The sequence below is a fragment of the Lepisosteus platostomus genome, chromosome 9 (genome assembly GCF_059453375.1).
Source record: "Lepisosteus platostomus isolate fLepPlt1 chromosome 9, fLepPlt1.hap1, whole genome shotgun sequence".
NCBI lineage: Eukaryota > Metazoa > Chordata > Actinopteri > Semionotiformes > Lepisosteidae > Lepisosteus > Lepisosteus platostomus.
The window spans coordinates 21217099-21289187 of NC_142619.1; positions in this window are offsets into that span (position 1 = coordinate 21217099).

Below are 72089 nucleotides of genomic sequence, written 5' to 3' on the forward strand. Positions count from 1 at the left end.
TTATTTCCTTAGTGGGAAAGCCTTAATGATTCATCACTTGTTCTTAATGGTAAATCTGAAAAGAAGTCTTGAATTTTGCTATTGTATTTTCATCTAAGGGACAGTTGCAAGGAATTATCAATTCTTTATGCAACTTTTAACCATTAACCTGTTGGATTATATAATGTGATTATAGTACGTCTTAAAAAAGATGCATTTCACATCCTGTTCTGTTGGTCTCATTACTCTGAGCATGAAATGACGACAAATAGAATGCCCAGAAATGGGTAGTTGCAAATTTGCATGTGTTAAAGTGATACAGCAAGCATAAATAATGTAGCGGTGAGGCTTATTAATAAGGCAGAATTAAGTGTTTCTGAGCTTTCCCAAATTAGGCCTCATTTCTCTGTTCATCTCTGTGGTGCAGCCACAGAGAAAGAATTCATGCAAGCTGATTTAAGATGTTTTCTTGTGATAAGAAACCAGCTCCCAAAGGGGGATGCACTTAGCTAAGCCTGGCTATCATGATCAATGGTCATCCATTGGCGCCTATCTGTCTAGGGAGTGCGAGTTGGACATCTGGATTGCATTCCTAAGTGTCAGGAGTAAGTGACTCATATCTCACCTTGATCAACCAATCAGGGACTGGTAGGGCCGAGTAACCCACGTGGGACTCTGATGCCCATGGAACTTTCAGCCAATCAATGAGCTGAAGTTCCTCCAGGTAAAAACAGGCAACACAGAGATTCAACGAGATTCAGTAAGATTCTGGAGAGGATTCTGTGGACTGTTCTAAAGGGAATTCAAAGGAGAATTCCAGGGCAGGACGGCCCAGGAGCAGAAGGCTCCCAAGGGCAGGACATTCTCGCAGCGCGCCTCCTGACCATCCTGAGACTCAGCCCGGACAACCACGGAACGGCCAGTGTGTCCGAGTGCCAGAACCTTCCTTTGTTCTAAGAGTCTAGAGTGGAGGTTGCCAGAGAGTAACCAGCAGCAGGCCTCGTGAACAGGTCGGAACTGTGGACAGCTGAATCACTATTCAGAGCTAGCTCTTCATTAGGAACGAACCGGTCCTCTTCCTGACTTGCTGGGACCCACAGTCATCTTTTCTCCTGTGCACAAACTTTGCTAGTTAAAGCCAACACTAACTAGCCGGTCAGTGAGCATCAGCAGCGCACCGTCGCAAGCCGCACAGCACAGCCTGGCACCGAGCCAGAGAGCGCGGATTGGACAGCAACAGCCTGCAACTGTTTCTTTGTGCCCGCAGGAGATCTGAATCCCCAAAGATTGGATGAGTATTCAACTTCAATGCATTACAGCTCAAGAATTCAATTGTTATCCAAACCAGTTGATATCAATTTAATTCCTAAGAGTTATGTACTTGTCTGAGTATCTAATGTAGAAGTTATAACCAAGTTCATTTATGAAACGGTCTTAATGAATGATATACTGAACGTATGTCCTCTTGATATATGTAACTCTTTGTAACTGACCGAATATACCTTTTGTATTCTGATAACCCTCTCGATAAGATCTGTTAAGTTTATATGCATATTCCATGTATTAATAAATGTATCCTCGTGTATTAGTACCTGTGTGTGCGCGTTGTTTGAGTTATGTCGCATGGTTGGATTCTAAAGCCACCAAAAGAATCAACTTTGTGATTTACTGCTACAATTAATAATTGTCCCAGTAAATGCCCAAACCCTACAGATCTGGTGCCTTCAGAGAGCCACTATGATTACATATTTGGCGTCCCTGAACCGGTTTTAACTACAATAACATGCAAGTGTTTTGCTATGGCTCAGTGAAGAAGAGGGGGAACATAATCACTGTGGCTGAAAAGCTGATCAACACATTTGTGTTTTCCCGAATTGACTACTGTAATGCTCTACTCGCTAGGGTATCTAAATCTACATTGAACAAACTGCATCATGTAAAAAAATTGGCAGCCATAATCCTGACCAGGTCTAGTGCAAGTGTTCACACTACTCCTATCCTGGAGTCCTTGCACTGACTTCCTGTCAAATTCCATGTGGACTTTAAAATCCTTATGCTCACCTCTAAGGCTCTGCATGGCTTGGCACCTCAGTACCCATCTGAACTATTATTGCCCTGCTCCCCACCTTGCAACCGTCGCTCTTCTAATTCTGGTCTCCAAACTATCCCCAAGCCTGTCTACATTGTATGGGTGACAGGGCCTTCTCCTGTTATGCCCCCAAGCTCTGGAACTCGGAGAGTCGTCTTCTCTAAACTCCTTCAAGTCCAGACTCAAAACCTTCTTTACTTACCTGGTTCCATTCTGTACTCCTCTTCTCCTACTATACTTAGTACCACCATCCACGGTCTCCACTGTGTATTGTAATTGTTTTATTTTGTGTATTCTTTTCATTTATTGTTATCATTCTATAAATTGCTTTGAGAAGCCACCCTTAAACGTGCTATATAAAATAAAGTTGGTGATAATGTTGGCTAGAACAAAATTGCATTGAGGGGGACACTAAATATTTAGAATTATTTTCTACTGTATCATCACTACATTACATTGTTTTTGTAATATCTTTCAATACAATGCTCATGTCCACATAGCAAAGGCCACTCAAGGTTTTGTTAGAATGTGGAATCAATATCATTCATTTGTTTGAATGTGGAATCACCAGCTGTATTAGCAGGTTTTAACCCACCCTAGCACTTTGGGGTTAGATCTTATGTGCATGAGAATCTTTGAACATATTGTTTAGCAAATACTGCAGAATTTGTTTTGAGAATTTGTTACTCATCTCACATTATAAATTACAAATATGAAGATTTGTTAATCAAGAGGGTTTTTTTATGCAAATGTTAAGTCTGTAGAACTTTAGGTTTTCCCTAATTGGATTAAAAATTGAAGGTGGAGGGGTGAGGTTAACCTTCTTCAGGACACTGGGAAAGAACTGGAGACTAGACTATGGAGGTGCAGCGATGAACGGGGCTTTATTTCAGCTGAAGTTCATGACATGGCAACATAGCAAAAAACTATATCCTCCTATATAGTTTCCTTTTATAGCCAGGTACAAACAAGCCTAGCAAAACCACAGTCCAAAAATTACTTCCTCATCTCGATACATGTCCTCATCCTCCCTTTCTCCCCCTATCAGTAATACATAATTTGTAACTGTTAGCAGTCTACACATTTAAATCAGAATTACAAAGCATGTCTTTTAACAATAGCACAAACAAAAGTTAAGCATAAGCAACTTTTATAGGTATAAGGTGATTCGATTCAAATGTATGAATTTGTACAAAAAATATCAGGAAATGCAGAATTGTAATTGTATTGTCAGAACATTGACATGCCAGTGAGAACTGCAGAGGTATGCAGAACAGATCTGCTAAGATTCTCAAGCATTTGGGCTTTTTCTGTCTTTTTTATAGCTTATTTTTGATATTTGAGGTTTAGTATTTGTTGTACAAAACAGCTGTAAACAGTTGGCCTTTATGAGATGACTTTTTGAAGTTAAGCTTTATGCCCTTTTGTGTGAACAGTTAAATCCACCAACACATATTCTAAGCCATTTTATCCAGTACAGGGTTGTGGGGGACTCTTGACCCTAACCTGGCAAACAATAGCTGCTAGGTGGGGTGTCTAATTTTAAAATAAAACTCAACATATAAAGATTTTTTTTATTATATTATTGGTTATTGCTTCTTAATTGTCAATAATGCGATGTACTGTACAGTAGAAGGCTTAGGAAAGATGTGATTTCTTTCTCTTTTGAGTAAGATCTACTAAGGTATGAGAAATGCATCTCACCTGGATAAAAGAGTACTTATGATTAAGAGTACTATTTAAATTATAGCCTTCATTAAAACATTCACTTTACCTAGGAGTGATCTTTCCAGTTAAGAATTAAGTCAGCTGTCCAATAAAGAGCAATTAACTTTATTACAGTACTGTTTGAGAGCTCCTTTTTTTCCTTTAATTTCTCAGATGAATTTAATGTTTTTTTTTATGGCTATGCCTGCAAAATATCAAACAGGTGAAGTATTCGCAAAACATTATGGTTGAACTCTTCTGTAATTGTCTGTTCTGTGATAGCATTATATAATGAAGCCAAATTGAATTTATTCTCTCTTGATGTCAGTTTTGAGACTGTGCAGTAGCTGTTAAACTTCATATACTGTATCTATTATTCAGTTTTGGAATATCAGAAGTAATGAAGCTCGTCGATTCCCTATTACCTATAACCAGACAGTCCCTTGCTGCTCCATATGTGTTTTGTAAGTCAACTTGTAAAAGGTATGCATTATACATATTTCTCTTTCAGTAGCCCTTGAGCAGAATGTACTTTTCCTGCAAGGATCAATTTTCTATGGAAGGGTTTAATTCCTCCAAGAGCTGATAACTGGTAAAATGGATACAGGATTTAAGCAGAACATACATACAAATGTAGTTATTCATGTATTGTACAGTACATGTATTCATGTAATAAGCAAAAAATGCAACTGTATATGCTGCCCTTAACCTGTAATTAATTTGCAGTTCTCTCTCCATGCAAAAGTCCATTCATTATACTTTTTTTAAAAGTTGTTTTTTTTTTTGGCCTTTGGTGATGCTGTATCTGTACACCACAGATTGAATCCTGTCGATTATACCATGGGAATTTGTATCAAACTACCCATCCATATTGTTGAAGCTCATGTCTTTTAATTTCTTCTTTGAATGTCTTGTTGGTTTTAAAGTGAGACGTGTATATACTGAACCACATTGTGGAAGGTATTAGTGTAATTGATCTGCTAATTTAACTTTTGCCAAAAGGTACAGTAAGGCAGTAAACAGCAAATCCTTCTACATTGTGTTAAAATGTTAAAACAACTAATGGTATTGACTCGCAATCAAAGTGTGAAACCAACTTTTGTCATACAGTATATGGAAGGACAGGACAAACATGAAAAAATGTGAAAGAAACTTCTTTCTGAGACTGTATACTATGTATACTAAGAGCTGGGAAAACGTTGCAGTTTGTCTGTTCTGAGGGGGCATACCCAATGTGCAGTGCTTTACAGCAATAAAAACTGAAACTCCACAAGCTGATTTCCTGCTCTTCTGATGACATATTTCCCACAATAATTTGGCAATATCACTATCATTAATTGTAATAGGTTGGAGAAAATTAGTGAAGATAAGCATTAAAATCTTTGGGGCAAAAAAAAACTAAATACCCTCTACAGACAATGCTAAGAGCATTTTAATGTGTAGCGAACCTCCTTGTACTAGTGATTTTTACACTACTCCCATCTGGGAGACACCTCTGTGTCTCCATTTATTACAGTAATAGACTCAGGAGATCTTTCCTCCCATCTGTAATCTCACTCTCAAACAATATAAGGTTTGCATTTTCTCCTGAAGCCCTGCTGTACTATATTCTTTGTTGGTAATGTTTGTCTGTGTGGTACTGCATTGGACTCCCCCAGGGAATAATAAAGCTTGAATTGAAAAGAGACATCCAAACTGATTTAAAACATTTCCTGTGCAAATTGTCTAGCTGTCTGATAAATTTTCAAGCAACATTTATTATGTTACTTAAGTATGGAGATGGATGCTGGGGTGGCACAGTGGATGAAGTGTGGATGAAGTAGTCTGAAAATGGATGGTTGTGGATGCTTTGCTGTCTCATTCCCCCATTTAATCTTATTTATCTTTAATAAGTTTATTTAACATGGGGATATATAAACTTTTACAATAAAGAATTCAATAGTTTGTCATTCACCTTTGCAATCACCAGATGAAGTGTAATGTTTAGGAGATGGGACAAAACCGAAAGTAAAATGTTCATAAATTCTAACAGGTGGGGGTTGAAGCCGTTGAATCATAGAGAAACTACTGTATGCAGAGGGAAATCCAAAGAGTTTTCCGAGAAACAAGCAAAGCTTGAAAAACAGTCCAAACAATGAGGTCAGGTGACTTTATTTTTACTTGGAATTGTATTTTAGTTTATTGTGCTTTTAATAGAGGCTTATTTAATGATTTTTCTAATTACTTTCAAATGAACAATCACTTTTTCTGGTGTGAAAGCAAATGTGGTCCGTGACCTGGAAAAAGTACACTAATCAGTTAGTCTCATATATCCACAGTAAAAAGAAGCAGCATGATTGAATGAACCATCAAACTGGGGGAAACAAATCATGATCCCTTCTAAAATTTCTACAAATAGTTATCACAGGAGTATAATACAGCAAATTATCTGATACCTGTACTTTAAAGCGATAATTATTAGTTTCATAATATAAAGGTTTCTGAAAAGTTCAGCTATTATCATACTGAAAAGATAAAAAAGGAGACCTAATGTGGCGCAGCAATGACTAAGCTGTCACCAGCCTTGATACCAGAGCTAGCAATTTAATTAGCTAAAACAAACTCCTGAGTGTCATTTCAATACCAAATAGATTACCAACTCGAAACCTCAGATGGCTGTAATCTAATTTCATATAGACAAACCTGTCTGCTATATGGAAGACTATTTTGTCTTCCATTTAATTTCTAGAAGTGGTTCAGTTAGATTGCTTCATAATACATGCTCCAGTGAACCAAAAGTCCGGATTTTGTATAGTACCAGATATATTCTAGAGACTCCTGTAGAAGTTAGTCCAATGAGCCAAAAAAGCAGTACATTTAACATAACCATAACTCAGCCAATGTCTTTGTTTACCCACAACATTGATAACCCACTGTAAATTTGTAATATCCAGCACCCGATGGGAGTCAGTAGGTTTGTTTCCCTATATTGAGCTGCATGTCTCAGAAAATTGTAATGTTTAGGATTTTGTTTTATAAATAGCCATCAGTAGCACATACTGTACTTTTATGTTTGTAAACATAATTAGAGAGAATTAATTAGAATATTGAAAATAATTTAATAAAATAATTCTTATCATGAAGTGCTTCGAGCGGTTGGTAAAAGCATACATCTCCTCCTCACTGTCTGACACCCTAGACCCACTGCAATTTGCATATCACCAGAACAAGTCAACAGAGGAGGCTCTTGCCACTGCCCTCCATACTGCCCTCTCACTCCTGGATAAGAAAGGAACATATGTGAGAATGCTGTTTGTTGATTACAGCTAAGCATTCAATACCATAGTGCCCTCAAAGCTCATCATCAAGCTCCAGGACCTGGGACTGAACACCTCCATTTGTAATTGGATCCTGGACTTCTTGATGGAACGTCCGCAGGTGGTTAGGGTGGGAACCAACATATCCTGTACCCTGACTCTAAACGCTGGAGCGCCCCAAGGCTGTGCGCTTAGCCCTATCCTCTACTCCTTATTTACCCATGATTGTGTCGCCAGGCATAACTGTATTCCTTCATTACATTTGTGGGCTATACAATATTGTATGTCATTGGCCTGATCACAGATGGTGAAGAGTCTGTGTACAGGGAGGAGTTTGAAACCCTGGCAGCATGGTGCCAGGAGAACAGCCTCTCTCTCAACATCAGTAAGATTAAGCAGATGATTGTTGATTATAGGAAACACCAGGGAGGAGATCACATAGCTATTTATAGCAATGGGACTGCAGTGGAGATGGACAGCAGTTTTTAAGTTCCTGGGAGTTAACATCATAGAGGACTTAACCTGGACCCACCACACCAACATCGTGGTCAAAACAGTACGGCGGTGCCTATTCTTTCTCCGCAGGCTAAAGAAGTTTGCCATGCCGTCACATATTCAGGCCAGCTTCTACAGGTGCACTATTGAGAGTATCCTGACTGGTTGCATCACCGCCTGGTATGGAAACTGCTCCGCCCAGGATCGCAAAGTACTGCAGACGGTGGTGAAGTCAGCGCAGCTCTTGAGCTGGTGTGAGCTTCCAAACATCCAGGATATCTACTCAGCTAGATGTCTTAAGAAGTCCAGGTCCATTCTCAAGGACCCCAGTCATCCCAGTCATAAACTGTTTTCTCTCCTACCGTCCAGTAAATGTTACCAAAGCATTCAGTCAAAGTTTAACAGATTATGGAACAGCTTCTACCTCCAGGCAATAAGACTGCTAAATAGTCAACCTGCAACTCCTTCAGCAAGTCACCCGTAATGGTTACATGGACACGGTTTTCATTGTATTCGGCATACTGCACTACTTGGACATAATATATTGCATATGCCCTGGACACATAGCAGCTCTATTTATACTGAGTTGTGTCTGAGTTTATTTTATTTAATTTCTATTGCATTATTACCTATTATTATGTAACCTTATTTCGTAACTTTAATTTACTTTACCCACGGTAAGCTCATAGAAAAGACATTTCATTGCCATCAACTACTGCTGCATGCTGTATTGTTGTGCATTCGATAAATAAACTTTGATTGATTGATTGATTATGAAAGTGGACAAAACTGAATACAGCAAAAAAGCAAAGGCCAAAAATACTTTTGGTAGAATAATTGATTTTTAGAAAATTGAAATGTTCCTTAATTTATTTGTCTTAACATGGCAAGCCAAACTAGATCAAAGCATATGTTTGAAATATAGTGTTAATATAACAGATTCTGGAAGGAAATAAGCATATAGAAGTCAAAGACTTTGCTGAAGAAGGCTACTACTGTTGATAGGTCGCACCCCAATTTCACCAAGTGCTATTTGTAAGACCCTGAAGAGGTTTGTGAGACCAGTACCATTGACAATAGAAGAGATCAAAGAAGAAAACCAACAAGATCTTAAAGTGATGTGAAGGTCTTTGATGTACATTCTTTGTGTGATAGGTACTGATCCAGTTCAGACCTTGCGGGTGGCCTTCCTGAAGTAAAAGTATTAACATTTTTTTCAGGTGATGGTTCAAGGTGGCCCTTAAAGAAGAGTACATTCTAAAACATAGTGGTCTCAATGGGTGTTAACTACTCCATAACTCTATAACCTTTGCTGGGAAAAATACAGTAAAATAAAAAGACTGAAATGGACAACTGAAATGAAACAGTGGGATGATCAAGTTGGGAAAAATGGCTTTTTACAAATGAGTCTGAATTTGAGCTCTTTGGACGTGCTGAATTCATGCAAGTGTGGAGCTGCATATCAGCCAAGGGTGTTAGTGACTTGAATAAAATACAAGGTCCTGAAACTGCCAACAAATACAGGCAGATTCAAATTCAATATGTTATTCCCTTAATAATGTTTCTTGCTGGCAGGGATTCATCTTTAAGCTTGACACTGACCCAAAGTGTAGCCAATATAGTGAATATTTAAAAATTATTTGAAAAATTAAAACCTGTTTGGAAGAGGTGAAGTAACAGAAATGTTATGGCCTTCACAAAGTCTTGATATAGACCTCATTGAGGTAGCATGTATAATGAGAAAGTTAAATGGCGACCAAACAACTTGAATTTTAGAACGTGTTTTTTTTATAAGGAACAGCATTCCACAGTCATTTATTTATAAACTGTATGGGAGCACAAAAGCAAGATCTCAAGCTCTTTATGAAGCAATTATTAATGTTCTAAACATTAATTTGACTTTGCATATATAGTATATGCGGTAAAGTCAAGTGCTTACTGTATGTTTGTGAATATTTGCTTAGTATAATTTGCATTACAGTATATACCCACTTTGCCTTCTGTTTCTATCATTCTAACACTCTTTAACTTGAAGAGAATTTAAGATCTAAGGGTCTATTTTTTATGTAAAAAGTCATTGATCACGATATTCCTTCTGCAAGCAGATAAATAGTAATATTCTAATCTCTTCTGAGTGTTTTTAATGTTTCTACTTATTGCAACATATTGTATTTTGTGTTCATAGTGTAATACATGCAAGGGCAAAGGTGACAATACAGTCAAAGTCTCAATTGTAACAATTTTAAAACACTAAAGATATAACAAAAAACTACACAATTAACTATGTCTCGCTGTAAGAAATTAAGTTTTGTCGTGAAACATATTATGCATCAAAGAACTAGGTCTGCCAGTTCCCAATGGCAATTGCAGTGTCTGGTTTCCCAAAGCCTCATTAGTGGAGTTTGGAATAGTTCTTATGACAGTTGTCAAGCCAAAAGGAATCTGTGTTAGCCCAGCATAGAAATGGGAACAAGTCCACAGTATGAAAATGTCTAGAAGACAAAGGTTATTCATGACAAAGTGCCTCTCAGCACTTCAGTAGACAGGTAGATAATGTTTCAAGGGGAGTCGTCATTTATCTAACATGGGTCATTCAGGAGAATCTAAATGTAACGCTATTCTACAATGATGTAGGAAATTTTAAGTAGGGAAGTAGTAGCTTCAGGTCAGTGACAGCATTTTGAAATGTCTGGGGATTGTTCTCCCAGGGCAGCAACTACTATTTTGTACCTTATTTTCGGCTGCATAAACCATTGGGAAAACTTTACTGTCAACAGTTACTTTTTGATAGTCATTCTGCATTTTCTAAAAAAGATCTGTTTCATGAAATAAATAGGCCATATCAAGTCAAAAACACATGAGTATGAACCAGTCTGAATGCCAGTACTGTATTTTTCAAAATGCATCCTGAAGATTCACCATATTAATAACAGTACTTAATTAGATTTATAATTTTAGAGTTATACTGTTTCGTACATTTTACAGCATACTTAAATAAAAATCTCTGTAAAGCTTCTTTCATGTGGCAATAATCTTATCTTTATTTTTGTTCTATATGTGATTGCTTTCTATACAAAGAAATTAATCTTTGAGTAAATAACGTTCAAAATGAGGGGATTCAGAACATTCTGTCATTTTAAGAAGATATCAATGGGCAAGCCTTTCCAGTTCTGTTCCTTATTGTACATTAAGTACATCTTGGTGTACATTAAGTTGACTAGTTGATCTACAGTGGCCCAGAAGTGCAAAACAAACAAAAAAGAGTGCACAAACAAAAAACAGCAAAACAGAATATGTTCTCACAACGGACATGACATCTATTGTTAGGTGAGAGGGCGTTGCTGAGTGGAGTGCACGTGTTTAGTTCTTGGTGAGATCTTTTTGTGAATTTTCTAAAATCATAAAACACTGTGATAGTAGGATGTTTTGTCCATTTTGTTGAAGGCAGGTTGATGAAAACTATTTGTTTAGCCCACATTACGGGAAATAAGTAGGATTTCTTCATGAAAACCTTGAAGGGGCTTCAGGGAGCAATCAAGCGATTTCAGATCGAGCTGGTGCAGTATAATCCGCAACGTTATCTTTTGAAATACTGTACAATAAATAATGTATCTTAAATAGGAAGAAGTATTTTACAGACTTTCTTTTTTTCTGCTAGGTCAAGGTAAAACCTCTTCACTTTCCCAGTTCATACATTTCAAAGACCAAAAGCGATAGGAAAGATATCAGTGGTCTACATCCAAAAGGAAAACCATTAAATCAGATGTGCATTTTTTTTACATAGTGGAAAATGGTAGCAAAAAAAGTATAGTTTGTTTTGTCATCTAATAAAATTCTTCTCTTTTTGTAATAAAGTGGGATTAGAAATGCTGTGCAAATTGTCCTTTCTGGTCTGGCCATAAAAAGATATAAAGGCTTCAATTAGTGCTATTTTCAGTTTGTACACTGTATGATTTTGAACAAAGTCAGGAAATCACAGCAACTCAGAAAAGTTATGAAATTGACAAGGCTTAGCACTTAACATATTGGTAGTTTATTGGTTCATTGGAGTTCAGAGATATGAGGTTTCAATTTACATATTCTGTTCATAGTAAGTGAATTACTGTACATACCCATGACCCAGGAGTGCACAAATAAGCCTGGAATACTAGGATTTTCTGGCATCTGCCTGGATATAAATAAGCAAACATGCAGAGTGAAGTTAATTCCCTGCCAAAGATATCAGGCAACTGATTGGACAGAACTATAGTACTAAAAGTCTTGTGTAGAAAGCTGGTAGTGCATTCTGACCTTGAGCACCTGAAAGTTGCGTTGTACAAACATAACTCAATTCACATTTACATAGGTTAATATACAGTACCTGTTTGTGTTAACAGATCTCTCATAACCACAATGATCGGTTCTTGTAATTTCTGAAGATACAATTTTCTGTCCCTCTTTTAGCTTCATGCAAAATCTTTGCTTCTAAGTTTATAGTGTTCTATGGTTCTATGGTTTAATTTTTGTGATTTTTTTCAACTTCCTTTGGTCACTTCAGTTTCTCATTTAAAAACAAAACAAAAATAGTACAGATTGTAAAATGAAGTAGCTAGCTGCCTTCAGTCACTTCAATCACTGGATGCTGTGCCTCAAAAATGACTCAAATTTTAAAAGAAACACTAATCATTAACTCCAGAACCCATTTGATTTATTTTCAGTATAAGCAGCACTCGCTCTACTCAGAATATGAATATGTTTTATGATTTATTGAAAATGTGATAGTCGCCAATTGACTTTCAATGGGACGTACTGTATGTTATTGTAGATGAAATGCTAAAAACCGAGAATGCTGTCCACTATGCATAATTGTTTTCCTATTAAATAATTATTTGCATTTATACAGAACGTTTTATCCTGAGTCTAAACCACTTTGCATGAACCCACTTCATTCACCGCTGAAGTACAGCTCCCACCTGGCTGATGTGTGGCAGCCATTATGCTCCAGAAGGTTCAGCTCTTATTGGAGGAGAAGTGTATACTTCACTGACAGAAGGGCTGCTATTCAGTGGGTGCCAAAAGAGCCCTGGTGGGATAATCCTACCACTGGCATCTCCAAACCAATTACACACTACCTGGCACTAGGGCAATCCCAGTCACAGTTTGCTTGTGACATGACCCAGGCTAGAACTTTCAAGGTCGTGATTATGCAGCACATTCTGTGCTTGGACCAAAAGCCTTTAACAATTGTAGCCACACTTAGAAGCCCTCTCAATGTGCAATATGCATGTATCAATATCTGATTCATTTTAGGAAGAATGGGAATGATTTTTGCAGTACAGTTAGTCATTTTTCATTTATATGATTAGAACTTGGAGCAGCTTGAATTACGAACTAATTATATGAAGAAAGCTTACAGACACATTCACAGCAATAGGAACAGAGGGCAAAATTCATTTCTTGGAGGCAAAAACCAAAAGCAGAGTGTTCACATAAAAGGAAAATAACACGAGATGGAGTTGGGTGCTTTCTTCTTGGCCTTGAGTAGAGTGCTTGTACTGTAGGTGCATGGACCAAATCTGTACAATAAACAAAAGTTCATATTGTCTGTGCAATCAAATGTGAACAAATTCTTTGGTCAGTGAATATTAACTGACAGCAGGCAGCTGCCATCATTAATGACACCAGTGCTTCTGAAACTACAAGAGAGCCATCTGGAAAACCATCTGGAAAACAAGAGATGGGCAATTCCCAGAAACAGCTCTCTGGGAGATGTTGGTAGGCGATTGTAAGTAGAGTGACAGAGTTGCCATGATAAGAAAAGGTGAACACTGGGAAAGGGGTTGGTCATTATCCATACTAGTACATATTGCTGTATGGTTGAGAACTCCACAAATAATGGATGCAACAGGGAGCCAATGCAGATTTTGAAGTATTGGTGTAACATAAAATCAAGGGTAAGAGGGAAGAAGGTAGAAGCTGCATGACAGATTGAAATAGAAATTCTTGTAAGTGGCAAAAAATGTTTTAAAGAAGTATAATGCAGTTGTGTGACAGATCCTCCTCAGTTGGTAGTATTGCATAGCAAAAAAGTCTGCACATTAAACCATCCTTATTTAGCAAAGGAGATGGCAAATAGACCATTCCAATGTTATGATGCCTTCCCATCTCGATGCTATGTTCGATTGAAGGCATGCTTACAGTAGTTTCCCCTTTAAACAGTAATAGTGCAAGTAACCTCACTCTATTAAATCCATATTGCCAGATCCACCAAATACTTATCAGAGGCTGAGACGAGACAAGGATGTTACTCAGAATACACAGCAATAATGGTTTAAACCTAACTTATCAGTTTTAAGTCCTTTCCAGTGTCGCAACTGATCTAACCCTGAGATTTCATGGTGTCACTATCAGGAAGACTTGGGATGGTCTGAGTAAAACACCCTCTTGTCCTCTGCCCATCTTTATAGGAATTGATGTTCACAGATGTAGCCAATTCCTTAATTTCCCCGTGAGAATCCTGCATGTTGAATGTCTCTTCTCCACTCTTTGGTGACTCCACCCTCTTTATACACACTAAATTTGGCTCTGCAAGGCAGAGATTTAAATATTTCTATTTCATTTTCACTGAATGAAAAGCAGCATACAGAGAAATGTGAAGTATGGGAAGGGGTAGGACAAGTAGACAGAGGAAGTCCAGGACAGTAAAAATCCAGCTATTTAGCCAGCCAGTAAAAGACATTTCATAGAGTCTAGGAATATATGTGTGAGCAAGGAAATCCAGGGTATGCTAGGAGGTAAAAGTAGCTAATGCAGACTGGCAGTTCCAGAGAACTCCTTAAATGGAACAAGATGTAGGAGAATGGCCATCAAATTATAAGAGAGGTTGTTTAGGGGGAACATGAAGTCAGGACTGATGAGTGCTGACAAGAAGAATTGGAAAATTAGTCATAATGGGGAGTAACGGAGAACTACAGGGAGTACTGAAACAGGACAAATGGGGAAGCAGTACTAATGCCTGTGGGGCCTTGGAGCTGGGGGTGATTCACTATTGCTAGTGCTACAATCTACACTTAATCTAATGAGCCAGATAACACCTGTGTGAGACCAAGAGTGTGTGACCAGTTGTACTGTATGCTTGTAAGCATTAATTAACCCCCCACATTGCATAGCAATCCAATCAAATTTACTGGTTCTCTAATGAAATGTGAAACAGCATGTGGTGCTCCTGTCAAATCAAATTTAGAGATTGAAGATTGAGGTGGACCTTTAAGATAAATGTTCAGCACATCACCAGAACTTTAGATAATTTTTCTGCTGTTCCGTTGTCAAACATTTATTTAGAATGGCTATATTTATTAACATAAAAAAGACGTTCTGCTGACTACCGTAATGTCTTGATTGCATTCCAGTTCAGATTCCTCGAAAACCCATGTCATTCTTATAGTCTTGAGTCAGAAATCAAGTAAAATTGTTAATTGGCTCAAAATACAGCCTATTTAAACAAGCTAATCTACTAAATAAAATTAAAGATAGGTTTGTGGAGTTTAAACCTCACAAACATATCCTTATATTTGCAGTACCTTTGCAGTATCTTTGCAGAAATAGAATGTTTTCCATACAGAAATGTTTATAAATAGTGCAATACCCAGTACTGTATGTTTAGCTAAGAAAAAGCTTACCTACAACAATTTTGTCTTTCTGACCCTCCAGCACAAGCATATACATTTGTTTAAAAAAAAGATTAGGCTCAGAACTAGCTCCAGCTCTTCCTATGTTTTTTTACAATCACTCAATCCCATCATTTTTTTCTTCCCTTTGTTCATTTTGTAAGAAAAGCCAAATTGCTTTTATTCTCTAGAATTCTCTAAACAACTCTAAAATTAACCAGTTTTTCATTTCTGTTTATATTCATATTCCAAAATCCCACAGACATTATACAGGTATTGCTGATTCTTTTAGAATGCATATGACATGAAATGGGGTTTTATTGCAATTGAAAAGAAAATCGATCTATTCATTTTTAAGCTTCTTCATTCAATTCAGGGTTGTGTGGGAGCCAGAGCCTATCCTCAGCAAAATGGGCACAAGGCAAGATAAGCCCTGGACAGAACACCATGGCAAAAGCAGGGAGCAGATACAAACTGCACACAGATAGCACCTCAGTAATAAAACCCAGGGCCCTACAGTAGCCCTGCAAGCCAACAATGCTATCCACTGCACTACCACGCTGGCATGGCAAGAAAATATTGTTATTGATTGCTGTACTAATGACACTGAGGGAGATTTTGTCTGGGGAAGGTAATTGTTAACAGAAGTAATCCTTGTCAATTGACTATGCTCCATTTTTTTAATTCAAATTTGATTGCAGTTTATACAGTATATCAAGCTTTTAGAATTGTCCTAACATATACTTATAATAGTAACCTACTTAGGCACATAAGGCCTCCACAAGGATCCTCCATTTCCTCCTGTCCTGGGCTACTTTAGATGCTTCCTTCCTGCTGAGCCCCAGTTTATTTTTAAGCTCTGCTCCATCTGTATGTCACCAGGTCATCCTTTGTCTTCCTGTTTTTCTCTTCCCTTCTAGTGTCCTGTTCAGAGCCTCTTTTGTGACAGACTGTGTGGTTCTTCTTAGGTAGTGTCCAATCCAAAATCTTCCTAGCAAGGCCCACCATAATATCTTCCTGGTTGCATATTTCTCTTATTTCATGCCTTTTGATTTTCACAGGCCATCTAACTTGCAGGATGAGACTTTGGCATTTGGGAATGAAGCTTTGAAGTTTATTCATTTTTCCTTTTGTGATTTTCCAACATTTTGAGCCATATAGAAGAACAGTCTTGATGTTCTGGTTTTGAGTGAGATGTCATTGGATCTTCATATTGCTGTTTGGATTGCAAAGATGGCTCTGCTCCAGGAGTGCACATCTGTGTCAGTCTTCATCTGTCAGCTATGATACTACCTAGCTTGGTGAAGCTTTTTACCACCTTGATATCCTGGCCATTTACTGTAACTGTAGTTATTGTTATGTGTCTGTCTGACAGGGAATCTGGGAAATGGCAGGGAAATGTATTAAAACATCTCATCTTGAGTTTAATTTGTTTGAAAGTTCTTAATAAACAGACATCTTCAGCAAGATCTTCTAGTTGGGGCTTAAGTGTCCATCTCATTCCAGATCTTTGGTCACGTAGTGTCTCTTTCATGACCCAGTCCAAGGCAATAAGGAAACGTATTAAGGAAAGTACTTGCTTGACCCGGATTCCACTGCAAAGCTTGTGGTGGAGTTACCTTCATGTGACATACTGCGCTAAAAGTTGTTATAGAGTGTTTTAATACGGTTGACAAATTTAGGGGGTATGCCATAGTGGTGTGGGATTTTACGGAACACTGTTAAAAGCCCTTTCATAATCAATGAAGTTGAGACGTATTGGAATTCAATTCATTGCTCAATGATATTTCTAAGTGTGAAAATCTGATCATTGAGAGATCATCCTTTGCTGAACCCCGCCTGTTCTTTCCTCAGGTGTTGGTCTGCTTTTCCTCAAATCTGTGTCAAAACTATTCAGGTAAAAACTTTGTGAACTGTTGCCAGAAGGGTGACTCCTCTCCCTTTGTTGTAGTCTGCAGCATCTCCGTTTCTGGGGAGTTTAAAATTCAGACCTTGAAGCGGTCCCGTGGCTCCTGCTCCATTTTCCAAATTTCTTTGAGCTCAGATGTGATGTTATCTGGGTCTATTGTTTTTTATGGATTTGACAGCTTTTGAATTTGGTTATATCATTTACGTTCATGGATAGCACTGTTGTGCTCGGAAGAAGCCCTGGGTGGGTTTCTTGGCGGTTCTTTATTTATAGTGTACCTAAAATGCTCTGTCTATCTTTCTAGTTATTCATCCTTGCTGGTGAGGGTGTCTCTGTAACAGAGGCCGGTCCTGACTCCCGTGAAGTGCGTAGTTTAGGACCCTGTGCAGACGGCATAATCTGGAATTGACTGGAGGAGGGCTACAGGGAAAGTAAGGTGAGAAATGGAAGGGGTGGTGAACGGGGGGAGGGGGGTGGGGGGGTAGTGCAGACAGTGATCCAGGTCCATTGGGGAGTGCAAGCAAACAAGTCCAAAATCCAAACCAGGTGATCCATCCAAGACAAGACATGAATAAAAACAGGAATAGGGACATGGAACTAGGAACATGAAAGTTAAACAGATTGACCAGGCCAGGCGCTCCGAGCTCCTGACTCAGCTGGTCAGGACGCCGTTCGGAAGCCTATGCCTTGAGCCTATGACGACTTGATGCTAGGCGGGCCTCCAGGTGTCCGTCTTCCAATGCAGAGGCACGAGGTTTAAATAATAACGGTGCATCCAGGGACAGGTGTATGTGATAATGAAACTAAAACACACAAGGGTCGGAGCGCCCTCTAGAGGTGGGATGACGATTGTGACAGTCTCCTTTTTTATTCTTGATTCATTTTGCTGGTGCTTGGCTCTTGTCCAAATCTTCTGCTATTGTGTAAAGTGTTCAACTGCCTTATTTTCTAGCTGCTTTCTCTGGTCCTACTGATTTGTTGTCAAAGAAGGCTCTCTTGTGTTGTCTAATGATTAATTTTATTTCCTTATGTTTATCTCAATACTGTTTCTGCAATTTGTTTTTGTTGTCTGGTTTTCTTAGTATCTTTCTCTTAACCTCTTAAGTCCCATGTTCTTAAAGTTATCCAGGTTTTCATCTTGTGGCTTGCAAAGCCTGAGATTTTTTTTCCTGTTTCCAAAAATAACCATTTTGTGTTTCTCCACTGTTCTTCAATGTTGAGACTTGTTTTTTTCCTGTTGCTGTTGGAGGTCACCGAGTGCTTTGTACTTATTATGCAGTTTGAGGCTGTATGTTTGCTTGATGACTGTGTCTTTGAGGTGGTTAACAGCAAACTCTGCATGCTGATGTTGTTGTGAGTTTTCCTCAGTTTAAGGCAGATCTTGAAGGCAACAAGGTCAGCACCTCGGTAGACTCTGGTGTCTAACAGGGACCCTCTCCATTTCTTATTATAGTGATGTGATCAGTTTGGTTCGTTGTTTTCTTATCTGGAGAGAGTCATGTGTATAAATGTACTGTATGTCTTCATACTGCAAAATGGGACCTGTAATGATCAAATCATTAAGCCCACGAAGGATGATGTAGCCTCTCCTGGTTCATCTTGCTTCACTACTTCCTCAAATGAAGTGCTTGGCTTGCTTACATTATTCGTACGTTCCGACATCCAATCTTGAGCAAAATGCTTCTGTCCAGTCACCTGTCCGTGATACAGTATACAGTATACGTATAGGAAACACGACCAAGTTTTTATCAAATTACTTTTTATTCTGAATTCAGCCAGAATAAAAACTGGAGGACTAGTTTTCTGTTGTTCGTCTGCAGTCTTACCTGAACTCAATCCAGTATGGCTGAGCCTACTAGGGGTTTACACCCTCACTGACATAGCTTTCAGGGTCTCTGACACACGCAAGCTTCCCCACCAAGGCAAGGTCACAGCAAAAGGAGAAGATACTTATAATAGGAAATGACTTTTAACATTTTTAGCCTAACACTGGACACTTTCTCTTTAAGTGTATCCTTGTCTTTTCACTTTTCTCTTTGCCTGCAAAAGTCTTCGAAACTTTGCAAAAATAAGTGGGTATGATGCTTTGTAATTACAAACATAAGCTTTAATGTTCAAGACTTTCCTTTCTCTCATCTAGATATAACATGTACTTTATAATATAATATGCATTTGAATTGGTTTAAGAAATTACTAGTGCTGAATACTTGTATTTGAACTATTTTCTACTTCAAAGTCATGACATTTAAAGACATATCATTAAAGGCTAAAAACAATTTTCAAATTGTTTTCAAAGACAACAATAATCCCCAAATTAATCCTCATTCTCTGTGGAAAGTCACTAAATGCTTAATTTTGGACACCCTCTGTTCTTTTTGCAGCTAGACTGAATAGGTTAACACACTCAACAAATAGATCTCTTAATTAGAAACTGCACTTCAAATTGAATAAAAACTCAAATGTGTCTTAATATAGCTAAACATTTAACAGCTTTAAAAACTAAACTTAAAAATCTCATAAGTATTATGGATGAGTTTCATATAAGACAGGGTATCTTTATTACGAGAATGTTTAAGATCTTAGTAGAATGTTCAGATTAAAACAAATTGAGCATCTAGCTTCTATTGAGGTGATTAACGACAATAATAGTGCTGTGCTCTCTAATCCTGCACAGATCAACGTGAAGACATCTGTTCACCTATCTATACATCTGATGTCTGGATAAAATAACAATTGCACTTGCCCCTAATTGACCACTTTGAAGGCAACTGCTTTATTCTATGCTTTCAACAGTTTAGTACAATACAGTGTTGAGACATACAGTAGTCTCATAATCTTCAAATTTATTAAAGAGTGTTTATTGATACTTATAGCTTTGTCCTAGGCAAATTGACATTTTATCTTAATTCTTAAAATTAATAAAAAGATGGAAAACTGTGAACAGTGCTTTTAAACAAGATATTCAATTAGAACCATAAGGTTGGCTCTTATTGCATGTGCCATTTGTCCTTTTACTAATTAGTCTGATTAAACTCACAATAATTGTATCTTTAAATGCATTACAGGTCTTCTGCTGACTAAGTGCAAAGTGGTGGGTGGCTTAGCTGTTTGTATAATTAATTCTGTAATGTTCCATGAGTACTGTAAAAATGGCCTTGAGACAATGGGAGTGAAAACTGGGAGTGAATAAAAACTATTTTCTCTTTCAATTAAACTATTATTGCTCTCTGATTAATAATTTTTCATGGAAGCTCTCCACATCAGTTACAAACATCCATGCTGCATTTTTTAAAAAAACATAAGAAATACATCTATAATATTTATAATTTTCAATCAATGTTAGTAGTGTTTGCATGTGTATGTATCTAGATGTCAGTTCCCTTCCAATTTTAAATATTATCTGTACCAAGTAGTTGACATTTAAAATTAAACTAGTTCCCATTTGGTGACATTATAAGGCCTTGGGAACTGTTTCTATGACAACAACACAGGGATCAAATCAGTGAATTTTTGAAGAATAAACACAAGCTGTCTGTTGGTGAACTGCAAATCAAAATAACAATATTGAAGTTATTGTGCTTTCATATTGAGGTGTGGTTATTTTTTTTCCTATGCATTTAACCCTCAAGCTGTTGATAAGGTTCATGCTGCACATTCTGTTGCAATAATAATAACAATTTTTATTTTTATATAGAACTTTTAAAAGCAATCATCTCAAAGTGCTGTAGGCACAAATCAAAATAAAATATTAAAAATACCAAGATAATAAAAAATAAAATAACAATCAGAGAAATTTTCAGGCTAGACTTGAAAGCCCAATATGGAAAAGTCCCTGATTTAATTTGATACATTGTTCCAAAGCTTTGTGGCAAAACAACCAACCAGTCCTGTCACATATAGTACAGAGGAACAGTGGAAATACATGATGAACCAGAATCAGATGCACAGATATTAATTAAGGGCAACATAGTAGTACTATATACGAATTGAAAAAAGAAACGCAACATTTTCTGGAAGGCATTGCAACTTGCCAGTCACACGAAAGCTCGTTAGGTGTACTTTTGCCCAAAGAGGTCCAGGTGGAACAATGCCTGATCTGGTCACCTTTAAAAAGGCCTTAATTCAAAGGTTAGGTCACAGCAACAAAAAGGCCACACTTATACATTCTATACATTCCATAATGCCTCAAATGTCACCAGAAGCAAAGGAGAGGGCCATTGGCATGCTACAGGCAGGCATGTCATGTGCCAGTGTTGCCAGACACTATGGAGTAAGCCGCTCTGCTGTGTCCTGACTGCAGAGAAGGTTTCACCAGACCGGCAGGACAGATGGCTGTCCAAGATCTAGTTGCCCTCAAGTGACCACACCAGAATAGGACCGACTGGTCCATCTGAGAGATCGTTTCAGATCTGCCACCTGTACTGCTGCTGAAACTGCCAGCAGACACAATGACATCAGTGACAGGACAGTGGGGATCCATGCTGCTGGCCTTAGAGCAAGGTGACCTTTCAGAGGCCCTCTGCTCACACCTTCTGGATGTCACACCTGACTGGCTTGGGCCGGACACAGGCAGTGATGGACACTTCAGCAGTTGCATCAGGTCATCTTCATGGATGAGTCACACTTCAGCCTGTTCCATGCAGGTGGGAAGGCCAGAGTGTGGAGGAGGAGGTGTTGAGTTTATTTTTTCCCATCAGTATAGTTACTAAATGCTGAGAGGTCTTGCCATGTTCAACCTTTAGCTATATAGACTGAACAATTTTAAAATCAACCCAGAATGTCTCAGGAAGCCAATTTAAGTACTGACAGGAAAGTTGTGGTCACTTGCACATGACCTAGTCAGGATTGTAGCTACTAAATTCTGAACACATTGAAAGTAGGGCATAGCAATTAGCAGTCCCTGAAAACACAAACCATTTTTTTTCTACTAGTCACAGCATATGGGGAGGAGTGGTGGCACTGTTGCTGCTAGAAGGTTTCAGGTTCAAATCCCACGGGCAACAGAAGAATCCTACTTTGTTGGCCCCCTGAGCAAGGCTCTTAACCCCAAGTGCTCCAAGGGTGCTGTATAAATGGCTGACCCTGTGCTCTGACCCCAAGCTTCTCTCTCCTGTCTGTGTGCCTCTGTGTCTCATGGAGAGCAAGTTGGGGTATGCGAAAAGAGAAATTCCTAATGCAAGAAATTGTGTATGGCTAATAAAGTGATCTTATCTTATATTTGTGTGAAATATTGGTTGACGCTAGGTAAAAGAATTTAACCATATTTTTGATGACAGAGCAGTTAATGATTTTTCAGATTTTGGCAGTAAGTTATGGTAAATCCACATGTTATGTAGACAATAAGTTTAAAATTTAAAGTAAATTTTGAAAGTAAAAATATAATACGTATACAAGACAAATCTCTAAACAAAACAAAAAGAAAATATCTGTTGATGCATTTATTTACACATCATATTGTTCCCTTTAGAGGTTGCTTCATTTCTCTACACCCTCTTTCACAAGGTAGTCTCAGTGTCAGCACTAATCTTGCAACATTTAACCCAATGAGTGTTTCTGTAGTTTGCTGTGTACTTTGAGAGCATTTGCAAAAATGAATTATTCAGAGAAAGTGGTCCTGTGCAGGTGTCACAAATCTTGTTCATCCACTTTGTGTGGGGTCCTGGTTGGATACCAGTGCCCTCTGATACTGAAAACTGTTGTAATCCTTTTTATTGCATTTTTATTTTTGATGTTTAATAAAGCATTGTGCCTTGTTTCCACCTGCAGTCCAAAGACATGCTTGTAGGTTAATTGGCTTCAAGGAAATTGGCATTGGTGTGAGTTCCTGTCTCCGTGTGCCATGTGATTGACTGGTGTCTTATATCCCACCTTGTGTCTGTTGCTTGCCTGGTAGGCTTGGACTAGCAGTGGTGGTACTGCTCCCCTGTAGACATGCTAACACACCCTTCTCTGACCTTGGATCCCAGAAATGGTCTAAGCCAAAGACAATGAGTTCTTGTTCAGTGTCATCACCCCCAGTCGGCAGCCAGCTACTTCAGTGACTGAGCCACCAGCCTCCACCATCACAGCATAAGCTGCTGCTCCAGTTGGCAGCCTACCTCTGCTGCAACCGATTCCGTATCTAACAGTGAGCACCTAGTCTCTGCTGCCATTTCTACAGCCATTGCCTGATACAAGCCAGCAGCCAATCACCACACCAGCCTGCTGCTATGACTACTGCTATGACTACAGCCACCCTGGTTCACTACAAGTGGCTTTACAGCCTAACTGATCTGCCACAAATTGGCAGCCAAACTCTGCAGTGACTTCTACACCCATCCAATCCACTAGAATCCAACAGCTGTAGAAATAGCCAGCTGCTATTTCTACAGCTTCACCGGCTCTGCTGTGCCTTCTTCAGCTTCACTGTCGCACTTTAAGTCTATGTGGGGCCATTCTAGTCTGCTACATGTCAGCAGCCGGTCATCACATCAGCTTCAGAAACAGCAGACCTTTGCTCTGAGTTTGACAGCCACTCTGGTCTGCTATAATCTGACAGTGCATCATCTGCATCCCTTCCTCACCTGGTACTGTTCCACAGCAGGCACACTACTTTGCCTGGTCCAGGAAGTGCATTCTTTAGTTTGCCCTGACAGTGCTTAGCTTGGTATCTGGACCCCTCTGAGAGTGTACATCCTGTTCAGCCCAGCTCCTAGTGCACTTCGGGTAAACCACCCCGAAGACATGTGCCCTGTCCTTCCCAGCTTCAAGAGCAGGCTCTCCAGCACTATATCCTGACCTGCAACCCAGTCCCTGACACTAGTGTGCTGTGACTTAAACAGCCCCACAGGTCTACTACTAGTTGGCAGCCAGCAAGTGCTGCAATTTAGCTGCTCCAATTCCAATTATAGCTACTCCAGTCCTCTGCAAACCGTCAGCCAGTCTCTTAATCAATCATCTGAGACGTATACAGCCTCATTAGATTGCTACAGCCTCTACTAGTCAGCAGCCAACCTCTGCTGCAACTTATACAGTACAGTCACTGGTCTACTGACAATCGGTGCCAGTCTACGTCAGACCTACTACTGCAGGTACTTCTACTCTCACAACCAGTCGGCATCTAACCTCTCCTGTGATAAGGCCACTACAAGTCTGCTGCCAGTCTCTGCTGCATTTACTATGGCAATGCTGGTCTACTGCTACTTGGTAGCCTGTCTCTACTAGGACTATTACAGCAATGCCGGTCTACACCAAGTCAGCAGCTTACCACTGCTGTGACTATAGTCTCCGCCACAGCTTCTGCTTCCTCTTAATACTGTGCCATCTTCGGTCTCTGGAGTGCTTCAACTTGTATACCCGATGAATTTGGGAACGTCCCAAATTCTCCAAACCCTAGCTCTTGTATTCCAACCTGATCACCACTGTGGCTGTCTCTTCTGCACAGCTGCATTGTAACATTGCCAAGATAGGCACCAGCACCCCGTGACCCTCTATTACATAAAATATTGCTGTGACTGATTATTTTCATGAGCATTGATTTGATTTTGTCTGCTTTTTGTATACAAAAATAAGAGGTGACCTAGGGGAAAACCGAGAATTACCTAAACTATTTTTGATATTCAAAACAAAAAAAATGGAAGTGAAGTGTCATCAGATGGTAATCTGAATCATTGACTTTGGCATAAGGTGTTTGTTTTTAGGTTTTTAGTTTTTGGGATGCTGCAACTAATTTGAAATATCAGATATTTGAGAGATGCAGTGGATGTCATTGATTATTATTGAAGTAAAATAAATAATAAAGTAAGTAATTTATTATTGGGTAAATTACTTTTTTTAGTAAGTGAATTTACATTTTATTGAACAGACGTTACACAGATATTTATTATACTGATCAGCATTTATTATTAAAAAAGGTATGATCAATTGTGAGTCTACTATGAAAGTAACAGATCATTAAGACTGGGAAAACACCTTAGGCAATGGAGAAGCAAATAAAACAGCACCCAAAATGTATTTTTAAACAAGTAGAATGTTTATCAAGGATGTTATATTAAGACATCTTTGTATAAAGTAAGAATATATTGTACAGTTTTGGTTACTGTGTTAGAAAAATATAATTCTGTCCTTGTGTCATTTTAGAGGAGAGCAAGAAGGTAGATTCCAAGGCTTAGGGAATGTACTATGCTGTCAGACTAAAGGAACAGGCTGTTTTTAGTTTTGGACAGATAAGACTATGATTGATTGGACTAGATCCAAATATTCAACATCCCCAAAGACAAGGAAGGCAGTGGACATGTTCAAAATAAGCAGAAAAACAAACCAGAGGAAATGAGTGGAAACTACATGGAAGTTCATTTAAAATGCTCTTTAAGAAACAGAAGACATTGCTTTATGCAAAAGGGTGTGGGAGTATAAACAAGCTACCCAGCTATTTTGCCAAAGCCTCTTTCAAGAAACTGGCTTTTAAAAAAACAACTGAAAAAGATCATGATCCTTGTATAAATTAGCTAATACAGTGCCTTGTGATTATTTTGCAAAAAAATTGCATGCATCATTTATTTAACTAAATTGGACATCATAAGAAAAGTCTACATAGTAGGTTTCCCAATTCCTATTACATAATGTGACCACCACTATGCTTAACAATAGGGATACACCAATTGATACACTTTGTAGGATTTGTGTTGGATGTAACACTTTGCATTTATATCAAAAACATCCAAATTTCCATTGTGGAATTTGAGGTTTTTTTCAGCTAGTTCCATAAATGCCCCCTTTGTGGACCGGGATATCATTGACCCATGGACATCTCCCATCTAAGACACTGAGCTCAGTAATTTTTTCAAAGATCCTGTTATACTCATGGGTTCATCTGTAATCTCGTTCTTTCTTGCCTGGCTGCTCAGTTTGCAGGGACAGTCTGATATTATAGGTCTTTGAAATGTTTGTATAACTTTCTCCTTATCTCTGCATTTATATAACTATAGTTTGTTTGAAAGCTTTATGACACTGTAGCGAAGCTGCAATTGGAAGAATGGGTGACTCATCAAGGGGCGGAGTCATTGTATTCAGGAAAGCCACATTCTTTAGATTCTCACAGGGAAATCACAGAATTGGCACCTGGTGACTTCAGCTCCCTTTAAAAGCTGTTCCTAAGGCCATGAAGGCTGCCTTTTTCACAGGACATTTCCACAGAGCCCCTCAAGGTTTTATGAAGCAGTGAGCACAGCAGGATAAGGTTACGATAGCAGCCTAGTTCGTTTTACGGGCCGGGTTGCCAATACGTAAGAAGACAGTTAATGAGAGTACCTGGCCAACTGGAATCGACCAGGAGAGGTTATTGCCACTGCTATCTGGGTTGAGATGCTTACCGGTTATGGAAAGATAAGGTTACAGTTTATGTGGAAACCCCCTGGTCATGCTACCCAATAAAAGGGGGCCTCTCCACAGGCACCCGTGACAAGCTCAGAACTCTCTGCCCTGACACATTTCAATTGGAGTGGCAGTCAAAACTTAAACTCCAGTTGATCGGTGCTTGATAACACCCCTCCCTGTCAGAGCAGCAGCAATGGGTACTGTTCCATTCTTTTTCTTGGGTCCTGTTCTGTTTTGGCTGTTACCAACATGTAGTTGGTAGAAGTAGCTGGCCTTTTCAGGGTTCCACATATGGATCCAGATGTTGTGGGCTTGGTACTGCTCCCTTTTCTTGCAGTCTTGTCGAATGACCTCTGTTGCTCCGAACAAAAAGTGAACAAAAAGGTCACTTTTCTTTGAGAACTCCCATCTGTTCCTGTTCCTGTAGGTGCACCCATCACTCTTCAATCATTAACCCTTCCTAGTTACAGCCTGTTACAGACACAGTTTTCACGATGAAAAAAGCATCTATCTGAGCTCCTTGTAGAAGCCTTCATTTATATACTGCAGTGACTTTCAGGTAAATTGTACCTGGTTCCAGAGATATCCATGTACATGGTTGAACATGCAATTTAATAAATATATATTTTTTGTAAAAATATTTTTCTCTGATACAATTGTTAGAATTTATAAGAGCTACTGTACTGTTCATATTTATGTATCAGGGGTGTATTGTATTATGTAGTTACCTGTTTATTAAAATAGTTAATAGTATGCTAGAGACAAATAGAAAAACCTAAAAATCCCAGCATTATTCAAACTGGGCAATTCAAACATTATTATTTGCCTAAGTAATTTACTTGGACAACAGTAGTGAACGATACTGTGAATCTCACCTATCGACTAATGAAGTGTAATAAAATTAAAATCTACACAAAAATAAGCCAGGTATAAAAAGCAATAAATGTTTTGAAAACATTGAACATTAATGGATTCATTTCAAAAGATTAGTGTTTTTTCTTTTGTCAGTTCAGAAGTAACCAAATCAGTTATAGTAGTTTAACATGAATTCTAACTAGAGTATGTGAAACTACTACAGATATGTGTATTGTAAGCTTACGTAAGCTTTTATTTTGTACAGATAACCTTGTCTTAAGATTTAACAGTGCCGCACATTTAGCTCTAAACCTGCAAACTTTCACACCACTTATTGCTTGACTCATATTAAATTTCATATGACAGCAGGCATATCTTGAACCCTGGCTAGAGAGTATAGCTTAGCATTTTTCAAAGTGTTAAACTCAACAGCTTTTTATTCTATGTCTTAGAAGTCTTGCAGACAAAAACTGTGTGATTTTAATGATGTGTTTTGCGATGACTCAAGAAATTTTGGGAGTTGGGAGGTTTAATGAAAAAATATTAGGGAAAAGTATATAAAAATCTATCACATTAATCTGTGTGCATTTTATGATGTTTAGAATAATATATATGCATCTTATAAAGATGCATAATAGTGCATATGATATGCAGTACAATTCTAGATCATTCTTTATAAAACAGATTTCCAGAATAAACAAATACTGACAGCTAATTCTGTGGTTCTTGTTGCGTTCTTATGTTTCTCACTATATTTTGTATACATTTAATATGCCACATAAGTTAACCAAGATTAATCTTATGTAAATTATAATAAAATTCCAGTCAATTACAGTCAATCTGTAGTCAATATTAGTCAACTGCCCTAAAAGAGGTCTGAGCTATTCCCCATAGTTTTGTCTGCTCAAACCCTCCACTTAATTAATGAGCCCCTGTGGCGGTGGTGTCAGGTACTCTCTTCCAGTTGCCCTCATCTCTCATCCGAAACAGACAGTAACCGTCCAGTGCCGGAGATGTGGTTTCCAAGTCTGACAGCCTGAGGTCTGCCTGTCAGAAAGTCCTGAATCCAGCTGCAGAGGGTGGTGTCGAGACCCAGTGCACTGAGTTTCTTGACTAGTTTCTCTGGAATGATGGTTTTAAAAGCTGAGCTGAAGTTGATTAATAGTAGCCTTGTGTACATGTTCTTTTTATCTAGATGGGATAAGGCACTGTGTATGGCAATGGAGATTGCATCATCTGTGGATCTGTTGGGCCAGTAGGCAAATTGGTACGGGTCCAGTGTCTCTGTAATGTGCCCCATGACAAGCATCTCGAAGCACTTCATGATGACAGGTGTTAGTGCCACCGGCCGGTAATCATTAAGGCATATCACTGTGGTTTTCTTCGGTATTGGGTTGATGGTGGTTGTCTTGAAGCAGGGGGGACTACAGCTTGGGCCAGAGATATGTTGAAAATGTCTATGAATACACCTGCCAGTTGATTGGCACAGGCATAACCAGTTGCATCTCTGAGGATGCAACTGGTTATGCCATCATGTCTCCTCACCCCATCTGCAGACAGTGAGAGCACCTGGTCAGCTGCTGAAGGTGCAGCTCTGTTGACTGGTTCTGTGTTGCTGGTTTCAAACCGAGCATAGAAGGTGTTGAGCTCGTTAGGCAGGGAGGAATCTTGGGTAGATGCACAGATGTTCTTCCTTTTGTAGTCTGTGAGGGCCTTTATACCTTGCCACATGTGCCGTGGGTCATTAGTGGTGAAATGTTCTAGTACTGCAAATAAAGACACTAGCAGCCAGACAGGCACTAGATAAAAAAAAGATACCAAAATAACTTAACTTTAAAAGATATGAAAAATATATGATGGCAATGCGCACATTCTCAATTCAGAATTCATCAGTACCAGCAACCTCTAGAGCATACAAAAACATTCCTACACATAGCCTTGTCTCTTTTTGACCCTTTATAAGTCCTAAACCTAAGCTTAGCCCTATGTAGAAAAGTATTTTGTGTCTTTGTGACTGCAGGTGTCAAGGATACAGTATATAGCCTCTCTCTGGAGAGTTCTTAAGTGGGTCAACCACCTGCTGCCAATACAGTGAGGCCGTGTATGGAAAAAAATAGATTTGCAGGACAGGCAAGTAGGTCTCAAAGGTACTAGTCTCTGGGATGAGGGTGGAAATACATTTTCTGACGCAATATGTCTTCCAGAGTATGGCACTAATGCCACAAAGGGTCTTTATTAATATCTAGTGCTGCTGTGGCAGGCTGATGGGTATTCATGTAGGGATTTAGGCTTGATTACTAATTGCAGCACAGGGATTCTGTATTGTAGGTCCAGTTTTGCAGCGCTTGTGTCCTCATTTCATATCCAGGTCAGAAAGGTACATGTACAAGTGCCAATTTTTCGTTTTTTGCAGGAAGAACCTCAACACAACTTACTGTACGATTTCACAATCTGTGTTGTTTCAAGTGGTGAATGGTTTAATTACATTGAGCATCACAAGCAATCAAAAGCAATCTGTTTACCTAATGCTTTTTGTAATTATAGATACAAAATGAAGGATTGCTTCCTAATGGAGTTCTGGTGGCTTATGATAATAATTGCATTTGCATTGATATTATGTATGATTGATGAATGTGCAGTATATTATCAGTATATACCACTTTTCTTCCCAAAGGATCTTAAAGTGCCACAGTACAGGAAGAGGAACATTTCACACATCACTAAAGTGCAGGATCCACTAGGATGTTGTGCAGCAACCCTTGTGTCCCAGTAGTAGCACTACACAGCATATCAACAGGAGAAGTGAGAAATTGTTTCATCAACAGAAAAAGAGGGGAAATTTAGAGTAATCAGATTGCAATAACCTAGACAACATGCTTATCATGTCTTTTCTGTCAAAAGTCATGGGATCGTTTATGACTAACTAGTTAGGAGCTTTAACCAAGGTCCTAACTAGTTAGTCATAAATGATCCCATGACTTTTGACAGAAAAGACATGATAAGCATGTTGTCTAGGCAAAGGTTTGCTTAGCTACTAAGATCTGACAAATCAGGTTACAAGATACTGTATAATGCAGCCGAGTTTCACATACTTTACATTTGTGTGTAACGTGAAAACCTGATCCTCCATTCTTGCTGGTGTGATTTTCTTCTAATGCTGATGTCAGATGCTCCCTAATGTTTCAGTACTCAAATGTGCAGGAGACAGCATATATGCTGCATTGAGAGAATATATGGCTGTTGTTCTGTGTTCAATCTATGATAAGCAATCAGATATGCTGGTGGTATCATAAAAGCAGTACAAATTAATTACAAATAATTAATGCAGTGTTTTGTGGTCTGTTATTGGCTTCTTTATGAACAATGTTTTTCTCTTTTGCAGAACAACACTGTTTTCTAGAAGGTTTTAGCAACTTCCAGATACAGTATATGCACTCTACTAGAAGATAAAATACAGTCATAATGCAAAGCATTAAGATTAGATTTTAGAATTCAAATCTGAAATATCAATTTTGATTTATTAAAAACTTACTTCATTAATGGATATACTGTACAGTGCAGCAGTTTTTTTTCACCTTCAGTACTTATTATGAATGTGTTTGTAATGTTATATATAATGGGTTTATTAATTTGAACTTGAATATCATCCTCTTAATTCAGCCTCCAGTGATTAAACTATTTGAGCACTAATTGCATGTACAGTATATGAAACACTAGAAGTTTTTAGAAGTATATTTGCATATTAAGTTCCGTAAAAAACAACCCTAAAAATGCTTTGCAATAGTCTTTTCATAACTGACTTTGAGGAAGGTGTGTGACAAACACCAATGCTGAAAAAAGTAACCAGAAACTGCAGCCTGTTTCTAATACTATTCCATTTATGTTTGTAAAAGCACAGCTGAATTTCACAGTTTTATAAACTATAGTGCACAGTACATTAAAACCACTATTTCCACTTACAACTGTTAAAAGTAGTTTTACAAATAAGAGAAGAGTATTGGAAATTGGAATCATAAGCTCTTTGTGAGCAAAAGAAATAGCTAGGACTTTTTTAGGTCTTCTTTAAGTGCCAATGAAGTAAATAATTAAATTGAAAAGGCCACATCCTCTGCTTTGATACATGAAAAGGTCAAAATATACTTGTTGGATAAAGAGGTTAGAAAATCGATTGGATGGATAATATGCTTGTAAAAAACCATGAAATGGAAATACATAAATCTCTATTTACTGGATTCATTCTACTGCCCACACTACTTTTCTCATCAGCTATGACTCAGCTTATCATAGTATTTGTAATAGTTATAGTACTACAAGCTGAGGAATTGTATGTTTCCCTCTAGGTGTCATTTTCAATTTATTCTGTTTTGGAGAGTTTTCCAGGTATCTACTGTATTTATACATACACTGTATGCCTATGTATCTGCCTATAAATACATTTCTTGTCATGGGGTGAAGTTCAGTTAGAAAACAGAGTAGGGCTTAAAATCAGAGCAGAGTGAGAAAAGAGAAAGATAATTTTTACTGGCAAGTGGAAAAACTTTTCTGTGGCCACAAACAAAAACTGAACTCATACTTTTGTAAAACTGTTGTGATTTTTATTTGGTGTGATGGTTCTAGTTTCACATTTAATTGATATTCTATATGTTTGCTACTTAACCTAAATAAATATTTAAGATCCTGTAGTATATAAATAAGATCCTGGTGAAGGTTTCTGACAATGGAACTGTCAATAATAGTACACAAGACATTTTTAATTAAATTGTCCTTTGGACTTATCGTCTAAAACACTCTGTGTTAGAATTTAAGAAATTAGGGATTTACAGTTAGGTTGCATGTTAAACCACTGGTGGTTATGAACAGGGTCTTGATAACCCCACTCTCTTCAAGGTTGACATTCACCTTTTTTTTAGCCATGGAAATAACAGAAATGGTACCATGGTCTGCTGTGCCAAGCTGTGCAATTAGACTTGAGAGAGAAAGATTATTGCTGGCATATCTATCACTACCACAAGTAGTATCACACTTACTGTACTAATTAACGAGGTCGCAATAAAATCCATCATTAACTGATGGATTGAAATAACGTCTGAAGATTTCTTTCAGAATTTACTAAGCTATTATTTTTCTTTCATATCAAGAATACGTTGTAGAAAGTCCAAAGTGCTGTAAGCAATTAATACATCTCTCAAATATAAATTGCCTTACAAATCCAGGCTTCAGGGTAAGGATCATTGCACATTTAAGCCCGATTAATCTAAAGGCCCTGTAGACTAATTAATTTTCTGCTGGATCCTTGTAGACTTTTACACATAGTAGGTAGTGTTGTTACATACAGCGATTAGCTATGCTGATAGACAACTGAACTAGAACTGAAATAGATACCTAATTAGGAGGTTTTAGTATAAATCTACAGTTCATGCTCATACAGGAAGACACCAAGCATAAATTTGAGGAATCTGGACTCTCTTTTCTGAATCTCTAAATTTACTTATTGTACTATGAGATCTGATCTCACTTGCATAGCAAATATTTCCTGTATCTTAAAAATGTAGCTTTCTCAAACATTAGTGGAAATGTCATTCAAAACCACACTTCTAGAGTCTTGTAAAACTACTGAGATAAAAATGTTTCAATTTACATAACAAGAAATATTCAGTACATTAAGATGTCTTGAAGTATTTGGATTCCTCTTTACTCAGTGCTCTGCATGTTGTTCACATTATTTCACTTCACACAGTGTTTTTTTTCTTCTTTATGTTTAAATCTAATTATGATATATGACTTCTTCCTAAATTTTAACCATTTTGTTTTAAATGAACTATTAATTTTGATAGCTCTGTGTTTTGTAGGATAAAAGGTAGTTTTTTTTGGCTTTATGGATGTATAAATAGGAAATAATATTAATGACAAGGTACAGCTGATAATGTGTGAGTTAAATTTGATTGGTAAATAGAGTGGTACTGTAAATGGGCGGAGCAGTGGCTCTGTGGCTAAGGATCTGTGCCTATGGCTGGAAGGTTGCCAGTTCAACTCCTGCAGCCAGCAGAGGAATTCTATTCTGTTTGGCTTCTGAGCAATGCCCTTAACTCCAGGGGTGCTGCATAATGGCTTACCTTGTGCTCTTACCCCAAGCTTCGCTCTGTCTGTGTGTCTTGTGGAGAGCAAACTGGCGTATGTGAGAAAGACAAATTCCTAATGCAAGAAATTGTATATGGCAAAAAAGGTGATCTTATCTTATCTTAAATGTAATGGATTAAGTACTGCAGCACTTAGTATTGACTGCTCAAACAGTATACAGTTTACAGGTAGCATGGAGCCTCAATGGGTAACATTTCTGACTGGAAGTACTGGAGCCCTGGGTGCAGTTCCAGACCTGGGGTGCTCTCTGTGTGGAGTTTTGTATCTTCCCTGTATTTGCATGGGATTTCTCTAGGTGATCTAACTGATTTACTCTTAACGAGGTTGGAAAGAGAAAGAGTGATCAACGTAAAAGAACAGGATAAAAATCAAAGCCTAAAACAAATCAATGAATCATGAACTAAATGAGGCTGTTTTGTATAAAAAGGGTTAGAGGACTAAACAGTTTGTCTGTTGTGCATTGCTGTGTGTATTGCTCAATAAAAACTGAATCTCCAAAAGGCTGTCTCTAGCTCCCCTGTTCGAAGGAAGAGCAATGTTCTGCAGTTTCTTTGGCTGTTATTTTTGTGCATTTTTGTCACAGCTCTAATGGTTTTTCTGCCATCAACTTCAATCATTTTCATTGGTTGAGCAGGTCTTTGTTAATTGCTGAATGCAGTACTTTCTTTATCAAGACATTCTATATTGTTGATTTTACTGTCAAATCTTTCCGCAATGGTTCTAATTGGAATTTGCTTTGTCCTCATTTTAACAACTGCAGACCCAAAAGAAAACTCCTAAGGCTGGAACCAATGTCACATTCAGAGCTCTTTTATTAAGTTGTCCCTCCTTTATATCAGTTTCAGAGATCAGAGTGCATGGGATAACATTAAAGATTCATAACAAATGATTTACCAATGTCAATGCTATCAAGGTTCACAATAAACTTACATATATAAAAAATATGTATGTAAAATATAGACAAAAAACTATCTTCCTCTGTACACTTGTTCAAAAACTTGTTCATTCATGAAACAGAACTCCTATTAATATATGCTTTGAGAGCATGTCTGCCATCCATTTGGATGGCAGTTTTGCTTCTCTTTCTAGGCTGTTTTTTTTTTATTTGTATTTTCTGTCAGTGAAACCACTGTTAAACTTGTGAGAAGAATTCAGATTTCATGCACCACCATACTCATCACAGAATAAAATTTAGAACAAACATGTAACAGACTTTCTCTCTATAATAAAGACAATGTGTGCTAAACTGTTGCCAAAACCTTACACTTGTAATACTCATAGAAAGGTTTTGTGAAATCGAATAATAAGAAACCAATGGCAAAGTGATTTTACATCACCCAGCCAATTCATGAAAGAAAACAAGGTACCATCAGCTTCTGCAACATGACTATGCATCTTGTTATATTCTACCTAAACCCTTTATAAGGGTAATGGTAAGGTATAAGGGTATTTTTCATAGTTCACAGTTTTGAACACAATTCCAATAGTTTCCATTATTTGTCTGCTAGATTTTTTCACTGATTATTTTTAAGAAGTCAAATTGGCTTTGCCAGTGCCTTTTGAGGATTTTGAATACTTGAATCACACCACGGGCAGCATGGTGGTGCACTGGCTAGCATTGCTGCCTTGCAGTGCTGGGCCTCCAGCTTCCATTCTGGACCTGGGGTGCTATCTGCGTTGAGTTTGGATGTTCTCCCTGTTTTCAGGTGGGTTTTCACTGGGTGCTCCAGTTCCATCCCACAGTCCAAAGACATACTGTACTGGAGGTTATTTGGCTTCTCAGAAAACTGTCCATGATGTGAACTGTGGTTGCCCCGCAATAGACTGGTAGACTGTGAAGGATATACTGTACCTGCACCTGTAGATTGGCTGCGGCTTCCTCATGACCCAGAATTGGATGAAGCAGTTAGAAAATGGATGGATGGAATAACACCATCTGAAAGTCTTCTCTCTATAAGACCAGAAATTGTCTTTACGTTGACAGTGTAGACATACTGTACTCTTTGAGCCCAGGACACTCAAAGGTCCTGAAGATTTGAAAGTTCTGGTCCAGAAAGAAGAGTGCAATCTACTGCTCCACAAATACCACTTACCAAGCTTAGTCACTGAGATCTGGCAAAAACAGTCCAGAAAAAATACGAATGTGTCGTTTCAACAACTTATTCAATAAACATTTTAAAATATGTACTGTACACTCCACTGCACACTACAAACCAGCGATGAATGAAGGTGAATACAATAGCATCTGTTCTCTTATGCACACTACTCCAAACATGTCCTACTGTATATTACAGAACCACATGCATTTTCTTTTTTTTTCAGGTGAAGATAGGTTTATGCAATATGGCAATTATTTGTTTGATAACAAGTTGCTTCTCTAAAACAGTCTGCAATTTAATAAAGGTTGGCCTTTGATTTTATTTTTTGCAGTTCACAGTGTAAATGCAAGGGAGGGGAAATCGCATGTATCATCATAATTAAGAGCACTGAATAGATTATCTCATGGAGGTAGCTTTCTTTCAACCACCTACGGTCAAGCTGAACAGAGCTGTTTCTGATTATTTTAATGGTGTCTCTATATTTGCATGTTAGCCACTAAATTGAAACAATTAATTTTCTTTGTACATTGTAAGTGTGTATGTCCAATTTATCATGCTTATTCACCTTGCTGTGGGTGTACAAGATTACAGGTTGAAGTCTAGAGAAAATGTATTTTTATTGTACAGTATGCAACAAGAAAAGTCAGTCATATGCTGGTCAAACCAAAACAAAAGAAAACTAGATACAGTGCCCTGTCAAAGTATTCATTCTCTAAAGCTAAAAATGGTCAAATATACACTAGTAAGATAAAAAGCGTAGATAAATATAAAGAAATTAGAAGGTTATCAATTCCATTGTTTTTTATCCTCTTTCCTTAAGCAATCCTAAATTCTCATAGTAGTGTGACAAGTCAACCAGTGAAGACCAAGGAGCATTCAAAACCACGTAAGTGACAGAGAGGCACGGATAAGGAAAGGTTACTTTACTCCTTGAGTACAGTGAAGCCCATCATTAGGAAACGGAATGTGTATCATGCCACCCAGACATGACCTAGATCAGACCTCCCCTTCTGAACTGAACAGACAGACAAGCAGGAAAACTATTTTAGGTCTGGCAATGTGAAGACAAGCCAATTTGTAAAATTTGCTAAGTTCTTTGTCTTAAATGGGAGCATATCACAGTCCTACACAAAGCTGTCCTGTATGGGTGAGCGGTAAGAAAGAAGCTTTTACTAGAAGAGACTAAGCTTAAATCTTGAATGAGTTATGTGTGAAAATAGATTAATCCTAGAGGTAAACTTGCTAGAGTCACCTAAGAGTCTAAAAGTAGGCCAAAAAATTCACATTTCAGCATTACAATGAACTGATGAATAAGGGCACAGCTACACCCAAGTGGTTTGTCAAGACAAGAGCAAATGTCCTTGACTGGCAATTTCAAAGTACTGATGTGAATCAAATAGAAAATCAACTTGAATCAGCTATCGCCAATGGACTTGTCCAAACTACAGTAATTTTGACACTAAGAAATATAAAAAATTCTGACGACAGTAATAGCAACGAAATGTACTTCCATAAAGTACAGACTTAATGTCTGAAAACACAGTTAATAATCTCAGAGTATAACATCTTAGCAGGTTTTGCACAGTATTCAGTTTTATCATTATGGTTTTGAATAAAAATATTTTGAACATAATTATATATATATTTGTGTAGGACTGGGATAGCTTAATGTATACATTTCTTGAAAGTAAAGTGATACTGATTGAGAATTACTGTATATCTTTGAAAGGTACTGTATCTCAATGCAAATAATTTTAGGGAGGTAATGTACAGTAGCATGGTTGTTAGTGCTGTTGCCACATCCTAGGGTTGATTCTAGCCTTGTGTGTCTTATCTGTGTGGAGTGTGTTTCGTTGTCAATGGATTCTAGCACTTCATGATCATACAGATGAATGCATAGTGACGATAGAGTTGATAATATCTGTTGGTTTTTAACTTTTAAAATCACAAGAAATATTCTAAAAGCACTAGTTTTTCAAGTTTAATATTATTTATTTATGCTCCCACTTTATATTTATCCATTATTAGCTAGCTTACGGTAATATTCATTGCACAGCACAGGCTTAATGCTGCATACATCCTACGAAATGTACTCTGTTTTAATTCAATTCTTTTTAACACTGTGGTGAAACAATGTGGACAGCAGAGTTGAGTAGTACGTGGAGACATAACATAACACTCAGGAGTCCCAACACCTATACTTCTGTGTGAAATTTAATGGGAGGTGTGTCCACAGGACAGATAAATGAATGGGGACCTCAACACTAAACAGGACTTTTAAACTTTTAAACCCAGTATCCATTGATGCAGGCAAATATAATGCTCTTGAGGTTGTTTTAGTCTTATCAACATTACATCTGTAAGGCAAATTACAAAACATCAATGGAAAGGAAGAAGAAATGAGAAACAAGGGAAGGAATAATCCTTAGACATTCATTAGATTACTGCAATATATAGAACATAATTGTTAACTTGATGTACAAGTTAAATTGTTTTCATTCTGCTAAAATATAACTTGGAGGAGTCAGGACTGACATTGCAAGGGGTTAACTTGTAAAATCTTATATTCTTGGCTGGTTCTGGTGACTCACTCACATAATTGCCACTGTTCTCTTGTTATTTGGTTTTTGCAAAATGCTTGTGCAGTCAAGTTTAATTTATCATCTAATAACACGTTTAGGATGTAGCATGGGCTCTAGATTGAATGACATTTCTTTGAAGACCAACAGCGGCAAAACATGACATTTTGACTTTTACAGAAGATGTGGAAGAGCCTGCCTTCTTCATCAAAAAAATGTACTAACCCTTAGCCTTTTTGTGTGTACAGTGTACAGTACAAAAATAACATCTGTCTCTGGAAGGTTGAGGGGAAGCTGATTCATCACAAATGTCTTTGGTATCTGGATGACACCATTTTTATGAACATTTGCTGTGTATGGGATATTCCAAATGTTCATTAAAAAATACAATAGATCACTTTCAAGAAATGAATACTTTCTAAAATATTCAATTGTATTTCTCTTATAACACAGCTATTGTAATTGAATGAAAAAGTAATTGTATCACAAATATGTAGTGATATACCACATACTGAATCTGTAGCCAACTATACAACCAAGCAGTTTTAAAGGTAAAAGGACCCTTCTTACAACAACAGGTTTTGTTGTATCACCCCAAACCACCAAAGTACCCACAGGCAAGCACAAGACAGTAATACTTCAAAACTGCCATTTTTATTACTGATACTTTAGCAATATCAATCTAACAGTAATCATAAAAAGAACACAAGAAACAAAAACAGAAATATTCCCACCAAAAAAGAAATCCAGCAGCATCGCGAAAGTCAATATAGCCCCTAAGCAACTGTCCTACACCCACAATTGTCAATCTGTGACAATTGTTTTTACAGAAAATGGAAACTGTTTTCCCGAATCTTCCTTTTAATAGGAGATTATCCAAACCTTAAAATGTTGAAAATTGGTTTTCACTTCATTTGTGCTGTTACGAACATCATAAATGAACAATAAAAAGTTACTACTTACAGATGGAAAACGCACGTTAATTTCAAAGCTGCTGTTCGTGTACCCAAAATATATGCTTGGATGTAATCCTTTCTATGCATTTATATTTAATTATTGAGAAATAAATTACATCAAGGCCTCGATATATGGGAATTTAACATTTGGGAATTTGCTTATTCGCAATTTTGTCTAGCCATCAGGATCTTAGATGAAAGAAGAACAGAGTGGGATGAAACCACGCCGAAGATTGTTAAGGGCAATTATCAAGTTAGCTGTGCAACAGACAAGGATCGCAAGACATATCTACCTAGTGAGAGAGCCGGTCCCTCCTGCCTGCCCTAGTACCCACTACCCAGCATCCGCATCTCAACATAGTCTTGTCTTTGTATCGTAACAAATGCTTCCAATTATCTGTCCACGCCATGGAAAATGACAGGCTGAAGATAACTTTGCAGGCTCTCTGACAGTTTTATTGTGTGTTTCATTACAGTGGACCATACTAATCACAGAGGCAGTGAAAGAATGTACAGGTGTTTGGTGGTTGCAAAGAAGGGATTCATGTAAATTTTAGCTGATTACTATAAATTTAGTTGATCAATTTAGCAGAGCATTTGTGCTTTAATTAGCATATAAGGGAAGGTTATGAACTGTATGTTAACCATATATATGCAGTGCATTATCCAACAGTATAGGGGTTATATTGGTTATATACAATTGTTATATATTTCTTTGGTTATATATTTCCTCAAAGCCATTTAGACTGTAGGCTTATCTCATAGAAAACACATGAGATTATATTATATTATTTTCCCAGTTATCTAAAAACATTGTGATCAGTGTAAAAAAAAAACATTTTTTGTCTAACAGTAATAACATGCCATTGGCTGAAAAAAAGTTGTTCAGTGCCTGGTGTCATAGCTCCCTCCGGTTTTCTGAGTAGTCACCTGGGGCCCAGTACTTGGCAGATGTCAGGCTCAGCCAGTTCACAACATTGTACACAACATGTACATTGACAGCAGTAACTACAAACGGAAAAAAAAAAACTTTAGCTCAGGAGCTGGAGCAAACACTAATTCCTGGGCAGGTGATTAAACTTTAGTGTTTGCAAATGAATGGGACTACCACCTGCCCTCCTGCCCTCCAGTACACAAGAGGGAGCTGTGGAAACTGGCTGTCTGGTTACGGTTTCCTGGCTTTATCTTTGGCCCTGACTATGAATGTGGTTTGGCCTCCGAATGCAGGTAAGTTAAACTAGCTGCACCTAACAACCTCAAACAATGAAACATTTTTACAGTCTGATGCTGCCATGTACAACACAAATCTTCTCACAGGTAAGTGGTTTCTTTATTTTCCAAGGCTTGCAGCAAACACTGTAGGCTGAGAGATTGCACACAGTCACATTTTAAACTTGCAATTTGAGAACTTTGTTTAACCTGTAAAAAAGTTTAATATTAGGTAATGGTGAGTCATTGGAAGACTGAAATTATTACAAAGAGTGGGTGTTAAAGCATTTTTTATGAAGTCAAGCTGTGGGCCTGAAATATAATTTCCTGCATCATTTATAGTTCTTAAAACCAAGTACTATTTAAGAATTGTCTTGTGTCCATTTTATGTCTTTTATGTGAAATCTTGGCAACTGTAGTATGCTTCAAAAGCACAAGTTTCACATATAATTAATAGATCTGTTTCACTGATGCTAACAAGTATTAAGAATAACCAATGAGATTTTGAATAGTTTAAGCTACTTTAGATAATTATTTGTTCGTTGTGTTTAGTTCGTTACAGAGTAAGCTGAACCTATAGGATCATCATGCTTTAGTTTATTTTCAATTTATTATAGCATAAGGTGAACTGCAAAGGTGTGTCTTTCCCTTGGAAATTATTCTAGCCCATAGAATGTTACCCTAGTAACCTTCAGCTATCTGTTTGTGCAGCTTAGTGGAATGAAGCAAATACTGTAGGTATAGGACAAAGGAACAACAGCTTATACAGCCTTCCAATTTGGAGTTTGACATTCTTATCACTACTCACCACTACCACCGTAATAGTTCATTATGCAAATATAAAATGTATTTACAATTCTACTAAACTTTCTATTGTAGTTTTCAATCACTGTGTTTCAGTTAGTTAATCTGATTCAATGTGTTGGAAATGAACTTTTGTCAGCTGTGGTCAAATACAATAGTAAAAAGCAGTACACATAATAAATTTTAGTCAATGTATTATGCTGTAGCAGAAGTGGAAGCCTGACTGTACAAAGACACAGGCATATAAAGACAAGAGAGTCTATCTGTGGGAGCAAAGTGAGGAAGTATTTCTCATTCCAAATCACACTATATTGTTAATTAAAATCCTTCCTCTTTGTTCCTTTGTTGCACTTCCTGATCACCACATTTCCCACCCCTTTTCCTACTCACTTCTCTAAACACTCTTACAGATCTTAGTCATTCCAGGTGCTTTCAATGCAGGAAACCATCTAACATTGTCCAACTACAGACCTCTCCCCCCACTGCTTTTATCCTTTCTGCAGGTCTCTGGAACTACCAGCTAGTTAGCAAGAAGATGTACCAGTCTTGCACTTCTCTCTGCATTTTTTGGCTTGCACAGACACATGGTTCTCTTCTGATAACACTGCAATACCAGCTGTCCAATCCTCCAAAATCTCCTCCCACACATCCTAACCCACTGGGTTCCCCCTTGTGGAAGTCCACAGTTTCTAATGTGTCTCATTCATCCATTTTACATCATTGTTCTCTATGGCTTCCAGGCCAACTAGGGAACTTTCTGGATAAATAAAAGAATGGGATGTGTCCCATTATTCTTCTTGTATCCTTTCATTCCTCCATTCTTTCAACCAAAAGCGTTCACAGTCTTCTGCTGGAAATAAACTATATTTGTCCTTTTTAATTTTTAAAATCTTGAATTGCCAGATACTCCTCCATGCTCTTGCCAACCTTTGCATCACTGGCACTGTTGTGCACTGGTACATCCAGGCCGAACCTTCACTTAATTCTGAACTCTCTATTAACCCTGGGGACAGCTAAAGTAAATTCTACCAAGATTGCCAAGAACCTGAATGTTGTCATGGATGACAATCTTGTATTTACACACTACATCTCATCTGTGACTTGCTGCTCCTGTAAAACATCTAGAAGATTCGTTCACATATAAGACCACCTACTCGACTCAGCTTCTTGTCCAGGCCTTATGACTCATCTTATGACTGCAACTACTTCTAACAGGACCCCTTGCATGTGCCATAAAACGGCTCCAGCTCATTCTGTACATAGTGGCCATCAACCTCATAAAATATTTTTCTCCCATTCTTATCTCTTTACTTCTAGTTAAAGCCAAAACAGTTTCAAAACCTCAGTGCAAGCCTATAGGATGACCAAGGGGATAGCACTAATACTGTATTTCAGGCTCTGTGTTCCCATCAGGGCTTTGAGATCCACTTTATCAGGCTGATGAGTAATGCTAGTGCTGTGGGGCCACTTGCCCCAGACCCAGCTGTTCTCTGCTCTGACCCTCCCATCATAGAATGATCTACCTTCCACTGTCAGATGCTCTTATGCCACTTCCTGTCTCTGACAAGAAGAACTGAAACTGCTTAGCACTGTGCAACAGTGATACATTAATAAATGTAAATCCATACAGTATAATGTGTCTGTGATAAAAATTATAACTGAATGCATGTAGAAAAAATGACAAAAGCCTGGTGTGTTTAAAATGGTCATACCACTTTAAAAAACGATTTTGTTAGTTCGAAATGAAATCTGCAAAAGCTTACATAATAGAATACGTTTTTTTTAAGCCACAGTTGACAGGAACAAAACAGTGAAGGGTAGTTAATTAGCTAGCTTTCAACAAATGCTCTACCTACAGCACATTTGAACTGTTTCTAAGAAAGCATTTTACTAAGGTTCAGTACCGCATGTATTGAAATGCCATTCAGAATTTCAGAAAATTCCATTTCAAATATCCCTAACGTTAAACCTCTTTTATGAATATAGGTAGCTGTGAATTAAAATTGTCCACTTCCTTTTAATTAAGTGAGGTGAAGTCTTCTTTTATTCACCAAAGAAATAAAATGATTTAATTTGTCATTATTTAAAGTAAAATAGATTTTTATCACACTTTGTCAGCTTTCAAGAGACAGATTTTCTACACTCATTTGGATGATTTATTGCAAAACAAAAACTGAACTATTGAACTGGCTTTCCAGTAAATTGGCTAATATAAATCACTTACTGTACAATAAACAACAGAGTAATTACATGTTGTATTTTTCTTCAGGCATGTGCATGATTTTGAACTCCTGGAAGGAAGTGATAAACACCAAAGTAATGTGTTTTGTGTAGCTAGTTTAGCATTGAAAGCAAAGATTGATGCTCCTTATAGAAAGTTCAAAGTCATTTTCTTCTATTTTGGTGTTTCTATGGATCAACTTTGGCATTTATGTGGACTGTGACCTTAGATTACATATTATATTATCTCTGAGCCTTCCATCTGTTCATCCATCATCCTTAGCCATTTCACCCTATAGAAACACACAATTCAGACATTGTGTACTATTGTGGACCATGGTGGACTATTTTCGTTGTGACAAAGCTGGCTAATGTAAGGGCAGGCTAGTCATGATACGGTATATAGTAGTCCACATTCAGTTCTAAAATACAGCACACATGGAAGAAAGTCAAGTGTGCTGTAATGTTATAGACAGGATAAGCAATAACACTTTGTCATTACTATTATGAGGTATGATTAACACCTTAAAAGGATTTCATATGATAACTGATAGAAATTAAGTAATATAATACACACATAGTACAAATGGGTTTCAGCAAAAGTTGTATCTGAGTAAGTTAAATGGTGTGAACATATGTGAATACAGAGACAACATGGAGTAGTGGTCAGGGTTCTGGATTCTGGTCCAGAAGTTTAAGGGGTCAAATTCCATGAAACAACGCTGTCATATCCTGTGCAAAACAGTTTAAATTATAAATATAAATGGGTACTTGAAGTTGATTATTATTTTTAAAGAAACTCATCAGATCAATTAGATCAGTAGTTCCCAGTCCTGGTTTTCATTCCATCCCACCTTCATTAGATGAAGCTTGTGATGTGCTTCCTAATTTGAAAATTGATGCCTTACTTGGTAATAATGTGCTTCAGTTGGATATTTCCATTTTGTTTCTAGTCACAAGTTTGGGTTTTTATTTAACTTACAAAAAGAATGGTTAAAGTTCCAACATGTTTAAGAATTAGAATCAAACAGTTCAGATTAATTTTATTATTAAGTCAGTGAAGGGTTTGATTTATGTAACTGAGGACTCAGCTGGAACAAAACCCAACAGGTATGTGGATCTTCAGGACCTGGATTGAGAACAACTGAATTAATCTAGTGTATATACTGTATATATGTTTAGAGGCATCGTAGATTAACTTAATGAAGGATCACAGAATTAAATATTTCACATAATTTGCATTGAAAAAAATAAAACAGCTTGCAAGTGCTGAAGTGTTAAAGGGACTTTGAGACCTTCAAACAAATCTCCTGGCCCAGACAGCATTTGATTCGTGGTCAAAGAAATGCATTATGTATATGCCACTCACTTGGATGTTTCAAATGAATCTCAGAGGGGATGTGTTTGCTAATTCGAAAATCCCAGATGTAAAACTCATCAATATAAAAGGAGACAAAATGGAGCCATTTTTTCAGAATGGCAAGCTGTTAATTAGGAGAACCTGCAAAATGAAACACAGTCGCTCTGAAGGAGTAATCAGTAGTCAGAAGGAATGAAATTCTACCTGACGGAAATAAGATGGTGTGATAGGTTCTGTGTGGAATTAGCCACTCCTCTGGGCTAATCAAGGGGTTTATTAGACCATCTAGGAGGAAGTGCAGGTCATAAAAAGAGAGGGAATGAGATCTTTACAGTGGGGAGGTCTCTTTAGCAATGGATTGAGCTGGTTTACAGGCCTGTGAGACTCAGCAAGCTAGGCATGCTTGAGACAATACAGGTCTGTACTGAGTGGCATTACAGGTGCTAGAAAGGAAGCTTAGAAGATAGATTGTTTGTCAGTCTCAATGACTGTGAAGTGGGCTGCAAGAGACAAGGTAGGCCAGCTGGATGAGGACTCATGGGAAGCATCAGGAGTTGGCCATCATTTGTTATAGCAGTGTTCTTTCCCCTTGAACAGGGAGAGGAGTGCTATTTTGGTGTCCCAGGTTGAATCATGAATATTCCTATGATTCCTGAATAAGCAGATAGACTGGTGGTCTCACAATGTGAGATTAGAGAGAAACTAACAAATTACCTGCTGCTGTTTTGTCAGGAGCACCAGATTAAAGAGTGGTGCAATGGCCAAAGGCGATCAGCCAGAAATGTTAGTTCTTGCTAATGAAAATCTGTTTTTTGGTAAACAGAAAGAGAAGAGTCTTAATAAGCTGAATGTATATATTATTAATGTGAAGATGGAGAACTGGACATGAAGGCTTAAATCAATACTTCAGTGTTATGTAAAATGACTAGTGTAGTAAAGACTGAAAGTGGGCATTAAGGTTTAATCTCAATTTATAATGCTCAAATGTCTTTTTGAGTTGATTTTAGTGAATTAATTATGAAGACAGATTTCTTTAAAACAAATAACTAACGCTGTAGATATCTTGATGACGTGTGAGTTAATATATTTGTACTATACTTTCATAAAGATTTTCATAAAGTTTGACATGAAAGAATTTAACAAATATACAGGAAACCAAGATGGTACAGTACATGTATTTTCTTGATTAAAAACAACAGTTTTAAAAAAGTAGAAAACAGAGGGGCCTGATTTGAGGGTGTTAACTTAGACTGTAGTGAGAAAGAGGTACCCAGCATGTACAGTAACTATGATGATCAGAAATTATTAACTGTTTATCCACATCTATATAAATGACCTAAATATTTATTTAGAATTTTATGTATAAATCTGTTGCAAATGTAGTAACAGAGCAATCGAGAACAACATTCAATGCTGACAGCGGCAAATAAAATGTGCAGTAACATGGAAAAGTGCAAAGTGAAACTAGACAGTGTAGTGATGTAGTATTAAATTCCAACAAAATGCTTTGAAAAATTTTGAGTGACAAATCTGAGATGGGAAAAGCTATGTCATAATTATACAATTTAGACTCAGTTTTGGCTGCCATGGTATGAGAAAAGTATTTCTGCTCTATAGACAGTAAAATGGAGAGTAATCAAATGTATTCCTAGACTGCAAAAAATGTTCTCCTCAGATAAAAAAGGACAACTATTTAGCCTGGAACAGAGAGAATTACTAGAGGATTGTATTTATCTGTTGAAAATCCTGAAAGGCATTGATTTAGATAGTTCAGTGGTCTCTTGCAAAATCAGCAGCAACATGATAACGTGGAAACAAAAATGGAAATTTATTATGATTAGGGCTGTTTAGAACTAATACAGGAGAGATCTCTTTCTAGAGAGGATTGTGGATTCTGAAAACACCTTTCAGGCCATTTTGTTAAATCTAATTCCAAGGTACTTTTTTAAAAAGAATAGAGATCAATACTTAGAAATTCTTAAGCTGCTAGTAACCAAACCTGCAAAATGGGTGTAATAACTCCCTTTCATCTGTAAACTGTATTATATTCTTGTTGTAACACATCCATGACAAACTACTAGACAACAGGTTCAAAGATTAACAGATTCAAATTGCAATTTCATATTTTCCAAGGAAAAACTGACTGCCAGAAAAATTGACATGTAATGAAAGACTTCTAAATCTTTATTGTTAAAAATATAAAAACCTTAAGGTAGGCACCAAAATATATGATGATGAAAATATACATTCAAAACATTTACCTGCATTGTATAAGGCCAGTGCTAAGTATCATGCATCATAATCTTGAAAGGCCCCAGATTGTACATGTGGTGGCATTGTAGATGTCTGCAAGCAGTACAAGTCATCAATATCAGGGAGGTATTACATTTTTGATACATTTAAAAGAAGGATATTATATTAATTTACATTCTACATGCTTTAGATCAATTGCAACTAACTGAAAATGGTGTGCTGGGGATGTTAACGAAACTAGTATGCTGGGTAAATACCAATTTAATCCCCAGCTCTGTCCTAAAAAGGTTCTCAATTGGAACACACCCAGCATAACACCTGTTTTCTTCTCAAGGTTACTAAAGTGTGAGACTTAGTTAGAAAAAATCTTGCTTTTGACTAAACAATTTAGTACTGTATGAAGTGAACACTGGATCACATGGGAAAGTTCCAGGATGTGATGGCAACTTATTACCGAAGCAATATCGTCTCTAAGTAATGTTTTAAACATTGGTCTCTAGGCGAATTATTGTAATAGTCACTGAAAATTGCATTACAGCCACAGCGCATTAGATCTTGTGCTAATCCTGAAGGATTGCTCCATGGAGGATTCAATAGTGAGCTTTAAGATTCATATTGACGTAATGGTAATGTACCTATTCTGTGGTGGGAAGCAAAAATGAATACACACTTAAGAACATACTCTCATCAGGGTCTTTTAAGAAGTGATTTTTATGACGGTTCTTTAGAACACTTCCCCTTCTCTTTCCTGTTGTTGTGGTGCATTAATGTTCAAACAGCTGGTGTGTTGAATGTCTTGGAGATGGATCACGTTCTTCATACCAGTTGAAGGTTGTGGAGAACTGCACCTGACACAATGATTCTGCTAGCTTTTACCATACTGGTATGCAGAACAAATAAGAGAGAAACAAAACCCTTTTAAAGTTCCAAAGACTCTATCATTGTGTGTTCTTGTTTTTTTTTCTGTTTTTCTGTTTGAAACTCTGTATGATGTCTGTAGGAATACAAAGACTGCAGTCACTTTGTGAACAGCACAGTAGAGAGCTTTTGGTGCATTAGAGATATCTCCACCACAATTAAAAACAGGAAAGGAAGATTTAAGGGGTCTCTCTTCCCTTGAATCACAGTAGAGGTTCCCATAGATTATTCTTCAGTACTTAAGGTCATTTTTCAATAAAGTTAGAGCCCCAGATACCCGGATAGTCTAGATTCACAAAGTAGAAAGCACTCGCAGGCTCAACACATTAAATTGAATAAGGGTTACTTTTATAGGTTGCATACACATAGCCTACTATAATAAAATAAATTGCCAGTGTGTTATTGTATGCATATGAATTGTCCCCGTATGTCTGTGTCATTACAGGCCCTAATCAGAAGTATTTTAGCATACATTTTGTAAATTAAAAACTAACCTTAAATTATCATAATGGTTCAGCCATATGTATATACACGCAAAAAGTATTTATGTATTAGTTTGCCTATATTTTACCTTTAGAACAGGATCAGCTGGTCTTCAACTTTGTTCCGCAGGTTTTTTCAATTGCAGGTCTTTGGAATTGACCATGGAACTGGGGATTGAATTTCTTTTTTGAGTTAATCACAAGCCAATATCTTGAGTTTGTCCATTACCCAAATGGGAACTTTTTGAGTACATCAGTATTTTCATTAACAATGATGAGAACCATTGAAGTGTGCAAGAAACAAATTATGCCGTTATTATTTGGTAATATTTTACCATAATATCTTCATTTATGTCAAATTAACATTCTCACTTTTTTTTTTTACAGATTTACTTCAAGAAGTTTGAACTAACACAGCAGTGGCCATTTAAATAGGTCATCTGAAGCTACAAGGACAAATCAATACTGGCAGGCTAAAGACATGGTATTGTGGCATGTTATTTGAAGAAGTTAGGAAATGGAAAAATAGGAGTTAGACATTTCTGAGGGGGACAATAGGAAGTTGTTTTTATGATCACATCACTAGGATCTATGAGAGCTCCAGGGTTTTGCTCATGAATTCATTGAGGTTAAGTATTATTTTTAGCCACACCCCTCAATGGAAACTGCCTAAATAGACTAATTTCATGGTCTGGTGAACAAACAAAAGTCCAGGCAGGAATTTTCATTTAACCAACAGATGGATACACACCAGTAATTTACTAGATATCGATGTGTTTACATGAATAAAAGTAATTAGCCTCCAGAAAGTGTGGGAATGCCACCACAGAAATATCAAGATTATTCTCTGTAACTTATCGAACAGCGAATAGCAGGGGCCAAAAAGTTAACAAAAGGTCACTGTGAAGAAAATGTTAATTAATGTTAATTAAAGCCTGACTAAAGAAGACTTTCTGAAAAACAAAACCAGATCACTCAATGCAATGCAATTGCAGCAGTGTGAAGGATTGGTAGACTCTAAACCCTTAACTGGAAAGTTGAGTTCAGATTAAGTTCTTTAAGTGTACATTTGAAATTAGAAAAGACCTTTTTTGTCATTCTTGAAAGTTCCAACATCAAGAATGTAAGGCTTACATTACTAGTTTTGTTCAGAACTTATTAGACATTTTACTAGTCTACAAAACTTCCAATGAGCCAGTGTTTCTCTTCATTTGTGACTGAAGTGTGCTGACATGTTTAGGAATTTAATTTCTTATATACAATTCATAACAAGAAAAGCACAGAAACTTTCTCCAAATATATCCATCTCCAAAACACGTGCTAAAGGCTCTTTTTAGGGAAATACCACAATTCGTTCCCAAGATGTAGAACTTTGTTCCCCATGGCCCCCTCCATCATTCCTGTCACCTTGTGTGATAACCTTAACAATTTGTAAAGAATTAATGTTATTTGACATAAACACTCCAGTAAGTGTACTGTATAATCTTATGTTCAAAATAAGTGACATAGTATATCACAATACAGTAGATCACAAGATACAGTACAGTATCACAAGAAACAAGCATACGATGCAGTGGTTTTCCAAAATTTACAAAAACAAAAACTTAAAAATGGAAACACAGACTGTTCTCCCATTTCTTATTTTAAACTGCTAAACATTTATAGTCATACAATTTAAGAGTAAGACAAGTTGCTATATCTATACAGTACATATGATACCTGAGTTTTCTGAACCGGGGTACCAAGTTTGTGTTGTTTACGTTTCTCTTTTGACACTTATCTAGATAAGCTTCCAATGGGCAAACACACACCAGATGGCACTGTATGAAAGACCAAACCATACTTAATGGCAGTCTGTAATTTAATACATTGTTGAAAGTCTTATCTGTTCAGAGGGCACCAGCTACACTAGACAGTGGTTCAGAGTAGGTTAAAGCAATTCTTTACACTGCATTAATGTTATCAGCATCCTATTGAATACCTATTCAAAAGTCCTGTGCTTGTGGTCCATCTGCTTCTCTATTATAATTTCTTTGCCCATCTATATGTAAATATTTTATAAGGTAGAACTGTACCACTTGAATGTCTTTAAAAACAAGTAGATCAAGCTAGTATTGTTCAACTTGGGGTTTAAATTACAAGTCTTGTGACTGAGATGTTGTTGAAAACAAGGTGATTAATTTCTACCAGTGGTGCTGTTTTATAGAGAAATAGAGGTGTGGTTATTCACATTCAGAACAGTGTATACATCTTGTGTTGGACTGATAATAATGCTGCAACTGGATGGAAACCATGACCATCTGTGTAAACAATTACAAGATTATCATGCAAATCATTGTAATATAGTTGGCTGAATTACAGCAATAAATCAATAAATACAAAAATATTCAGAAATTATTTATTAAATGTGTATTTATAGAGTGTCTGCTTTGAGAATGTATTTTTTGTCAGAAAAAAAGCATTTCAAGTTTGTTGCCATCAACTTTTTTTTTGTTGTCAATTGTGAATTTAGATTAGGAATGTTGGACCTTTCAGCTGTAGTTCTGAGAATGCAGTGTAGAACAAAGACACTGACTTAGTTTATATGTACTATTTATTTTCTTTTGTTAGTCTGCAAAAATATTCTGAATTCTACCAACATGATTCTTTGTTGCGAAGTGTACATTGTTTACTCAATGTATGCCCTACTGCATTCTAACATTATTGCTTAAGTATCTGCATTGTAAATACTATAAAACAAATGTGAAGAAAACACAAGGCAATGTGTTGGTCCAATTGGAGAATTAAATATTTTGAAGAAATCAGAGTTCCCAGAAAATTCAACTTGATTCTTTTCTTTTCAGTAAAAGGCTGTAGAATTTCTTTTCTTTTAAAAACTTTAATATTCAATGTAAAATATTTATGGCCGGAGGTAACTAAATACTTGAATTCTTAGTACTTTCTTAGATTTGAGTTGTATTCTCTTTTATTTGCTTAAGAAGTTTTACAGCCCCCTGCTGAAGTTTATTTTCAGAGATGCTAGAAGGTTGTTTCAGGCATTGATACTTCTGAATGGGGTTTCCCTGAAATGCAGGAGTGCTGTCAAACACTGTAATATATATCAGGGCCTCACTGTCTTTGACAGCTATTGCTGCAATTGGGAACATCTCTGGAGGGTACGTGATGTGAAAAAGACTCCATGAACTTAAGGATACATTCATATCGATCAATCCATAATACATTTTTTTGTTCCAAGACAAAAAAACAATCAGAGTTGCAGTTACAGTAACTTTCATTATTTTTATCCTAAATACAGTAGGTACAAATGCAGCTGTTATTTGGGTTTCCTGGCAAAATGAAAGCTCTGATAATATATTATACATGATTTATTTTTTAGGCACGTTTGTTGTTTAGATTTTAAACCCTGCTATTTGAGGTTTATTCAATAACAGAGGCATAGGGTATTCCTTGTCCTCTTACTGTGTACATTACTGATAGTTATGAGCCTATTTATAAATGTGTGCCATTTAGTAAAGTCATCCTTTTTGTCTATTTTGTGTGTACTGCACTAAAGTAATTGTATTGTATTGTACTGTTAATGTATGTTTTGTTAATGTATGAAACTCAGTGAAGTAATGGAATCAAATGTGTAATTTTTCACATTGAATAAAGCATTTCACTATGGACACAGATCATCAATTTATGAAGTAGACTCATAGTTTGAACTTGGAAAATAACAGTAGATGAAAAACATGTTTGAAAAATGTCCACACATCCAATTTCTTTATGTTGATTATTTAATTAGTAGTTTCTGAGTTTAATTATACATTTCATTAAACTTTTTTTAGGTACCTCAAATTGATTATACAAAAAAGGAACCATATCTTACTAATTGACAGCTTAAGTACTTGATTCATTTTCCAGCTTCAACCAAGTTGCTGAAAAAAAGTCAGATCTTTTTTCATCATTTAAGCTGAGAGTTTGTTTATGTACAAGGCTGTGAAGGTTCAGCCAGTGGTACTGCCTTTCTAGTCACCTGATTTCTCTGTCAATTGTTCAGTAAATACAGTAGCATGATGAGAGACAAGCAGATGCGTAAACAATCAAGCAATTGATTTTCTTGTCAATGTTACTGAACATTAATTTGCAGAATTTAAATAATTCAGAAGAAAAAACAAATATACAGAATTGACAAATACCTTCGTAAAATCACAAATATCTTCATCAGGAGTGTAAAGAATAATAAAAGAATAATACTTGCTTAATCTGAGTACAGAAAAATACTCAAATTGAGTTGCCATATTCAGTGTTTTCATTTATTCTAACAGGCAGATAGCAACTCAGTGCATTTAAAATACGTTCCTAGTGTAATCAATGTATGTGCTGATGGCAGTTCAGTCCTCAGATTTGTTTATTAAGAATTAAAAATAAAATGTTCTTATGTACATTTACACTGTCATCAGGCCTTTGGGCACTGCACATTTATCAGGCATCAGGATGCCTTAAATGCAGCTGCATTAAAGCTTTCTTCTGCCACACAAATAATCTATCTTTTTTTTTTCTTTTCACAGCTCTATATAGCTTATTATATTGAGTAACTGTAACTTGATTTATTTTAAAACTATGTACAGTATTGCTCAGCAGGAGTGTTCATTCTGACCACAATGGATAGCTTTTGTCATTCATTTCTTTACTTCATTTCTTCTCCAGGGAACTTCTTTCTAACATTTGTCAATGTTTTTCGAGAGTTTGAATGTTCTGCCATAAGGAACAAAAATAAATCAATTCTATAAATATTTCTTAAATGTTCATTTCCAAGGAATAAATACATGCTATGTTTTGCACCCAAAAAATCAGAATGTGTTTTTTTACCAAGAGCACAAAAGAGGTAAAAAGATGAGCTTGAGCAAATATTTTATTCAACTCAAAACAGATTTTATCATGTGGTGCAGTCCAGGAAAGAAAAAGCCTGAATGAAAAATTACATTACTCTGATGGGAGCAAGGGTGAATTTGTGATACTTGTGACAAGTGAGCAAAAGTAACTGTCACATTCCAAGTGAGACTCTACCGGCTCCTTCTATCACATGTTAATAAAGTTTATTGTATTACCCTGGAGGAGGGGGTAGCTCTCAGCTGTTGACTCCCGGAGGTTTCCTGTCAGTTAAATAAGGTTTTCCTCCCCTCTGTGCTGTGCAGCTTATTCTACGTGTGCTACTTGCTCCGTCGACATCCAACCCCTAGAGGGCGCTCCACTTCTTTCCTGTTCCTAGTTCTATGTGATTATTCATGTCCTTCCGGTGTGCCTGGTTTCTGTTTCCTATTTAGTACGGTACGGATATTGTGAGGCTCGCCTAGCACCAGGTCACCCCACATCCATGTCCTTAGGGCATAGCCATCATCCCTGACATTACCTGACCCCTGACCCCTGAGCCAGGAGAAAATCTATGTGTGTGTCCCGTTTTTGCCACTATGCAAAGGGGCTCTACTGTTCATTCCGCAGCTGGCCTTTTCTCGAGTCTGTGACAGTAACATGTCTGTCTTCTTCATTCATTTTTCCTTGGTTTTATTCTAATGCAAAAAAAAATCCCTTTTGTGTTCCATTGAATATCTACAGAACAGGCAAAAGGGATTTCAAAGAAAGGAAGGGCTCCTGTCCTAGAGTTTCCAGTGGTGAACAACACATTGCATGATATTGTAATGTACTGAAAGATGCTCATTCATCACAACACCTGTGTTGTGCTCTGTTTCAAGGCTGCATGACACTTGCCATGAACTTAAACAGTAATATCTGTGCAGTTATGAACATGAAAATAATCAGATGAATGAAATATCTGGGTGTGTGACTCCACATACAAGCTGTCATAGTCAGCCTTACAGCAGCTAATAGCTGCTATGTAGTGTACCTTTATAAATTTGTGAGGATGTTAACTGTGCTCTGAACTTGTAGTTTGCATTATAAACCTTTTCCCTAATAAGCTGTCCCTCAAGTTTAGTCAGGTTTGAGTTATACATCACTGCTTTTGATAACAGTGTTGTTATGGATAATTGTTCAGGTTAATCAAAATACTAGATGTACTGTACCTAGATACAGTACTTCTTGGTTCAAGCCTGTTCTACAACCTATTTTGTGAGGCACCACATCCAGCTCCATTTTTTAAGCTTCAAATATATTTGTTTATTTATTTTAATGTGCATATTAAATTGTTCATGTCCCAAATACTAAAGGTGGTGTACTTAGGGTTTCCCGGAGTTGTCTAAAGTTGATAGATGCAGGATCAGAGCTCCAACGATCCATCTACAGTCACTTGCTTTCACAATTACATACAGTAATAGAATGGAATGCAATCTGGTATGAAATAGGAACAAAATGTTAAAAATGAGCTACAAAGTTGAGAGTTGGTTTATTTTTGTCCCTTTGTGGAATATCCTAATCACTAAGAAAGTAGAAAACTTTTGTGAGTCAGTCTTGACTTTCTAGGCTGATAATCTAAGCCAGGAAACATTATCTCCTGCATTGTCTCAAAGAGGTGTCTGCTTCACATATGGCATCTGGAGCTGGATCATTAGCAGGGCATGGGGATGTTCCAGTATAAAATTACCTGCCTTGACTAAATTATGAAGCTAAGTAGGCCCATAGGCCTTAGTACGTGCTGAGTGCATAACTTGCCACCTAAAAATGGTAGCTCAAAATGGTTGGATCTATTTAAGGCCTTTGTTGCTCTTTTGAGCTGTGACAGTCACTTGCTTTTTACTATAAACCTTGAACAAATTGTCATACTACTATAATTAATTATGTATTTAGAGGTACAATTCATGTCAAATATGTATTTGCAAAATTGCATTCCTCTGCTTTTTAAAAATACCTTCAAAAGCAAAAGTCAAATCCTAGACTTTTCATTTTACTGAATTACTGTTTAGCTCAGCTACAGTAGCTTTTTAACAGATTGCATGATTGCACAATTAAGGATCTGGTTTTGCAAAGAAAGCACATACAGTACAGAAATAAATTAGATGGACTGGTATTTGGCTACCTGCTGGTTACAACAAAAAGGATGGAAGAGATGATTTGGTACTTAGGTGTGAGGTCTTTACTTGCAAAGACAGCAGACAAACCTCAAGTACAGATTCCTGAAAAATAGACAACTGAGTAAAATAATACCAGTACAAGCTGGGGAGGTTTGTATCTTTACACAAGTGTACACTAGCTACATTTCTAATCCTTTCAGTGGTTTGCAGCCACCACCAACAGGAGTTGAATTTTCAAGTTGTCTTGAAAAGTAGGGATATGCCAACCCCCTAGGAGAGCTCTTTATATAGTTTCAATTAACTAGAAAGCACTGTACAATTTCCCTTGAAGTACTGCACTGTATATACTGGAATACAAACGAGATGAGACTGCTGAATCTGAGCACACGTATGAAAATCTACCAAAGTACATTTACATTATAAACCCCTTTTCTCTTAATCATTTAATGCTTTGCAACACATTTACACTGAATTGTCATAGTTTTCCCACATGTCGTATGATGTTTTACTTTATGCTACCTGTCAGTTTTACTAGGCTTTCACTGTGTTTTACTGTGGATAACATTGCTTTTGTCATTATGTGCCTCAATAACCTATTATGTGTGTAAAGCCAATAAGCCTACAAAAACAAAGAAGATGTGACTCAAAACATTTGATAATTGTCATGTCTCTGTCAGAAGTGCAACTTGATTTTAACATCCACAAACCCAAAAAGATTTACACATAAGTATACAGCAAAAACCAGAAGCATACAGTACATTCAAAAATCTTAACAACAGACACTCTTGCAATACTACTTTCCTTTGATCTCCAATGTACTTGCAAAAGTCCTATTAGTATGAAAACAAAGACAGACAGAGACAAAACACATAGATGATTATGTCGTGTGACGTGTTTGGATGGAACAAAAGAATTAAAGTGATGTAATTAATTATTTCAAGTGTACAAGGGAAAGGAAGCACATAAAGAGAGAATGAGCGAGAAAAGGGTGTGAGCTACCAGTGTGTAGGGAATGATTGTTATTTTGATTGTATGCTCTATTACAGTATGTGTACTGCAATGAACTGGTTAAATTTAACAATGAAGCTCTACGTATTAATTATTCTGCATTTATTTTGCACTGCTATTTGCTTTTATTGCTGAACTGTGATGATACATTGTCACTTTTGCTACAAGCAGGAAACCAAATGGTGAATCAAAAGCACTTTTGTTTTCTTCACATTTATGTTTGAATTGTACTGATGTGTTCAATACATCTTTGCTGGCTACAGGAGATTTTGATAGCTCATGCCTGTCTAAAATCTGTCAGACACAATTGCCATCCAGGAGGATGGCCTGTAGCTGCAGACAGAAGTATTGGCTCCTTGTACGTATTGTATATTACAGTTCCCAACTAAATTAAATAAAATAGTTTAATTCAATGTTTAATGTTTATTAGAACATAATTCATTCTGGTAAGTTGTAGTTCAGTAAAATCACTTATTTGTGATCCAGGGGGTCATTACTTGCATTTGCAACTGTATGCAGCATTTTTGACAAGTTATTTTTTTTTGTACTTATTATGCTGATAATTCACAGCATACCAACACCTACACACAAACTGCCTTATAATTTATTGTAACCCACTTTTTTGTACTTTACATTAATATGTTGATATTTTTGTATTAAATTATCATTCTGAATGTAGAATATCCATTAGATTCTTCAATTTAATCATCTCAACATTATAGAAAACAATATTTTCTGATCGGGGAGGAAGGAGATTGTTGTTTTTCATTTCTTGTCTTGAAAGACATTTCTTGATCTCTTTCTGTGCAGAAATTAGAGTTCTGCAGCCATGTGCTATGAAAAATTCATGTGTTGGGCTTGCAAATTGTTTCTCAAAGCAGTTTTGAATAAACACTGGAAGTACTGTATACGCTTATTTTATAACCCAGGGTTTTTGGAACTGCAGCCCATTCAGCTACTTCTTTGCAATGTTTCAACACAAACAGATTATCTTAATATCTGTTGTTTTATTGATCCTGATATTTCTGAATTGAAAAAATGAGGAGCTGGTTGCGCTGAAATACTGCAGTTGATTGTATTGGAAGGGCTACAGTTTGAGAAGACCCTGACCAATCTCTCTGACTGGTGGGCCTTAAAGTTAGAGGGGGATTTTAGAAGAGGATATAAATGAACAATCACAATTACACCTAGACTGATCTGCATGCAGCCAGTTTCTCAGTGAGCCCTGAGCAGTTAGCTATTCTCACACCAAAGACAGGGAGGCAAACGAGGCAAACATGGTACAGTATGTAGGGAGCATAAGGCACCAAATTGTTCAGGTTGGGTGAGACTAGGAGAACTACATGCAGTTTGATCCCTTCCTTTCGTGGGGCAGAAGGAGGCAGCCCAGGTCACCAACCGGAACTGGTTTTGGAGAATAATGCTGCTAATCATTTCCTTTGGGACATTTTCTGTCACTGGGGTACATGGAGAACTTGTACTGTTCTGTCAGTGTTCCTTGTAGGTGATTTCTCATCTGTGTTCTGTGTGTCAGGTGGGAAGTTATTGAAATTGTTGTTGTGGGGATACTTTTGTGTGACGGATAGAATGATATATGGGTAGATTGTAATAAAATGTGATATTATATAGGATACCTGAAGAAGGCTCCACGGCCGAAATGTTGTGTTTTCTTTCTTCTTTTTTTCAGCATGGAATAAACCAATTACTTTTTCCTTTGCAGCCTACGCATGCTGACGCAGCTACCCACATGAACTATTATATAGGATAACTGTTTTGCCTGATCTGTAGGCACTAGTGGTTCAGATATAGAGACATGAAGAGTCTGTTATGGGTGTCCTGGCACCCTTGAAATTGCTAGGTGGTGTAGTCAGCTACAAAGCTCATTTTTAAAAGCAGGTCCTGCATTGAGGGGTCACCACCCGTTACACTCTCTTTCTCTCAAGTCCTCCTTCAAATTTATCAGCAACATCAGTGACTAAACCACTGTTCATTTCACTGAATTTGTACTTAGTATATTTTACAATCTGAAAATATTTTTTTATAATTAATTGTCGTTTCTATATTGGTAGTATCTAGTCAACAGTCTTCTATATTTTTTGTGTCAATTTTTGTTAGTCAGTGTTCCTTTAACCTTGTCTTTTGCCGAATCTGTTTTGTAGTTAAAAACACTATAACTTTGCAAATTAGAAGACAAGCAGCTTTTCACTTATCACATTTGCTGAGAGTTAATCTTATTAGTCTCAAGCGGAGGTTAGTGGTGATCACTAATCCCAGAGCTTGTTTAACTCTCATTTCAGTCCTGCAGTATACCAACTTATGTACTGTATATTTATATACAGTAATTGCACATTTATTTTTGCCAATTATGTGACTAAATTGTGACATATTTTGGTCTACAGAACAAATATATATGTAGTTTATAATTTTGACAACTATGGTATTTGTCCCTTGGGGATAAGAAAGACTCTCTTTTAAAAACAGCTCATGCTAAAAATATTCCATTCTCGGTGTAATGAATAGGTTTTGCAAAAGTGGGATCAAATTGGGATCAAACAAAAAAACTAAATGACTGCTTATTGCATTTTAAAGGGAGGTTTGTCATTGTAAAATAAACACATAAATAATACTAAGTAATGGCCATGCCTAGTATTTTGATAATTTATGGTATGTATGTACATTTCAATCAAATCTGACCTGCCATAGAAATAGTGTGACTGATTTATGAACTTGCAGTTTCTCAGTCTTATCTCTGATATTAATCCTTTACTTTTCTTTTACAGTTTTCTAATACTAAAAGAAAAAAAGCATTGTATTCATTATCTTAGCCCCTATTGCACTATTCATCTCTTTCTCTCTCTCTTTGGTCTTTCTAATATTTTCATTGTACTTTTAATCCATTACACCACTTTTCTATATTTGGATCCTGCTTCTTTTAAATAATTTCTAAAGTGCTTTAATTTTTTACTCACAAGTACATACATCAAAGCAGTGTACTGAATGGTTTAATAAATCTACTGAGAAAATTGAATTACTTTCTTTCTCATTATATTTTTTAATAGATTTATTAAACTATCTGTCCCCCAACTTTAATTTACTTAATTGTAGGTAATTCCATCCTGTTCCTTAAATAGAGCAACTTTAAGCTGTTGCCATCCTTTAATTTTAGTGGTTCCCCATCTATCACAGTTAATAATAATCATCATTATGATCTTTATTTTATATAATTCATATTGATAGGTACTGTACATCCTCTCAAGAAACAGTACAATAAAACAATTTAACAAAAGAGAAAGACATACACAAATTAATAAAGTAAATTAAACAATATAGATGAGCTTTAAGACAGGATTAATGCAGAGTTTTGACTGGGAGATCATTCAATGGACCTGGAGTGACAGAACATAAAGCATAGTCACCCAATGTTTGGAGCCTTGTATAAGGAATCAAAATAAGACCAGAGTCAGAATAAAATATAGACAGTGTTTTAGGAACAAGTATTAGGTTCATTCCATGCTGGAAAGAAAAGATAGAAAACACAACGTTTCAGCCGTGGAGCCTTCTTCATGTGTGAGAAAGACAGGGCAGTAACCAAAGGTAATGTAGAAGGAGAACAAAAGCTGGGAGAGAGGAGGGGAGGGAGCAGGGGACAGACAGAGTCACCAATCAGGTAGTGCGAAGTCAGGATAAGTGACGAGAGGTGTGAAATGAAACCAACAATGAATAGAGAGCATTTAGAAGAAAAGTAGTCTGTCGTTGAGACAACGGGGAAGGTGTGAACCTAGCTGCAGGATAATTTAAGTTTCTGTGGTCTTTCTGATGTGGGAGTTAGGAAAACCATCCTTGAGAATACAGACAGAGAGATTAGTGTTGATCATAGCCTTCAGTGGTGAAATGAGAAACAATAGGCTTGGAGAAATCCCTTGGAAGCACCAAGGAATGCAGTTGTTACGGTAGGAGTTCCTGCTCAAGTTGATGGTCCGAGGGGTGTTTTTGGCTCGGGCAAGGGCCCTGTCAATAACATTGTTAGGGTATCCTCTGTCGATGAAAAAAGAGTACATTTTGAGGGCTTGGTTCTGGAAATCGATGTCGTCACTGCACAGTCGACAGTCGACAGTGTTTTAGGTATATAGAGAGTTAACAGTTCACTGATGTAGTCAGCAGCCAATCCTTTTAAGTCCTTAAAGGGGGACTGCAGTCCCAATTTCTCAGACCTGGTATGAAGTCTTGGTAACAAAATAGCTTCGTTGATGGTATAGCAAAAGTTTACAAATTTCGAATTAAGCACAAAATCATGAACTTTTTGAAAGTTGTGATGTAAAACGGCACTTCCTCCTCAATAAATGCTTTAAGAAAATAAGAAACATGGTGTCCTAACAATGTCCTTTTTTGTCTTTTTGATCTCCCATATATATTTTAAACAATGGCTCCCTGTCGAGGCATTTTACCACACAAATTTTCCAATGTGATCTGCTTGCACAAGTAGTATTTGTCAGCAAAAGTGTCTCAAAGTCAATATGCTGAATTCAATGCATTTGCACTTATTCAAATAGGCAGTGTAGATAAAGTAAACATTGTTTCAAATATTGTTAATTCTGGATAGAATGTGTATTGACATTTTCTCTGCTTTGGAGTTTTCATGATTATGAAGCCTGACAGTTCATAATACAAAATATACTTTCATTTCAGATACTAAACCAAATCTTGTGCTCAAATCAGGTTCCATTCCTACCATTTTTGCTCATAAAAGCAACCGATGAAAGGAAACGGCAAGAGGGAGATATCGGTGCTTGATAGACAAAGAGGAAAAAAAAATCTTTCTAACTGATTTAAGTAATCCTTTTGGGACTGCTTCATGTCACCGGGTGTTTTGTTGTCTCGTTTTGAATCGCATACAATGACAGCAATATGGCACTACGCATGCCTGGAAAGTTAATCTATTTTCTGTTGTAAATTGGAGGTTTTTACAAGTTACTGTGTATGTTTTGCATTTCTTGTGGTTGGACATGCACCGAAATATAAAAATAGTGTTGCAGGTCCCCTTTAAATGCAAGATGTCTGAGGTGACATTAGATTTCTCAGATGATTATTGGGATTGATTCTAAGACCATTAATAGCCAATCTAAGGTTGACATATTTGCATAGTTGATAAGGAGAGTCAATCAATATAACTTTTATTTTGTCAGAGTGGAAATGCAAAAAGGCTTGTCACCTAAGCCTTTAAGCAGTGTGACTAAGCAGGCAGTGCTTAATTATTGTCAGGTTTTTTTCAAATATATATTTGGAAGTTTTTAACACAGAAACGAAAATGTCTTTCCTATGAAGAATATATGATCCAGTGCTAATATACATATATAAAAATAACTGGACCATGAACTGCCCTTGCAGGATGCCAGACATTCCAAACTTTTCTGGGGAGGAACAAGAACCTATTTGTTCAAATTTGTTTTCTATCAGTTAAATCATCACAAAGCAGTTCCAATAATGCCAACAACCCTCTCTAATATATTCAGCAAGATGGCATGATCAAGAGTTTCAAAGACAGCACTGAGAGTCAGCAGTCATCATAAGATCATTAGTAACCCTAACAAGCACTGTGCATTGATCTGAACCCAGACTGAAATGGCTCATACAGTTTATTTTCAGATACGTGAGCTTGATACTAAGCAGCAACAGCCCATCTAGAACCTTTGCCAAAAATAACTGAGCAGCCTGGAGCTAGAAATTTTGCTTTTCTAACAAACAGGTCATAACTACAAAATTAAAGACTGAGATAATTTCAGATCTTACTGTTTTACTGATAACATGTGACAATGGGACAGAGTATTGCAAACTTTAAACAATGTGGTAGTGGAAATAAGTTTAATTTTAATAAACATTTCAGATAGCTGCTAAGAAAAGGCAACATGAAACTACAATAAATGTTGAGGATGGGGCCATCCTAAACAGCTATTAGAAGGCATAATGAAGTCCTTAAGTCTAGTCGATTGAGGGCCACTTAGAGGAGAACTTAAAATAGATTGGAAAAACAATTCTATCTCAATTTGCTAAACTTAATAGCACTATTGGGTTTGTGAGTAAAACCAAAATGGGTGGATCTGAAATGCCCAGTCCAAGGATGTGCAGGTCACTATCAGGCAGACCAGAAATGACAACAAGGATAATTAGTTAAAAAATTTACTTCATGCATTCCATATAATTCATATAATCTCTGTTCCCTAATGGTTCTTTTACCCACATCACGTTATGTTGATTGTATGAAAGAATTAGCTCAATACAGACATTTAATGTAGTAATAGCAAATACAGCACGAAAGCAGCTGTTAGCTGCAGTAGCTGTTAGCTACTGTAAATGGCTGTCTGTAGGTTAGTCAGGAAGGTAGTTAGTAGGTTACAGTTCCCAAAGTTCCAAATCATTTTCTTTCTAAGCTATACAGTATGAGGAAAATTAAAATCTCCATTGATAATAGCTTATTCCTTCATGAATGTGTTTTTAATTTAATTAAATAAGACTGCATTTTCCATAGCAAAATTCTAATTCTAATGCTTTTGAATGTTTATTAGTCTGACCAATGCAGTTTTTGAGACCCTTGTTCCATCAATGTTTAATGCCCCTGAAGAATCTTTTTTGATGTATAGTATATTGCTACACCTTATGTAGGTGTATACAGGTATCTGTCTTTGCAATGTTCAGTATAGATATTTGTAATGATTTTGTCCAATAAAGTAGTGTTCTCTGTCACTGTCAGTCATGTGTCTACAATAGTTGAAGCAGATAGCTGCGTCAGCATGTGTAGGCTGGAACAAGTAAAGGTTTATTCTATGCTTGTCACGATCGCTACTCTTCATCTTAAGGGCGCTCCAGCCCTTCCTCGTTCTACCTCATTCCCCACACCTGTCCCTTATTCCAGCCCCTCTTTAGTTCCACCTTAAAAAGCCAGGCGTAGACGTCACCCGAGGTTCCTCATTGAGTCGCGTTTCATGAGGCCCGGGGTCCTGCTGCGTCTGGCTCCATTATCCTTTTAACTTTCTGTTCCTGATTCCCCTCGCCGGTCCGACCCGGTTCCTGATCCCCCCCCCCGGATGGATCGCCTGGCCATGGACTTCAGCCCTTGTTTCTGATTACCTGTTTGGATTTCCTATATGGATTGTTTGCCCCGGACTCACTTCCCCTGGACACCTGCACGATTTTATTCCTACGGTGTCTTCACCAACGGGATCGTGTCGTCTGCATAGGGCCCAAAAAGAACTGCTACGTGACAATGCTGTCACATACCCAAAGAAGGCTCCACAGCCGTGACGCTGTGTTTCTTTTCTTCTCTTTTCAGCATGGAATAAACCTTGTTCCTATGTGTCTACAATTCTGATTTCATCATTATCACTAATGCAATAACTTCTGTTGTATTTTATTCCTAATACCCATGGAATTTCTATAATCATTAAACTACCTTGTTTTATAATTTTTCTCTTCTATTCTCCTTTTAACTCCCCTCCCTTGGGAGTTTCCCCTGCCTTTGTATCCTTTCATGTATCAATTTTCTAATCACTTTATCCAATACAGTATCTTGAGGATCCTGGTAAGCACCAGGCAGGATACACCCTGGACAGGACACCAGCCCATCACAAGGCACACCTAGACACAGACATGCAAGGGGCAGTTTTAACAGAATCCATTTAACCTACTAGTGTGACTTTTGACTGTGGAAGGAAACCGAAGAATTTGAATGAAACCCGTACAAACTCAGGGAGAACTTATAAACTCCAAGCAGGAAACGGGCCAGGAATTGAATTGAGGGCCCACTGTGTCACAGCTCTTCCCTTCCACTTCAGAATAAATGTTTTTGAATTTCTCTTTAACTCTCTGACCCATTCTAACTGAAACTTATTTAATTCTAATTAAACATGACAGGTTCATTTAACTTGTCACAGGAGGGCTAGAGAGAGGTAGATGAGACAGGTGAAGCCTTCTCCAGCACACCATGTTCTCACATTTAGAGATTAGCACTGGTTTTCTTTTGCGTGATACACTAAATATCCCTGAGAAAATCCCAATTTCGTCCTGCTCTTCAGTTTGTTTCAGAGGTCTTTAAATTTGTTTCACATGGAAAGTGCTTTTTTATGGCAAAATTGCCTCACAGTGGACACCAACTACTGGATCTTCACATGTAATTAATAGAATACTATAATGTGTCTGGATGATGTCTGTCACCTCGACTCCAGAGAGAAAATTCACTGCTGTCAACTTGGGAGTCCTCGCTCCATATATCAATTACACTGAGAACACAATCTTCAAAAATAAATTATTTTGTTTTTCTTGTTATTTTGGTGTATTCAGTTCTGATTTCATTTATTGCAGCTGTTTTCAAAATCCATGCTGGTAGTGTCCCAAAAGTTGCTCTTTTGAGCTTCCTCTTGTATTGCTGAAAAGTAGAAAAATATAAAAGTTGATTTATTGTGGAGTTATTTTCTGTAACAGCAAAGTTTTGGCTGTCTGTTTCTAGGTATTGGAGTAGATCGTACTTATTCAGCAATATGGTGTCAGGTGCGTTTTTGTGAGAGTTTGCTGTATCCTTCCCATGACTAACTCCTGGGACTAACTCTCCTGTGACAGGTTCTATGTTAATGCTCTTTTGTTAAAAGGTTGCATAACACCATCAATTTGGGATTTGTAATTTCCTTCATCCCATGGTGCTCTCAGTTTCATATTCTCAAGGAGAAACTGGATTCAATGCCACTTTTCACAGATGTACAGTAGCTTAGTCATAAGTTCTCCTCTAGAATACTTCACACGTTATACACTTTTCAAATTGCAGGAAAATATCTTATTTTTTACTTATTTTTGCTCTGATTTTTTAAACTTGATTATTTTGTTTAAAAATTTAAAATTGGGATGCCAATGGATGCTTCTGTGTGTTAGAATACCAATGGTATACAATAGATCACCTAATATAATATTTAGTGTATATAATATAATACAGTATATCAATCCTATACTAACCATTGGAAATTTGGTTTGTGCTCCAAGTTTCTTAAAATGTCCCACTTATTGTCAGTCTAAATCTCATATACAAAGACCAGTGTAAGATGACCAGGGGAAGGGTAATCCAGGACAGTTATATCAGGAACAATCTGCTCGAAATACTTGATTTAGACCTGAGCAAGATGGCCGCCACGAGAAACCAGCTGACCCACATATGGAAAGGGCTTAGTCCGAAAAACAACAAGACAGGGGTGTGTCTCGTCAGGAAATAAAATATAAATGCCCCGGAAGCGGTGAACTGGGATGGAAGCCAGTAGGTGAACACATTTTGGAGGAGATAGAGGAATTAGGTTGGTATATGAAAAAATTGACAAATTACGGGTTACTGGAAGGGAAAAAGGATTTAAGGTTTATGGTTTGTGATTTGGATATGATGCGGATTTGTGGTACTTTTATGGACTTTGGAAATTGGATTGAATAAGGATTGTAAGAATGGATTGCAGAGTGGCTTGGAAGCTAAATGAACTGGAGAAACAGAGTAAAACTCTACAGAAGTTAAAGAAGAAAAGTATGGTGTGAGTACTTTTATCTCATTTACATAAACTTTTCCCCTGGAGACACCACACGAGCTTCAAGTAAAAAACAAAAACAACTCGACAACAGACTAGATTCCTAGTGAATTTCAATTATGCAGCTGAATGTCTTTCTCTAGGAATATAATTGTTTAAAATTATATTTCTGGAGTAACTCTAAGAGATTTGGTGATGAAAATCCCTGAATCTTCTTTTTTTTCCAGTTTCTTTTTAAATTCACAATTCACAGTTCCTTTTCATCTGAAATATTGCTCCTTCCACAATGCAACAGAAAAGGAAAATGTCACCAATCACTTGTTCAACCTAGCTTTTTCAGGCTTTCCTGAAAAATGAATTGGAAATACAGTATATACTTAACTGGGAAGAGGCATATGATTTGCTAGCTTTAATATTACAGAACACAGCGAATAAGGTTTCTAGAATATTATGAAATTATACTCCCACAAAAAAGATAAATCTCAGATTTACAGACCTCTAAGGATAAGGGGGGGGGGGGGGGGGTGAAGGGAACTATGTAGGAGTAGTGCATTAGAGTCGTTTCAGACAGACATTAAAAAGCTCCAAACTGTAAAACTCAGGGATAGCAAGTAGGTGGTTGTTAGTATATCTTATTTCATAGCCTGCGGGAGATACCTTCTTCATTTTAGTAGGTGATATATTGTTTCTATCTTACCTTCAGACTCCAAGTCAGTTTTCAAAAATGTTAAATCCAGTGCCAATATTCTAAGATTAGAGTCATTATCCCACTTCAAAAGAATGCAATAAATTAAATCTTTTTAGAGTTTAATTTAATTTAACTTTTTAAAATTAAATATTTTTAGAGTCACACTCATTATGGATTCATACATATACAAATACAAATAGATACTGTATATAAGTACATGATGCTCCATACATTTAATCATATTTTTAAATATACATGAGAATAATCCATCCATTTTCAGTCCACATATCCAGGTGAGAGTCGCATCTCAAGTGCACATCACATCTGTCAGATTTTTTAGCTTTGGTTTCAAGCAGTTGTTTCTGAATTTCCAGTGTGAACTCTGAGCAAAGAGGGGCAGTGAATCAAGCTGGAAATTTGCATGCTTTTGAACAACACAGAACTCTAAATGATAATATGATCCTGTTTACTTGTCCTTTATATACATATACTATTCACAATTAATAAAGCTTTATCTAGTAGTCAGTTGTAGTTTTAAATTGTACATTTTTTGTGCCAAGCAATATATCCAGGAGATTCAGCTTCTGCTCCTGTTTTTTTCTCAATATATTTCCTGGTGCCCTTAAAGGATAGTGGACCTAGCCCAAACCTAGATGCAAAATGTTTAGAAAAAAAATCTCAAACTGCTATATCTCAAGACATTCACAACCATATTCCTTAGTCTGATCATTTCATGAAGAAAGAAGAAAATTATTCTGGCCCAGTTCACCAATTTCATGGTAGAGTTGTCCTGCTAGCCTTGATAAATGTTCTGACTGGGTCATTCCTGAAACAAATCTGAATTCCCAGAACCCAGGTTGCATGAGACCTCAATACTATGGACTGTCTCTAATTATCACATGTTCAAGCTGCTGCCCTTTGGGATTGCCAAGCTGTAACTTGTAACAGACACTATACAGAAACTTACAAAGGCCTCTTCCCAAGCAACTCATAGGACTTATGTAAAAGTGGAATAACACTAGGTACAGTATGACTCTAATGAGGGTCTGCATTCCAGTAGGTGAAAATATGCTTCTTTTACTGTAAATGCTCCTTTTACTCCAGGTTTGGCCTTCAAGCAGATGATGGACAATAGTCTTCAGTGGTTGCAGGTGATGAAGGAGGCTTCGTGACAATTGCAGGAGCAGATCCTACCTGTTAGGCTCCCTATGGCAAAATGGCTTAGAAAATATTGGTTAACTCCATCTGCTACCCTATCTGATCATTCTGCTCCACAGATTCTATTATTCAAGAATCCAAGGATCTTTCTCTAAGAATTTTTCCTTCTGTGTCACATCACCCACTGGCAGTGCCTCTTACACCTGGGTTCTCAGAACAGTCATAAATGCTCTTGAGTTTATAGAAATGTATTTGGCCCTTTCTACTGGTCCTCTGGATCTCACCTGCTCATGCACACAGTTAAGACATCAGTAATTTGTGGTGCCTATTACGCTGCTGGCAGAGGAATCCTACTTCGTTGGGCCCCTGAGCAAGGTCCTTAACTCCCACTGCTCCGGGGTTGCCGTATAAATTGCTGACCGTGGACTCTGACCCCAAGCTTCTCTCCCTGTCTGTGTGTCTCATGGAGAGCAAGTTGGGGTATGAGAAAAGCCAAATTCCTAGTACAAGAAATTGTATATGGCCAATAAAGTGATCTTATCTTATCTAATATATTCACTGACTGATTGAGATGATCCTGCTTGTTTTAAAGTCTATCTTGGATGAGGGATAGACGCTAGCCATCTTGAATACATATCTAGATATAACCCTTATGTTGTGTTCATTGCTCTCACTCAGGATCCATTTGAGCCTCTTCAGATGGTAAAATATCACTTTCCCCGAAAAGAGGTGCATTTCTGACAGGCACTGACTCTGCAAAACATATCAGTGATTTCCATGCCTATCCTGTGCAGGATACTTGTCTTTGTCTTTCTGGGGATGATTTTAGAGTGGTGTCATGTCCTAACCAAGCATTCCTTCCAAAGGTTATCTCTAATTTTTGTGTGAACCCTGTCTTGGAATTGAAGGCTTTCCATTATTGCCTTCTTCCTTAGTCTCAAACAAGAACCCATGTGCATTAGAAGACCTTATCTGTTGGTAACCTTATGTTGATAATTTCTTGTGAGTTTTTAAGGTCACATCCTGTCAAAGCAGAGCCAAAGATTGGTGATGTAATTTCCATTGCTTATAGAATGACAATCTTTGTAAGAATAGCCATACCAAGGGTGATTCTCTTTGCAGTGGCTAGCTGGACTGTTTTTCACAATGTTTTTGGTTCTCCGACCTACAGTAGTTGTAGCCAGTTTCTGGAATCAGTGTGTGGTCACTCTTCAGGTAAAAAAAAATCAGGTGAATTCTTCTGTTCCTGTTCTGGCTCTAGTGGTATGGGAAATCTGCTTTGTATATATATTTATATGAAACAGGAGGCGTTCGTGAACACTGACAGTAGCATAAAAAGGGTCACTCTACATGTGCAAGCACTGAATGGTTTGATGTAGCTCAAGGGAAGCACCGTTGAACAAGACGCACATGTCAAGCAACATGAAAGCCTTTACTCACAAATTGGTTTTGCCTCTGGTCTTCACTATGTTTCTTCCAACCCACCAAAGACATGCTGACTAAATTGATTGGTGTCTCTAAAACTTTCCTTGTTCATGTGTGTATGTGTACTGTAATGGACTCATACCCACACAGGGTAAAGTCCTACCTTGCTTCTAATGCTTTCATGATAGTCTCTGAATTGTTATGACCATTAACAGGAATAAGTGGCTTTCTAATAATGTTTTTATACATGGATGATTATCTCTGTTTGGAAAAACATTAGAATTTATTATATACAAGGTAGTTGTTTATTTAAAATCTCATGTACAGCATTACAGAAGGAAAAGATTTTTGGTCTTCTTGTGGTTTTTATATTTTCCCAAATTATTTAATTTACTTAAGATGTTGGAAATCATGACCATTCTGATTTTTATAGAACTAAATTTTTCTTGTCTGCTCTACTTTCGTTGTTTTTTAGATCAAATATTATCTATTTATCTTAAATGGGTAAAAGAAAACCCAGTTCCTTTTGCATCTTAAGGCCAGTGCAATGATCTTATCCACTTTACATACCAGAGTTCTGAGGCAACTTGTCCAAAGTGTGTGCTGCCCAGGGAGTGTGGAATAAGTGCTGTTACATAATTGACTGTGTTCAAGGGAATAAGCCTCTAAGATAAGATCACTTTATTAGTCATATACAATGTCTTGCATTAGGAATTTTTCTTTTCACATACCCTGGCTTGCTTTCCATGAGACACACAGACGGGAAGAGAGCTTGGGGTCAGAAAACAGGGTCAGCCATTTATACAGAACCCTGGTGAAGGGCTTTGCTCAAGGGCCCAACAGAGCAGGATTCCTCTGCCGGCTGCAAGACTTGAACCGGCAACCTTCTAGCCACAGGTGCAGATCCTTAGCCACAGAGCCACTGCTCCACCTCTAGGTCTGTCTATCACTTGTGAATGACTCTTAAGAGTGACTGACTCTTCCCTCCTATCCACTATAAGGGGTGCCAATGAGTGTTGTATCCTGTTCTGATTCAGATAACTGCATGAGCATACATGGCCCTGTGCTACTCAGTTGGCTTGAGCAGAGACCACCATCGCCTATTGAGGGGACAATGTAGATGTGTGCATCCTCAATCATTTCCAAGCATAGAGCCAAGCAAGTGGGATTAACTGAGCCTGGCTGCAATAGAGCAGTGATGGAGGGAATGGAAACACTGGAGCATGGCAGTCCCTTTTACATTTTCTTGGCTTGTCTTCTCCATGAAACATCATATTGTGCAAAATTACATGTCCTTGCAAGGCATACTCAGTATCTAAGCAATGCAGGCACAGATTATGATCCTTGCATACTGGTATCTTCCTGAGGGGGTTAAATTCCTGGGAGGACCACCAGTGAGAAGAGAATTTCTGGGATATCGTCACAACCCAGCCATGGGGGAGACAGACTCTAAGACTGCAGTGGTAAATCTATGGCACATATTCTAAGTAGCAAACAGAGTCATTTCATGGCATACCTACTAAACAGTTGTTTACTGTTTTTCTTACCAGCCTTCTATCAAAGTTGAGTGGCAGCCAATTGGTTTTATTTGCCAATATCTCCCTGTAATTTATTAAGCAAAACTATAGTGTTAACTGCCTATTGTGTTTGCGCTGCTGAGCTGCTTTATTCAGGCAGCTCAGCATATATAGTATAATTATGGATTCATATTTATAGTAGTGACCAGAGGAATGCTAATATTTGTCTCAGGTTGTGTACTGTAGTTTTGGAGTATGATGTGGTATGATGGAGATCAAAGTCTCTTTGGGTACAAGTACATTCTCAGTAACCCTTTCAGAAACTCTTTCCAAGTCAGATGTTGGATAACACACAGAGTCCTTAACAGACAGCATGTATTTTGTTAATGCTTTAGACCCACATTTGTGGTCACACCCTTGATCTAATCTGTAATTCTGGGCAGAATGTCTCAAAAAGTCATGATATTGATGAAACTTGAGCTACCCTCTAACTGTAATGGTATTCAGTTTTATTGCTATGGAGGTAAAACTCATATTTACATCAAATCCTCTTCTCCATCTGATTTCCTGCCTCCATGACTTCATCACTTGTCTGTGTGGCATTACACTCTGGTTGACATTGAACTCCTTGAAGCTAAATAGTTGCAAAACAAAAATTTTACTGGTGGGCAGTAAATGTCAGCTGGATAAATCTGGAGAGTTTCACAGTAATGGTGGATCACTTTCCTTCTCTGGCCTCAGCCTTAGTCCAGAATTTGATATTTGAAATGTCATATTTGATTCTCTCCTGTCTTTTGAGCCCAATGTGAGAATTTTGATTGACTTCTTTTTTCGTCTTGGAAATTTTGCCAGCGTTAGGAAATGTGTATCAATGTCTAATACTGAGGGCTTGATTCATGTATTTATAACATCAAGGCTTGATTTCTGCAACTCTTTGTTTTATGTGCACTCTTCTCAGTAAGATGAAATATGCTCAAAATAAATCTGCTTCAAGAGGCAGATGTGTTTATTTTAAAATCTAAACTTAAAATGCAGCTTTTTAACTAGCGCCTATTTCTGATTCTTACAGCTTGTCTTATTTTTTTGTTTATTTTTTATCATTATTCATAGTGTGCTTGGGTTTGGAAAGGCACTTTACAAATAAATATTATGTAATACTCTCACTGCAAGCTATTACCTGTAGAATGTTACCCACTTTCTTTCTTGGACAAGAAATGCTCTTGAGGTGAGTTTTTTTGTGTACTGTATATCCTGTATAGCCCACAGGCTACTAAATGGTCTCCACATGAGCTTGAGAAACTTTTCTTCTACTTCAAGTAAACCTAATTGAATTCTGCTTGTGAGATATTCTTTCTCAGCTTGTCACATGGAGATCCTAAACAACTACTGTACT